Here is a 72089-nt window from a genome sequence, read left to right on the forward strand (position 1 = left end):
TGAATGATATTCTGGAGGCGCTGCGTAAATGCCTCGAGCGTGCTGCGGAGGCGAACGAGCGCATCAAGTCACGTCACACGTGAAACATGAGCGCTATCCGGCAGTTATCTTGGAAAACGAAGCGCGCACGCCCTGCGCACCCGTCTCGGAGGTGATAAGGTGTTCACGCACGGTGCAGTCCTCGCAAGGCGACGGGTAGGTGCCACCACCGTGTCGTCTCAGCAAAGCGTTGGAAACACTTGCCTTTTCGTGCAAGCGTTGCATGGTCAGCGCAACGTGATAAACGCTACGGTCCTTAGAATTACTTATGTATGCCTTTTCTAGAAATAGACACACATACAGAATATTAACGTGTTGTTATAGTGCCTCAGATATGCGCAATAATTGCTTTTTAATTGAAAATCGCACAAGTATGAACGCTGAATCTTGAGCAATATTGGTGGGCGCTGCGGATGGGGTCGGCCGTTCGGAGTATCGTTTGGTAACTTTTGTGCCGTTAAGGGTACTGTTAAGGGCGGACAGACAGACAGACAGACAGACAGACAGACAGACAGACAGACAGACAGACAGACACAGACAGACAGACACAGACAGACGCAGACAGACAGACACAGACAGACGCAGACAGACAGACAGACGCAGACAGACAGACAGACAGACAGACAGACAGACAGACAGTCCAAAATTTTTGCGTCGAAGGTCCCCAAGAAAGACTATCGTCTTTAAAAGCTCGTGGCAAATGCATTAACACACCGTGGCGGAATGATATTGGGCGAGATGAAATTGATTGGCATGTGGGGTTTAACGTCCCAAAACCACCATATGATTATGAGAGACGCCGTTGTGTGGAGGGCTCCGGAAATTTTGACCACCTGGGGTTCTTTAACGTGCACCTAAACCTGAGCTCATGGGCCTACAACATTTCCGCCTCCATCGGAAATGCAGCCGCCGCAGCCGGGATTCAAACCCGCGACCTGCGGATCAGCAGCCGAGTAGAGGAAATACCTTGACGCCGACATGCGGAAGCCACTTACGCGTACTTTCCCGTTTGTTGTTGTTGTTGTTGTTGTTGTTGTTAACATTGTCGGACTTCTATTTGATGAAATCAGTAAAGTAAGCTTTTTAGATTTAGCTGCAAAAAACACAAGCCATATTTACTTACGCATCTCCGGAGTGTTTATGATCACCCGGGCGTTTTCTTTCGTGCGGAGCACGTGGAGAGATTGTCATCGTAATAATGAACTATATCAGGAGACAAAGAAACGTGGACAGCATTGAGATTTGTCTGTTTCGTTGGATAATACTGAAAGAAGAATAAACTGTGCGAGAAGTTAAGACGAAAAGAAGGAATGCATACGGCAATTAGCAGCGAAGTCCAAGCCCCGTGAATGTGTGTTTCTTCCATTCGTCTTAACTTATACGTTGTTTACCCTTATTTCAAGAGAGGACATCTTCCCTCGAAAATCAGGGAGCGCCTTTGTGAAAACTAGCTTCCTTTATCTGCTCCAGCTTAGCTGACTCGGTAGCGCACGCTCTGGTTGCCTGCGTGCGAGCACTTGCGAAGTTTACAGGCGGGCCTTTTCTGTTTACGCTATAATGAAAGCGCACTGTAACATACGTATGCGTCAGTCTCATACCGGTTAATTTCATTCAGTGCATTAAACTATGTTCCAAAGAGGAACCACCCTCTATGCATCTTCGCATTGCGTGTTGGGACGTATAGCTGTTAGAATCCTCGCCAGGCTGCTCCATGTGTCTACCGCTGGATCAGCTCCTTCCCTCTACACGATGCATGATCTTGGACAAGTAAAAGGTTTTTACCACAGACTACAGAACTGTGAGCTGACTTGAATATTATGCACGTTGTGGAACGAAAATCCTCTTAGAAGCATGTATATTGATTGTTGAAATAGATAATCTCCTTCTATCACGGGACTTTAGCAGAAGGGTTAAACTTTTTTCGAACAAAACAACAAAGTCGGCCTTTTTTTTTTTTGGATTTTGGGGGGCCTCTTAAAATCGGAGGGCCCGGTTCATTTGAACCCTTTGAACTTTGGATAATCCGCCCCTGGGCGGAAGTAACTGAACCTAAAGCAGTCATTACAAGAAGCCAGGGGCATGCTGCACATACTGTGGCGTTGTCTTGAATGTTTCTGCGTGCTAAACTGAAAGAAAGCTGTGTGGGTTAGTTTCAAATGATTGTGAATTAACTGGAAGAGGAATTTCAGTCTCTAAATCTTCGTTCTAATTTCCAAACGATCGAGACGCGCTTGCTCACAGATCTCAGTACGAGAATATTGACGGCGATATTTATTAAATATAAGGCTAGCGCTAAGCCGTCGTACCCTCGCTATTTTATTGCAGTTCGACTGTGTATAGGAGTCCCATACAATTTTAGGATACTCAACTGTTGGCCTGACTAGGGTCTTGTAAGCTAGGCACTTATATCAAAGGGACACCGGTAAAGGTCACGCCTGAGAGTGTACAATGCCTTGGTTGCTTTCGAGGAGACGTGGTCGATATGCGGATTCCATTGCAAATCCGGCGTAAACAATATTCCAAGATATTTGTATTTCCCTACACGCTTTAGCTTCATGTTATTAATTTGGTAATCATAAACCAGCGGCTTTTTTCTTTCTCGTTATAGACATAAAACTGTTTTTCTCTGATTAAAGGTCATTTGCCAGTTTTCACACCAATGGATAATTTTTCGAACGTTGCGGTCTAAATTAATTTAATCATGTTGAGTCTCAATAGTGCTATAAACATATTGCTATGGGGTGCCACAAATGAACATTATAGGAAAGAGGACGATGTTTAGGGCGAGCTCGTGCAGACTGGGCTTCGTATTGTATGCCTGTCTGTTTACTTAAAGTAAAGGTATTTTTCAGACGCCTTCTTCCCGTAACATTTTGGTGGAGGTGCGGGTTTTGCCACAGTCAACATTCACGACGATTCTACGCAGCGGACGTTCCTTGGCTGCCTGTGCGATGCCTGTTCAAGAAGAGAACGAGGATTCTTCGGAGACTACCCCAACCATGCTTCGTCCAACTACGCAGCAACCAACAGCACCGCATTCAGCCGCTACTAGCCGCACCATCGTCCTGACCCAACCACGTGACCCAGGCAACTTTTCGGGCAGTGACAGTACTGACGTAGAGGAATGGCTTCAGCTGTACGAACGGGTGAGCGCTCTGTACAACTGGGATCCGACGCTCATGTTGGCCAATATTATTTTTTACCTTGATGGCACAGCTAAAGTTTGGTTTTCCAACCACGAGGAAGATATCACGAGTTGGGACATCTGTGAACATAAACTCTCTTCGGCAAGCCCATTGGGCGTCGTCGTGCTGCGCAGAAAGAACTGGCGTGCCGACTCCAGTCCTGCGCCGAGTCGTACGTTACATACATACAACTGTGCTCGCCCTCTGCCGGAAGGTTGACGACGAGATGCCGGAATCTGAAAAGGTCGCGCACATCCTCAAAGGAATCGCCGATGACGCCTTCAATCTCCTCGTGTTTCGAAACTCATCGACCGTCGACGACGTTATTAATGAATGTCGACGCTTCGAAGACGCGAAAAGTCGCCGTATCACTCCACACTTTTCGCGTCTTCCCAACACGGCTGCAACATCTACCTGCGAGGACGCCCGTTTGCCACCAGCCCCTGCTGCTTCCGACAATATCGCGTGCATCGTGCGCCACGAAATCGAGGCAGCATCTCCCCTGTCTGACCAAGCCCGGGCCCCGACGACTCTCGCACCACGATTTCTTTTATCAGGAGTGTCGTGCGCCAGGAATGGCCAACGCAGGACTTCAGACGCTATGCCCCGTTAACCAACCTGACTACCGACTGCCCGGTACACCTAATATGTCCCGCGGACCGAACAACCGCCCACGTTACCGGAACTCGGCAGAACGGCGAACTTCCGATGACAGGCCGATCTGCTTCAACTGTGGACGAGTCGGTCATATTTCACGTCATTGCCGCACTTCCTGGGATTGGCAGCCTTGGTCGCATTTTATGCCAACACCCGACGCCCACCTGCTGGTTTTCCGATACCGATCTACGCGGAACAAGACGATGCTTCGCCATCCAGGACCGCCCAACCGAACCGCTGCTCGTCGCCCTCTGGACGCATGCCCGCTCAACTAACCGACGTCGCTCCCCCTCCCCATCCTACCGCCAGTCCTCGGAAAACCGACGGCCGCAGCTCATAGAGGTGAGCCTGCTTCGACGACCCGACCCGAAATTTCTCTACACACGATACCCGGACACAACAACTTGATTAAAGTAAATGTTGACGGTACTTCTGTGGCAGCACTCATTGACACCGGCGCTCACATATCAGTCATGAACTCCAGCCTTTGTGCTCGACTCAAGAAAGTACTCACTCCTGCTCCAATCACTGTTTTGTCCGAGTAGCCAATGGTGCATCACCAGCAGTCACTGGGTTGTGTGCCACCCGCGTCACTGTTGCTAGACGTCATACCACTGTTCTGTTTTACGTACTGGACCACTGCCCACATGACATCATTTTGGGACTCGATTTTCTGTCGGAGCATTCCGCCCTAATTGTTCTGCTGGTGTTGTTCAGCTCATCCTACCACACGCCGTTGACCATCCTGATCTTGCGCTACCAAAGCTATGCTCCGTCGACTTTGTTCGCCTATCTTGTCGAGCTGTGGCGTATATCGACGTCTCTTCTGATCTACCTGTGGCTGACGGCGATTATGTCCTTTCACATAATCCTGCAGTCCTGTGTTCGCTCAATGTTTCGTTCCCCCACACCATCATCACAATGAAGGACAACGTGGCATGTCTCCCTATTGTGAACTTTGGACTTTGTTCTGAAGTGCGGCCACGAGGGATATCCATTGCGACCCTTGCCACGGCCGGCGACTACCACATATCCGCCTTAAAAGAGGATACACCGCCATCTGCCAGTATTCAGTCGGGCAGTACACTAGACTGCATAACTAAAATGATTGCCTCTGATCTCCCGACTGAGCATGTGTCTGCGCTTCGTGGCCTTCTTGCGTCGTATCAAGACGTCTTTGATCTCTATGACCGACCCCTAGGTCAAACGACCGTCGCAAAGCATCGGATCAACACAGGCGATGCAAATCCAGTACACCGGCGACCCTATAGGGTTTCCTCCACCGAGCGCCACTTGATCCAGCAATAAGTCGACAAGATGCTTACCCGAGACATCATCGAACCTTCTTGAAGTCCTTGGGCTTCGTCCGTTGTGCTCGTGAGAAAGAAGGATAACAGCTGGCGCTTCTGTGTCGACTACAGAAATCTTAACAAAGTTACAAAAAAAAAAGACGTGTATCCTCTGCCACGGATAGATGACGCTCTTGACTTCCTTAGAGGAGCAAATTATTTCTCTTCCATCAACCTTCGTTCCGGGTACTTGCAGATATCAGTTGATGATCTGAACCATGAAAAGACAGCATTTATAACTTCCGACGGGCTATATCAGTTCAAAGTAATGCCGTTGGGGTTATGCAATGCCCCGGCTACATTCGAACGAATGATGGACGCTCTTCTTCACGGTTTCAAGTGGTCAATCTGCTTATGATACCTTGATGACGTCATTGTTTTTTTCGCCAACTTTCGAAACTCAGCTCGAGCGTCTCTCAACAATTCTTTCAGTTTTCCGCAAAGCAGGGCTCCAACTAAACTCGTCGAAATGTCACTTCGGTCGCCGGCAGCTCACTGTCCTTGGACACCTTGTCGATTCTTTTGGTGTTCGTCCCGATCCTGAGAAAGCCCGCGCCGTCAAGGATTTCCCTGTACCGACCTCTGCGAACGGCGTTCGAAGCTTTGTGGACCTTTGTTCTTACTTTCGTAGATTTGTGCAGAATTTCGCTGACGTCGCACGCCCGCACACGGAACTACTACAAAAAATGCGACTTTTGTGTGGGGACCTGAACAAGCCAGAGCAATCGTTGAACTGCCGACTAGACTTACGACGCCGCCGATTCTCGGCCTCTATGATATATGCGCTCCAAAGGAAGTGCGTACCGACGCCAGCGGCCACAGAATCGGAGCCGTTTTGGCACAACGACAGCATGGCTGCGAGCGCGTTATTGCATACGCTAGCAGTCTTTTATCGCCAGCAGAGCGAAATTACTCCATCACAGAACGCGAATGCCTCGCGTTCGTATGGGCAGTGGCTAAATTTCGGCCGTATTTGTACGGACGCCCGTTCACGGTTGTCACTGATCATCATGCCTTATGCTGGTTGTCGTCCTTAAAATATCCTAGTGGACGTCTCGGCCGGTGGGCTCTACGGCTACAGAAATATTCCTACACGGTTGTCTACAAATCAGGCCGACACAATGAGGATGCTGATTGCTTGTCGCATCATCCAGTAGACCCAGCAGACCTTTCTGAGAGCGATGAGTCTACTTGCGTTTTGGCACTTTCCGCGTTCAGCAACATCGGAGATCAGCAACGCCGTGATCCTCACCTCAGAGAGATAATCCTTCGGCTCGGTGGTCCCATAACTCCTCCGTCTCTCCGTATGTTCCTGCTCAAAGATGGTGTATTATATCGCTACAGCATGCATCCTGACGGACCTGAGCTGCTGTTGGTCATACCACAACATATGCGTCAGACTGTCCTCACACAGTTGCATGATATTCCGACAGCTGGTCACCTGGGAGTTTCAAGAACTTATGACCGCGTTCGACGTCGCTTCTTTTGGCCCGGTATTTACCGATCCATCTGCTGTTACGTCGCCTCATGCAAATCCTGTCAACACCGCAAAAAACCAGCAACCCTTCCAGCGGGACGCCTTCAGCCCATTCAGATCCCATCCGAACCATTTTATAGGGTAGGTGTTGACTTACTAGGACCGTTCCCTTTATCGGCCAGCGGAAACAAGTGGATAGCAGTCACCACGGATTACACCACTCGGTATGCCATCACGCGGACCCTTTCTACCAGTTGTGCGACCGACGTCGCTGACTTTTTTTTAGAAGACGTCATACTACACCACGGCGCTCCTCGGCAACTGCTTACCGATCGGGGTCGCTACTTTTTATCACAAGTTATCCAAGACATATTACACTCTTGCGCTACAAAGCACAAGTTCACAACGGCGTATCATCTTCAAACCAACGGGCTCACGGAGCGGCTAAATAGAACCATCACGGACATGCTCACCATGTACGTTTCTTCCGACCATCGTGACTTGGACTCCGCCCTCGCATTTGTGACATTTGCCTATAATACGTCCCGGCATGACACTGCAGGTTTCTCGCCATTTTTCTTCCTGTACGGACGAGAACCTACGTTGCCTTTTGACGCGCTCTTTCCTGCCGTTAGCCACACTTAAGAATATGCCCACGATGTGATCTCTAGAGCTCTAGAGGCACGTGAGATTGCTCGCCTGCGTCTGAGCGATTCGCAGGAACGACAACGACTGGTCTACAACGCGTGCCATCGTGATGTACACTTCAGTCAAGGTGACACAGTCCTTTTCTGGACGCCGTCATGGCGAGTTCACTTCGCCGTACTCGGGTCCGTACCGTGTGGTGCGGCAATTGAGTCACCGACGTGACATATGAAATCGAACCTTTTAACGCCACCAGCGCGCGATCGTGTTCTGACGATCGTGTTCTGACGTCGGCTGAAGCGATTACTCGGACCAACCAAGCACCGAGACGGTGCCTTCGCCGCTGGGGGTGATGCTACGGGGCGCCACAAATGAACATTATAGGAAAGAGGACGATGTTTAGGGCGAGCTCGTGCAGACTGGGCTCCTTATTGTATGCCTGCCTGTTTACCTAAAGTAAAGGTACTTTTCAGACGCCTTCTCCCCGTAACAATATATATAAACAATAAACAAATTTTGTTTATATAAGCTATAAACAAATTTATATATCCAAGATATCAGTTAACGCTCAAAATTTAACGTAATCTGTGTGTGATAAGTAAAGCGATACCACCTCCTCTGGTTTGCCGGTCGTTTCCTACGATTGCATAGCCTGAAGGTGTCACTTTCGAATCATTTACATCTTTATGAAGCCACGTTTCTGTTATAATCATTATGTCCGGCTCGTGCTCCAAGATCACTGCTTCAACTCCGTCAGCTTTATTTGATATGCTCCTAGCATTCACATTATTAATCTTAAAGCATGCTATTTGTCGTGGCTTACGGCAACCGTAACCAGTGTGGCCTGAACGAGTAATCCTGAGCCGTTTTCAGCTTGCTTCATTCCAACTGTAAATAATGTTAGTTGCCTTTAGTTTATCGAAAGGAAGTTTAGCTTTCATTCCCCGCTTTCTGTCTTCTGCTGATGAAATCCATAGTTCTTTCTGCCGACAACTCGCTTGGAAAAATATTCATTGATGCTGCATTGTGTGCCCCTGAGTTTTCGACAGTTTGTCCTGATTTTCAGCTTGTCCCTGAATTCCACTACTTTCAAGATGACCAGACAATTCCTATCAGGCGTTTTCTTTCCCAGTCGGTGAATTGTCTCGATTGAGCTCAGCTTTGCATTAAGTACTTTGCCAAAGAGATCGTCATTCACCTTTCTGAGTAACAGCGTGTAGCAAGAGCAGACAGCAAGAGTTGTTGCTAGGTAACATTTTACGTGGGCGCAGGTTTGTCTGCGGCATGATTGGATGTATAATGGAACTTTAGCTACAGTTCTGCATGATTTTGATATTTATCTGTTGCTTTTTATTGCGCAAATCTTCTACGGCTGTCACAGGGTGAATTTTTGATCGCCATCGAGCCACACCGGGATGAAAGTTTGCGGCGGTTTATTCCGTTCTGCAGCTGCAACAAATTTACCGAACTCAATCGAAAAATATGGTCCCGATATGGCTCAATCGCGATAAGCTGCCAGCCGGCCGTATTACCTTGCACATTTGCACGCACTAGAACGCTGCAAGAGGTGGCTTGTTATGGTGTATAGATGACAATTTCATGTTCCAGTGAAAATACCAGAGTCCAGAACTTACAAGTTCTTTGATAGGCAGTATCAGACACCGCAGTTACTGTTGCAAGGTGAGATATTGTTTGAAGTTGGTCACGTTATCGCCTGTAGCTTGAATCATCACAAAGACGACGTCGCACTAAATGGGCTCATTCCACAACAAGGAAACCATGAGCTGGAAAAAAGAACACTTAAGAAAAGTAATGTGGCAACGGAATGACGCTCTTCTGAAGCAGGGTGACAAGTGAAAGTGAGAGCTCCAGCTTGGCTTCCTCATGTATACGTAGCGCACTGTGGCATGGGACCGTAATGCACCATGTTGTCGATAACTTTGACTGCACTTTTCTAGATTGTGTAGTCTCTTCTCCACACAACACGAAGTGAGAGCAGAACAATACTGTTCAAAAAGAAAAACGCCAGAAATCACGGTTACAGTCAACGCGTTGAACGATCCACCCTCTTCCCTTGGACCAAAGTGAGCTAGCTCACTTGATCCAACCCTGCACGTCACTAAGATTGCAGCGCCCGCGTGTCCAGTGGTGGGCCTCGCGCCCAACACCATTCTGCAGGCTTCACACCGAATCGATCGAGGCTTTCTGCTACAAGAGGTGATTTGTGGATTAACCCCACCGTGGTGATCTAGTGAACATCATGCTCGACTGTCGATCCGAAGGTCTAGGGATCGAATCCCAACCACATGGGCCGAATTTCGGTGTAGCCGAAATGCTGGAAGCCCGTGTACATCCGGTGCGCATTAGAGAACACTAGATGATCAAAGTGTCCAGAGCCCTCCAATACGGCGTCGCTCATATTCACATCGTGGTCTTGGAACATAAAATCCGAATAATTATTAAAATAATTGCCTCGTGTTTACAAGAATGAACAACAGCCAACACAGAATATTTGGGCGGAGCTGGGCAAGCGGCCGCCGGAGAGACTCACTGGATACTCCCGCTGTGGCTGCGATGAAGGCGATGGGCAGCGAGGCAGCAGCCCGAGTCACGTGCACGCTGCGCACCAGGTGCAGGTAGAGCAGGCCGTACGAGCGGAACAGCGCCGAGGCGAAGAAGAACAGCCACCCACTGGCCAGCACCGTGGGCCAGCTGGTGGGGGCCGGGCCAGCTGGGACGTCGCCCGCGGCGGCGCGACTGTACGGCACCATGGCTGCCCCTGCGAAGCGCGCGGCTCAGGTTCGCACACACCTTTCGGGGAAGAATGAAAACTTGTGGTAGAATACGCGTCACTTTAGAGGGTACGTACAAAAAAACGTGACAAAATAATTGAGTACTTTCATTACATTGTTCCATTTCGTAGCTTGCTGGAAATAAACAGAATCTAAAAACCTAGCATAAGAAAACTAAAAAGAGAAAAAACAAACAGAAAACTAAAAAATACAGTTGTTATTCTAGCAACCGTGTAATGTTATGCATGCTCCCAGGATTGCGGAGAAACGCGCGTATGCGTCAAGGCTTGCTTCCTCCTCCTCCTAGGCTCAGAACCGTTTCCGACAAACGTGAAAACACTTCATTGTTTATGTGCAGCGTACAGTTTACAGTGAAACGCCGCTTTCTTTTAGCTTAATGCTGCGATCTCAACTCGTCCGCCTCGGAGGTATTGTCGTTACGATGACCGGCTTCCCAAACGACAGTCACGGGTTCGAATGAGGTGAAATCCCGGAGGTCCAGTAGACAGGCTGCGCTATGGCGCATGCACGTTATTGAAAACACCAGATGGTCAGAACACCCGGAGAACTCCACAACGGCGTGCCTCAAGATCACACCGTGCTTTTGGCGCGTAAAACCCCAAATATTGTTACCTAATCGAAACACGCAAAGCCAGGTTACTTTTTTTAGAGGCGAATCTCCTATAAGGGCCTATCCAATTGTCGTCGTACGCGTCCGTCACGCGGAGATGGGATGTGAGACACAAATATAAGACAGACGAGAATGTTTAACAGTATAGACCAATATTAATCATAATTGTGACGGAACAATACGAAACAACTAGAAGCACAAACTCTTTATACTAGTCGGCGACTTCAACGTATACACATTGCGGACTATAGGACCTCGCTTTGTCGTCGAATCCCACTGTCTCTTGTCATGGTGGTTAGAAAACCATCGATATAGTCGAAATATGTGTATGCGTGAATGAACAAAATAGCTTTACGATAGACAAACAACAATTATACAATTGTGAAGAGACAATGTCAAACACCTACAAGTACAAATCTCTTATACCAACGAACACATTACGGACCTTATAGGACCTAGCTTTGTCGTCGACGCTTTATGTCACTTAATTTATATTATACGGGGCAACGCTCGGGTAACATATGTCATACACAAAAAAAAGGTTTAGCAGCACACTGATAAGAATTGTAAATGTCGCAGAACGATACAAAACGCCTACAAGCACAAAAACTTTACAATAGTCGGCGACTTCAGAGATGACAATATGTACACTATAGGCGTTTGTCTCTTCTTGTAGTCGTCTCGTTTGCGCCTTATTCTTTCCGTGAAAAATGCGCCAACTAGCTTAACGAAACGTCTACTTGAATAAATTATGAACCTCATAGGACTAAGCGTCGCCTGCTCGTAATCATTCACTTTGTGAAGATGCGTGTTTTTTTTTACACGCATATGAGATTCGTCAATTACAGATAGTTCTGCAAACTATATGCTAAATCATTAGTTGCTGTACTAACGTTAGTAGTGCTTTTGGTAGTAGTTGCTACAGCCAAAATACGATTTTTTTTGTTTTATGCGTAGTTAACTGCTAAAGATAACACGAGCCTGTACACACCATATAGCGGTGCGCCATCTACCGTCGACCACACCGATAGAGCGAAAATGGGTCGTCGTGCTATTCATCGGTACACCAATTTACTACTACGCGGCGAATACTTGGTTCTGTTTTCACATAAAGCGCTTAAATGCAGTAATACCGTCACACTTCCATTTTGATAGAAGAATCACAGCCATAACGGTACGTAGCGAGTGGTGTGGCTTTCGGTAGGTATTGGCTTGTGTGAAGCGTTATACCTATGTAATGATTGTGATTGGTATGTGGAGTTTAACGTCCCAAAACCACCATAGGGTTATGAAATACGTCGTAGTGGAGGGCCGCGAAAATTTCGACCACCAGGGGTTCTTCAACTTGCCCCCAAATCTGAACACACGGGCCAGTACAGCATTTCCGCCTCCATCGAAAATGCAGTTGACGCAACCGGGATTCGATTCCGCGACCTGTGGGTCAGCAGTAGAGTACATTAGCCACTAGACCACCACGGCGGAGCTATATAACGATGCCAAACTTCTACTGATATTCTGACTTCGAGATACAAGCACAAATCTATGATTGCCGAAAAGCGCGTCGCGGAAGAAAGGTAAAAATGGAAAATATTTGCGCCAAGTAGGAGGACAGGCCATTGGTTAAGGGAGAGATGCGTCTCGGACGTAGCGTTGCCGCCGATTAGTGGTGTCGATTACAGCATAAATGTCGCAAACATACTCGCTGCAACGCGTAAATGTGGTCAGGCGCTAGGAGTGCACGGAACTGTACATGACAAAAAATAAACGTGAACGAGTTAAGACTTCCCGTGATGTGCAAGGCATGCAGGGCCTATCTGCGCATTCAAGAGCCGTCAGTTCGGGGTCACCGATGCTTGCTTGAAGACAGTCATTTGTTTATCGCTGCTGCAAGATAAACTTTAAGTGCCGTGCCCGTACAGGATGCCATTGTTCCTGAATACGACCTACAAAGTGCAATGGATGCGTGTGCTGCGGGACGTTGATTCTTAAAGAGGAAATGCGTTGAGCTGCCGTCGCCCGAAAACGAGAACAATGGAAGAGTTAGCGGGCATGAAAGGGCCAAGACGAGCGGTGACGTGCGCGCACCACATCCGCGTTCATCCAAGCGGAGCGCAAAGCCATTCATTACGTCGAGGCCTCAAGCGTTCGCAGCCGTCTACGCGAGCATCGGTACCATGATATATGGGAGCTATAGTGTACTCAAACTTGCCATAAAAAATTTTTATAAAAGAATATCTATCAAAACATACTTGCTAGCTATCACGTGAAAATTTTGCATGTCGTTCAATAGATGCATATTGTACGGCGTTTGCTATTTGACTTGACAAGTTTGATCTCCGCACGTCCAAAAATGCAGACATTGAGAAGTAAGTTACCACGATAACACTGTTCGTTGCCTAAGATTGACGAGGTTCAGAGTAACAAAAACTGATAACTACACAGCTTTCTTAGATCTTACAGGGTAATATTCCGCCATCACAATTCGTAACATAGCGGTTCAATCACTTTTCGAAGTCGTGAAAAATGGGTGCTTCTCCGGATGCGAGTTCTCGCTAGCGATGAGAACTGTACCTTTTCTCGAGCAGAATGGTTGATATATGTGCACTCTATGTACAAAAAAAGATTCAAGGCAGGAACAACTAGACAGCGTTGACAATGCGGCTCTCTAAACTACAAAAGCCAATGCCAATTGTGATGAGCGAAATGACTTTAAGTGAAACACGGCCGTGACGGAAGGCTTAGTTTAACGGAATTCTTTTTCGAGAATGACAGATATGAGCGGAGCTCCAATGAACGCCTTTTTAGTGGCACAAGCCTCGTCTGCAGTGGAACAAATAATCACGCGCACTGTCATCGTTATATTGCGAAATAAATGAGGAAACCGCGCAACTTCTTAGCCTCAACTGCACGTTAGATCTTTCAAAAGTATGATTAAAAGTGCTGGCGTAATTCTAGAGGTTCCATCGTCCAGAAGTTGCATTCGAATTTTATAAAACAGAAGATACCTTATCTGTCTCCAGCATGTGATGTGCCCGTTAAACCTTGTTTTGCAATGTGAACGTCTCAGTCAGCGCCATTAAGAAGGCCCTCGCCCTGTTCAGGTTTCTTAGATGATAAGCAGCAGTGCGCGCATTCACTTCGAAGCGTTAAAGAACTGCCAGATATGGACCTTGAGATGTTTTTCTTTCTTTCTTTTTTTTCCCTATCGTAGAAGCGGAGCTGCGGCCCACGAACGAGGATCGTATTTCAGAAGTCGGATGCTCACGCACTCGTTAGCTCGTCTAAAATTTAAAAAAAAACTTCGTCGCGTGAACTAGCTATACGCGATTGCATTGAAGCTTATTCCTTTAAAAAATAAATAAAAGAAAAAAATCTACCAGATTCTACGAATTGTGGGAATCGATTCCATGTATACGAAAGAGTAAGCTATATAGCAGACGCCTATGTCGCATTTTTTTCTTTCTTTTTTGCTCCGAGCAAGGTCTTACGAGTTGTATTGCCACTTTTGTGCACATTGTGTGGCTATTTGCATGTCGTGGGCACGTCAACTACGTTGGCGGGTAAATCGCAGTTAATTGTCCGACATGCTGATATGCGAGGTTTAACGTCCCAAAACCACCATGTGATTATGAGAGACGCCGTAGTGGAGGGCTCCGGAAATTTCGGCCACTTGGGGTTCTTTAACATGCACCCAAATCTGAGCACACGGGCCTACAACATTTTCGTTTCCATCGAGAAGGGATTGTCCAGCATCGACACTCATGTTACAGGAAGGACATGGATGTGCGCATTATGAAATGTTCATTACATCGTTTGAAAGGCGGACAGCCAACGGCTGCAACCACAAAATGACGTTAGAAAAGCATCACTACGGCAACAGCTGTTGGGAGATTCGTGCAAAGTGTGTTAGAAAGTGTTAGAACGTCCCTTTTAGCTTATTTCGGGTTGGTATGTAGGTTGTGAATCGTGCGTGGCACACGCACATGCCATAGTGTGCTGGTATGCGCTATACGTGAAAGGGAAAAGGGATTCGTATACGGCTGTCACGTATCAAGGCGAAAGTGCCATATGACTAATGAGAATGTGCAACACAAGCGGGAACTGCCCACAGCACACGAACGCAAACTCCTATCTCTCTATTTGTCATCGAAAACGTTCACCCTAACACTTGAACTATTTGCTCGACGTCAAACATTGTGGAGAAGACGGTGGACGGAGCGAACATGTGAGCAAACACTCGCATCTCTGAGCTTTCCATCATGGTTTTACCAAGGCAGCTCAGACGTACCAGTCGAATTTGCAGCAAAGGTACGATAAGGTTAATGAAAACCGGCAGATAATGAAGCCTGGAAGTGTATAGGGGACGTTAATCGAATCATTAAATTGTAGTGTAGTAATTGTGGCATAGACCTATTAATCGAATCATTAAATTGTAGTGTAGTAATTGTGGCATAGACCTACAGAGAATGTAAAGGGGACGAAAACACAACTTGCCGCCGGCAGTGACAGAATTTGCAACTTTAGAACCAAAAATTTCCTTCTCCTTATTATCTGCCAGTCACAAGCGACGTATACTGATGCTGCCCGGTCACCCTTCGAAAGCTTTCTACACCTAACGTTGTCTTGCATTGCGTCCGTGATTGGACCAACTCCGTGAGTCGACCAAGCTAAAACGTGATGTGACGACGTCATCACGTGTCGTTACGTCACGTGGCGCCATAATGATGTGGTAAATTTTGGTGATCTGAGACGTGATCGCGGCGTCATCCTTAACATTATTCTTTGCATCACTTATCCCCGACGCCGCGGGACGCCCACGGTCAAATTTCGCGTTTGATTATGCATCTAACCCCCGTATTCTAAAACCTCCCTTCACTTGACGCTTCGCCTTCACTTGAGAAATCCAATAGGAGCGTCATCTATAGGCACGGCAAGTCACTGCATATCAGCAAAAGTCTGCTAGGATTCTTGAGTAGCGCAGCGTCATTTTAAGCCGAGCGGTGACGCAGTGCTCAACTCTGACACGTGAAGGGTGAAGGTCGAGTCGAGGAGCGTTTGTGAACACGGGGGTAAGGCTTTCACTCTAGTAATGTTTGTCGATATACCATGCGAGGTTTTGTGGGTAGAGACGTCAGAACAAGGTTTGACTCAGGCATTCGCACATTAACGACTTCACGATTGAAGTGTGCACTTGGATGCACAGAGACGTTTTCGCAAAATGCGAACGTGCACGCCTGTTGAGTTTGGGATGAGACGCAAGGTGTCACGCTCGCAAATGATCCTTCAGCTGTCAAGGTACAACTATCGGTAGGCGTGAACAGATAATACATGACGAGTCTGCTATCACCATAGTCGATTACGAGTTCTTCAAGGAGACGTTAGGTAAATGTGCCTGGTCAGGACTCACTACCATGTCGCTTTTTTTTCTATGTTTTAATATAAGAAGAACCAACGGTTGTACGAATAGGAATTGCCAAGATGCTATTTCGTCTACTTCATTCGGCGTAGTCATAAATCATTAGGCAACATATTATAAGGGAACACTGAGTAATTCAACGTTAATAAATTGACTGATTTTGTGGTATTTTAAATACATCATCTTTATAGTTCCTGGTTTTCACACTGCCGTTTTTAACTCCTTTGAAACTTTGTTTCAAGAAACGCAAATAGATAAACAATATGAATAAATAAATATTTTCATTTTTCATCTACATGTATTTGCTTCGTCTGACTAAACGTGAAAAAATGTTTGAAAACATGGCATCAAAGATAAGCAAGATATATAATGTTAGCGGGCGTACGTATTTTGATTTTCAGTGGAGGCGGCTTTTGGCAAGCTCGAGTGCTTGTTTTGTGCTAATGCAGCGACCGCGGGTCCGTTTGTTATTGCATCGGTGGTCAGGAGCCCGGAATAGTACTTAGCTAGCAACCGTGACTTCCCACCGAACGTATCTTGCAGCGATGGCACAGACGTGTCACCGGACGCACAGCGACTATGCGGCTCGAAGAACAAAGGGAGTCAACAGCCATTGAACTGTCTTTCCGATTACCGCGCGTCCTTCGTGAGACGCAACGACGCTTCGTCTTCGAAGCTTGACTGAGGGCGACGTGTCGTTTGCTGCAGGTTTAACGCCTCTTTTACCGCGTCGATCATTATTGTTCCCGAGTGGCTGCCGATCGAATCATGGCCGCGACGGTCGCGTTTCAGTGGGCACGAAGTGCTGGAGGGTCTTGCACTTAAGTTCAAATGCACGTTATTTATATAATGTTGGATGGTCAGAATATACGGAGTCCTCCACTATGGCATCGCTCATAATCACACTGTAGCCTCTAACTGCATGTTAAACCTCAACAGTAATTATTCTAATGTTTATTTGAGATTTTTTTGCTAGCGCCAGCGCAAAATACCACGCAGTTGTTTCTGGGCCCAGTAAGTAAATTACGATTGATTGTCTAAAGGAGAGTGATCGCTAATGATTCAATTTCTGTTTCCGCTTTCTTTTCCTTCAGTGAATCGTGTGAATGCCCTACATAGCTATCATTCGGACGAGTCGGTGGGATGGATGATATGATGCGGTAGCGGAGGAAACTAACCCTTTCAAGACACCGCCCGCACGCACTATGGCCAGTGTCCTCCGTTGCATGTCCTCCGTTGCTATGGCCAGTGTCCTACGTTGTCCTACCTTGCATAAGCACTCGGCCGGGTTTTGCACGCGACGCAAGCGGTCAACGAACCGACGTATACGGGCTGACAGCGGCGGCTTCTCTAGATGTTCGCGGATGTCCCAAACGCGGAACCATGGCGGCCCATCATCGACAATGGGCCGTCCGCGGCCACCGTCCGGTCACGGCCGTGGGGAAGTCAGGAGGCCATTTCTCTCTTTTTCATCCTTTTCAGTCTCTCATCCTTCACGCACGCTCTGTACCAGGAAGTTGCAGCTGCCTCTCCAATCGCTGCGTGCAAGGCGTGCCCTCATTCGATACAAGAAAAAAAAAAAAACAAAACATGATCCGCTATACATAATCGCCATATACGCTGCAGTGTATGTCCAGCGTGAGGTAAGGGGAGGGGTCTTGCAAAACTACCTCGCTTTTCACTGCTGTTGTATTTTCGCTCAAACAGGCGCAAGACGTGCGCACACACACGCTGCCGGTTCCTACGCGTCGTCGATTTATATTTGCGGTTGTGCAAGTGGTAGCGTTGCCTAGCATCTGCCCCGCATGCTGATGAGGACGGCGAGTGGCTTCCCTCTCCAACGTGCCCTCTCAAGACCACGATTCTACTGCAGTCGAAGAACAAGGGTGGCGGCTAGTCTCGGACACGTTGTGCACAGTCGGACGAACGTTGAATAGTGAACGGGAATCCAAGCAGAACGGACCATTCGCCGGCTTTGATATGAGGATGAAAGATGACCGACAAATCAGCCAGCGGCAGCGATAAAGCGCGGTAGACGCTTGCTCGTCAAAGGGCAAAGTACTCGTTATCTTCGTTACGCCGTTACGCTGGAGGCTCGCGGTTAGGCTGCAACCTTTTTGGTTCACGCTTTCTGTTCCGAGAAGTCGCGGAAAAAAAAGAGATGTCGATGTCGCCCGACGAGCGCCACTGTTAGATGAGCCTATATATGAGTACACTGTCGCATGACGTGGTGTGAGTTGTTTCCAACCTGTTTTTTGAGGATGAAGTCACACAGCCGTCACGGCGACGGCGGTACGTTAGCGAGCCCTTAACGGCAGGTGTGGCTAACGTTGCGCACGACTCCGTCTTCCCTCTTCCGCTCCGCTACGACTGCGCATCTCACACAACTAAAAGAGCGAGGGAAGAGATGGGTGATGGAACATGTAATGCCCGCGCGAACTTCAATTAAACGCCTTAATTGAGACAAGAAATGCTGTCTTGATCAGAATAACAATGAGCTGCATTCGTAAATCATGAGTCAGTCTGGCAGCACGGAGTTAACTCCTTGTACCGTGGCACGCGCCTGTCGGCTTCTTCAGCTGTTACCAAGTACGCTTAACTCAAGCGTGCACGCTCGACACTGATTTTGGCGGTACGAACCTGCTTACCGGACGCTGTGCTGTCACACTTTCAGGTCATATTCACCAGACAGCGATGACGGCAACGGCGGCGGACGTGTCTGGCGCAGCTGCACGCCGCTGCCGCTCCGAGCGTAGCGCACTTGCCATGCGACGCCGCCCAGGCGGCTCCGACACTCGGCACAACAAATCTGTCCGGTGACTCCCGCTGCTCGACGCAGGTCGCACGTTGGCCGTCCAAGAAGGCGTCTCTTTTCTTTCAGCACTGGTGCTTCAATCGGTTGATAAACCATCCACAGGGCGCACTCAACATTCGCGGCGAATGTGTCCGCGGAGGCCTGTTGCCGCGCTGCACGCGGGAACCCAACACCTGTTTAGCGTCTCTCTCTTTCTCTTTGCCTGCCCTTCTCACCATCGGCCTCGGTCGCGCTCTTCCCGCTCTGGTTTTCTCTCCCACGCTGGGCAAACTTCCGCCGCCGGCGTGGCTGCTGCATTCGCCGGCTGGAGCAAGGCGCTCGTGACTCGACTGATAGACGCACGAGAGTTGTTGTGCGTGGCCTGTTTGCGGAGGCGGTTCTGGAGGCGGCCATGTTCTTTTCACGCCGCTGTCTACGACGTCTTCGCACGAAATTATTATGCAGATCCTGGCACAAATTTCGTATGAGCAGTGTTGGCAGTTGGAGCAATGGGACAGAACATAGCAGTCGCGTTTTCTCATCCTGATTAGTGTGATCCCTCATCCCGAACCTTCTCACTTTAATTGACGAGAAGAAGGACAAACAGAGCAGAACAAATAAGAAAACTACAAAAAGTGCATGCAAGCAGCCCAATGAACTAACGAAACACGATCACTTTTCTCGCTAGCTGAACTACAATGTAAGAGAAAGCCGCCACTACTGTCTGTTTCGCAACGAGGGATATTTTGTCTTTCGTACATCAAAGTAGGAAACCCGCCGTGGTGGTCTGGTGGCTAAAGTACTCGGATGCTGTAGGCTAGAGTACTCGGCTGCCTAGTGGCCAAAGTACTCGGCTGCTGACCCGCAGGTCGTGGGTTCGAATCCCGGCTGCTGCGGCTGCATTTCCGATGGAGGCGGAAGTGGTGTAGGCCCGTGTGCTCAGATTTGGGCGCACGTTAAAAAACCCCAGGTTGTCAAAGTTTCCGGAGCCCTCCACTACGGCGTCTCTCATAATCATATGGTGGCTTTGGGACGTTAAACCCTTCATATCTTCATAATCAAAGTAGGAAAAATGATGCATAAACTGAAACGAGTGGTGCAGGCCCGCTTTCTCAGCTAAAATACGTTCTCCTTGAGTATACTTTAAAGAAATGTCATTTACTTGTTGTTGTCGAGTTCCGAAGCTGAAATTCTACCATAACAAGTGTGGTCAGGCTCCTTCTCCAATGTGCGCTTTCTATGGTGAGCTAGAAACTATAGATCGTTTCTTTTTGACCTGTAGGCGATTTGCCATAGCTCGAAGATCCAAGTTAGAAAGCCCTTTACAATGCCATTGGAGGAGGAGGATGAGGAGGAGAGGCTGGAAACTTCTACCATAACAAGTGTGGTCAGGCTCCTTCTCCAATGTGCGCTTTTTATGGTGAGCTAGAAACTATAGATCGTTTCTTTTTGACCTGTAGGCGATTTGCCATAGCTCGAAGATCCAAGTTAGAAAGCCCTTTACAATGCCATTGGAGGAGAAGGAGGAGGAGGATGAGGAGGAGGAGAGGCTGGAAACTACTACCATAACAAGTGTGCTCAGGCTCCTTCTCTAATGTGCGCTTTCTATGGTGAGCTAGAAACTATAGATCGTTTCTTTTTGACCTGTAGGCGATTTGCCATAGCTCGAAGATCCAAGTTAGAAAGCCCTTTACAATGCCATTGGAGGAGGAGGAGGATGAGGAGGAGAGGCTGGAAACTACTACCATAACAAGTGTGGTCAGGCTCCTTCTCTAATGTGCGCTTTCTATGGTGAGCTAGAAACTATAGATCGTTTCTTTTTGACCTGTAGGCGATTTGCCATAGCTCGAAGATCCAAGTTAGAAAGCCCTTTACAATGCCATTGGAGGAGGAGGAGGATGAGGAGGAGAGGCTGGAAACTACTACCATAACAAGTGTGGTCAGGCTCCTTCTCTAATGTGCGCTTTTTATGGTGAGCTAGAAACTATAGATCGTTTCTTTTTGACCTTAGGCGATTTGCCATAGCTCGAAGATCCAAGTTAGAAAGCCCTTTACAATGCCATTGGAGGAGGAGGAGGAGGAGGAGGAGAGGCTGGAAACTGTGGCACACACCCAGGCTGGGGAATTGACCAAGAACCGAGTAGTTCTGACGAAATACTATTAATTTTTTTCCTCGTGTTGAGAGAATAAAGGCAAAATTAAATATCAGAAATGGACAGTTAGAAATAACGAATATAAAAAATGAAGCAGATGGTTTCAACAACAACAATAAATAAATGAACAAACAAAGCAATTTGGAAAAAAAAAGTAGTTCAGGATTAATAATATGTTTTACAGTCTGAATCTCTTTGAAGCTTTAATAAACTCCTGCAAGGCATCGGCAGCTTTCCCATCACTGAATCCTAGGGACAAAGCCCCCAAATAAAGTACAATTGGAGTGTTTAACTCCAATCTTACGAGACGGAAGACGGCATCTAATGTGATTTTGCGCAATGCAGCGTACTTTTTACAATATATCAGATAATGGTCTGTTGTCTCAGGAACTCCACGAAACCAACAATTAGGGGAAGCAGCCAGACCAGTTCTGTGTGAACAAAAATTGAGATAAGGAGTTTGACACCTCAGCCTAGTGATTGCGACTTCAACTGCGCGCGTGTCACATATTTTACTGTTCCGACGGTGATTTAGGTGTTGAAATTCTAATGTGTTTATCTTAGCCGGCAAAGAAAATTCATCTAACATCATTTTCCTCATAAATCTTGCCCCTATTTAGATGCTGCTAATATGTGAATAACCGGGCCATTTAACGATGACTTAGCTAATGCATCCGCCATTTCATTGAGGAAAAGACCCTTATGCCTGGTACCCAAACCGATTTAACCAAATGTGTATACGATGAAACTAATGATTTGAAAGCACTCAGCACTTGAGAGTTCTCATTTGCAGTGAGAGAAGAAGTCACCGACAGCGAATTAGTTAATACTATGGCCGAACTAGTTGGTGCTGCTAACTTGCAAAGGGCTAAAATTATCGCAAAAAAAAAAACTTTGCTTCAAAAACGGGTACCGAATCTGGAATGAAAATGATCAATCTAGAATAGGAGCAAATATCCCAATTCCACGTTTTTCTTCATTTTGTGAAACATCCGTCGCAATGACTGTCCTTATTGGTGAATGAACCAGGTAATCACTCAGAATGGAATTTAAAGTGCGGTCTTACATTAGTTTCACGTGTTCTGGAAAAATATCGTCGTACTGCATTTCGACAGAGCCGTTGCTATCACATATCAGAGATACAGCACTTATATGGACATTTAAGTTGTTAAGAAAGCTTTGTATATGCCCTTAATTTTGCCTTCTTGAGCCTCTATTTCTGGGTTTGCCAGTGCGAAGATTTCCGTGGTTGTGCGGAATTATTTTAATGAAACCAAAAGACTAACAATCTAATTTGTGTTCTTATCCTTCTGTGTCGCGACACATGCATAACTTTTGTGTTTTATGTTTTCTTTGAATAACCACGGTTGATTTAATTAATTATCTATTACTAATAAAAGCTTTGTTTCAGATACATTTAGGTGAGAATAAAGTTTTATTTCTAAAATTTATTAAGGTTTTACTATATAACCTCCATTACACTAAAAATTCACAAGATTTTATAAGACCCCTCAATTATTGGCCAACTCCCCACAGTGGGTATGAGCCACAAGGTAAAGTGGACGTGGACTAGAGCAATGCTGGTGGCCTTGTATACTTGGTGCAACAGTCGCAATACAGCCTAATCTGCCGCTGTGGTGGGAACAGCCTCCATGCCCTTCGAGAGAGTAAACAGGAAGCACCGTCGACCACTGCAGGTGAGTGAGTGTACGGAATGTGCCGCCACTTATCTTTGGGCACTTTGCACAAATGCACTGTAATATGTACGGCACTAATAAGCTCGTCACACTGTGGCCCTCCATAGTCCTCATGTCCTTTTCTGTTGTTATACCCCTCCCTCCAACCAATGCGGGGAGCATTTGAGACGTGTGTCGAATGGGGCGTAGTAAAGATGAATATAGATGACGAAATGATGGAATTCTGGTATATTTTGTGACGTCGCATCACAAAAAGCAAAATGGTCAGCTTTTTGTTGAAAGGATAGATCAAAAAGCATTAAAAACAACATCGCTTCTATCGAATTTCAGTCTACGAGCAAAAGTTTTAACTGTGCTAGTAAAACTCGAAATCCGCCCGAGGCCACAACCTTGATGCGCTTCCAAGAATTGCCTTCGTTCAATCATTCGGAAGCGTGAGCCTTGAGCCAACAAAGTGGCGATATTCGAAGCTATATACAGTAACGAGATGGTTATCTTGAATACCCACAACTGCACGGTCCTTATTTTTGAGCGCTTCAGCGTGACACAGTCTTTGAAAAAAAAAAGCATGCTTACTCTTGTTTGGATGTCGTGTCCGTTTGCAGAATACTTTCAACAGAGATTCGCCAAGGCGAAAATGCGATCCGTCATGGGAGCTCACAGACAACAGTGTTACACTGCCGAGGCTTCAGCGCGTGTGGCCTTTAGCTGCGCTACTTTTTTCTGTACATTCCCGCAGAGATAAAGCTTTTAATTTGTTTACATTTGATTTTAAATGTTACACCTGCCAACTAACAGGTGAGTACCGCTTAGCTTAGCAAATTGAAAAAATAAGAGAAGAAAGGAAGAAAGGGCAAACAATTAATTCTAATCGATTGTGTACCCGTTACGAGTGTCCCGTGCAGTTGCGGGGAATTCACATTCTCGCAGCGATAAGTTTTGACTTCGTGGACATCCATTTTTCGTGCTCTGATTAGAAGAAACGGCCTGAACGGTATGGCGCCTTATATCTAATCTTTCATTGTCGGCCCTTCCGCCAGGTTCACATGTGCTCACAATGGCAAGTGATCGAGCATGCTGCTTGAATTGTGATAGCGAACTGAAGGCTTCGCTCTCGATCGGCTCACGTCGAGCTGTCCTGCTGCTCTCACCGATCGCGATACTTCAAACGCAGACAAGACTGCGAAGGCGTCGTATCGCCACTGCTAGCTTGTTGCACGCCGATCTTCCGATGGCAAAGAATAGCGTGTTCCTGTTGTGCGCCTTTCTGCTGGCTGCGGTCGGAGTGAACGGCCTGGACAATGGTCTCGCCCGGACTCCTCCGATGGGCTGGCTTACGTGGAGCCGCTTCATGTGCAACGAATGTGCACTGGGCCTGCACGAGAACTGCCTAACGTGAGTGGCTATACGCACCAGGGTTACAAGTTCTGTGTTTGTTTCCGTTGCTTGACGAGTGTAACGCTAAAGAACTCTAGAGTGCAAGTGTTACACCCAGCCTTTTTCCCTTTTGAACAGTTCAGTGGCGATTTTAACGCCTTTCAATAATAAAAATTGCGCGTTACACAGGCATACTGGTATACTGAAACGGCAGTGTTCCAATAACTCGAAAGCTTTGCGTGCAAACTTGGGCGACATAATTTTTTTTATTGCCATTGATGATGATTGATTGATTTGTGGGGTTTAACGTCCCAAAACCACCATATGATTATGAGAGACGCCGTAGTGGAGGGCTCCGGAAATTTCAACCACCTGGGGTTCTTTAACGTGCACCAAAATCTGAGCACACGGGCCTACATTTCCGCCTCCTTTTATTGCCATTGGTATGGGCATATAAAATGCCCGTCATACATTGCAGTGTGTAACGTCCGGGTACAATACGGTGGATTTCCATCTACGTTGTGATCCCAACGAATTAGTTAGCAAGTGTGAAACTTGCATGAACTTCTCTAGATACAGCCACACCAAAACATAATCCAACAGTGTGCTTAGGAAAAAAAAAAACTAGACGAATAATACGAAGAACATGCCTTAGTATGGCCGCCTGATGGACATGCATACAGATTGCGTATCCAGTATTTAAAAGTGCGCTGCTAGATTGAAATATACTTTAATATTTCCGGAATATAACACTTGTCTTTTACGTGCATGGTGTAACTTCACTAAGGATAAATATATTCACTGATACGCCACACTGCTGACGCATAGTGCAGCCCCTTTAAGGAGTCACCGAAGCTCTTGTTTACGGCGTCAGTGCTATAATTACTATAATAGATATCGTGGCAGTGGTTACGCTCATCACTTGTTCGCTCGTGTAATAACTGAATGGTTCAGGGGTTTGCTGAAAGCATGGTACGTTTACGTTACGTGAAGACAGGCTTGTAACACGCGCAATGAAAATATATCGTGTCCACCCAATGTATCTCTCTAGTGAAAATTCTCCTCATTGTTTAGTGCGGCCCTCGACATATAATCCGTAATTACTATTATCTAGTTACCATTCATTACTATTGCCGTCCCTCACCTTTCCATATCCCATAAAGACTTCGGCATTGCTTTGTGGCTGTACCAATCCATGCTTACGCGTGTGTGGGTGTGTCGATGCATTTAATAACCGTTACATAATCGAAATCGAAGACAACCTGAAGCGACGTCATCATCCACCACGTATAGTTTCGCTTTTAAGTATGTTTGTCTTGACTGCAAGGCTGACTCAGCGTCATTGTGTATGGCTGCAGAAGCAATGTGTTACACCAGGTCAGCGTCACTTTATATGCATGTCGACCTATTCTCCGGATCCCTTGAACATTCATAGCTCGGGTCTGCAAAGCTCTTCCATCACTTCTTGTGAGATGCGCCTTCATTCATGCAGCTTTTTGTCAAAAGCCACGGAAGATTTTGCTCTGACAAGTAGCGTGAAACATCGGTTTGAACGAAGCTGTCTGAGAGCCTCGCTGGTCGGCAAGTTTATAGTCACCTTTGTGATATTGAGGTCGTACACCGCTCTATTCCTCGTTTAGTTAGACAGTTATATTAGAGCCGCTTGTTTGGCATTTTCATTTCAGTTCTGAGCTCATCCTTCAAATGGCGGACAGAATGGTTGAAGACGGGTACCTGGCTGCCGGCTACGAGTACTTGATAATCGATGACTGCTGGAGCCACATCGACAGAGACTCGCACGGAAAGCTCTTTGCCGACCCCAAGCGTTTCCCCGAGGGAATGAAGAATCTGATTGAAAAGGTTTGGACTAATTGCGTTTGGTGAGGCTGGAGTTCAGGAGCATGCACAGTTGAGGTGCAGAACATGTGTTAGTGTTGAAACTGTTCGATGGTTTAAAGTACGTTATATTGCACTAGTAGATGCATCGTTACCTGAAAGACGTGGCGCAAGGTTTGAACCGAGAAGAAACAAGAAAGACAGAAAGACTGCCAACTCATAACTAAGTTTATTTTCCTGATGCATTCGCAATATGAAGGCTCTTGGAGGATATGCGCAGAACGTTTCACTCAGACAGACGAAGGAGGCGTGTTTGTTGCGATGCTTACTTCCAGTTTCCTGGGCAAAGCCGGTGCTCCTATTGCGAAAAGTTTCCCACCTTCAACTGTCAAAACGTCAAAGGCATAAATCTGCGCCCTTGAATTGCACAAAAGTCTTCACTTAGCCAGTCTTGGAAAAGCAGTTTATGAATGCAGAGGTACTTGGAAGTCTTTTTCAATGTAAAAACAAATTAAATTTACTTGTTGTTTATGCCGATTGGGGTGAAAAATGGTACTTGGCAGCTGTAAGTGTAAGTGAGTGGCTATCTGTTGAAAAATTTAAATATGCGTTGTCTTTTATAGCTCGCATACGAAAAAAAAAAACCCTTGTGCGTTAATTTGTTTTTGATTGACGTTGATGATCTTTTTTTAGTGCCTCATAATAAACTTTTATCCTGCGTAAGGGACTGTACTGAGGAAGATGGGGGCAGAATGTTTATCCAGTAATACTTCTGGCGTATTTGTTACCACTTTTAGAGTTTTACTTTTTTAGCACCTTTGTCTCCTTTAGTAACTGATTGTTTATTCAAAGAAAATGCTTTTTTTTATCCTGCGTTGCAAATATTTTGCGGAGCATATTTTTGTCGTCTATTAACCGTACTTCGGCACGTGTCGTTGACTCAGGCAATGAGCCAAAGATTTTTACATATGCGGACGATTTCTTCGTGGCATTACTTTGTACTAGACCTGTAACGCACTCTAAAGAAATATACTTTGTTTTGAACCTATTCCGATAACATGAAAAAGACTTGTCCTTTACACAAGAGCTGCCCATCGAAAAGATCTTGCGGTTTTCAGACATTAACTTGACTTTTGGTGAGGATCATGTCTGTTTGAAGTTCAGCCCTAGAACGAGACAAGAACTTTCATATGATTCCACGCATTAGAAAGTGGTAAAGAGGGCTGTAGCTGCGATGTGTTTTCATTCTGCGCAGTCCGAGTCATGCTAGTATGCAGGCTAATAGTTTTCGTCGCGAGGCATTACAGTTTATTAGATAGAGCCAGGTTTTCTTACTTGTTTTTTGTCACTGTGCCCGAAAGGGTGGCCCAGAGGCTGAAAGGAACGCAGCAGTCCAGAGACATTGCAAGAACAGAGAAAAAGAATACATGTTGTGCCATACATGCACTAAGTTTCGCATAACATAAAAAAAAGGTTGAAAATCGGCATTATGTGCCATTGGTTTTCTTTGCTCTTAACAAGCTTCTGTGGCTCTGTGACTCCGGTTTTTTGAGAGGCGCAAAGGTGGCGTGCGACAAAAAGCATGAAAATATCTCTCTGCCTTGTGCCGTGAGCACCATCTACGACCCCCCCCCCCCTCGAGCTGTGGCTAGGTCAATATAGACCAGACAGGGTGCTGTGTAAATGATCGTTTAAGGGAGCATTCTTTGTCAATATAGACCGGACAGGGTGCTGTGTAAATGATCGTTTAAGGGAGCATTCTTTATCAGTTAATAATGAAGCTGGATTTCATTTACCATTTCACTGTTCTTCGTGCGGATTTACTCCGCAGTTAGATTACGGTCCCTATATAGAATATACCAGTATATTCTATAGGGATCATAGCTAGATATCACGTGACCACTGGGAATCGGCCGGGATGCGCCGGCGCGGTTGTTGCTGGAAGCCTTTCACGTCAGGAAGAAAGACGGTTTCTTGCGTGTGAGTGTTGTCGGTTTTGCTGCGTAATAGTGAATTCCAACTAGTTGATCTAGCTACGCTTTAGGTGGCTTAAATATACTTTTTGTTTTTTACCCTCGAGCTGTGCGCAGGTATGTTTTTTTTAGATGCCTTTACATTAAGATCTATTTGTTGCTGGTTCTCAGATACCACGGTTGTGATCTTCTTTTAATACCTCGTCTGTTCGTTCCTGCACGTACAGTTAGCGAAATGTTCTGCGTATGTCCTCCGAGAGCCTTTATATCGCAAGGGCATCAGGCAAATAAACTTAGTTGTAGGTTGGTGTTATTTCTACCTCTTCTTGTTTCTAACCCTGCGCCACGTCTTTCAGGTGTTTGATAGTTATCTCATTCGGGCAATATAATTCAATTTGCAATCATTCCACGAGGCTTGGTGCTGTCATTCGTAATTTATTCACCCAAGTGTTCTTCACTGTGTCATAGACCGGAGGCAACGAGATGTCCTCGAGGTGGTGATGATGATAATGAAGCCGCTGGGTTTAGTTAGCTTTCCATTGATCCATCGATGTCATTATGCTGAACAAAAAAAAACAGCTCTCTCGAAGCGCAGATAGGTGTAAAGAAAAAATGAAATTAATTTTAGATTGCGGTTTATTTGCTTGTAACATGTTTTTTTTTCTTACCAAATGCAACGCTGGTATTTTCGTCAACGTTTAGCTTCATACATTGAGTTTTCTATTCCACCCGCACAACATTGTATAGAATAGTGCATAAAGATTCATATTCTTTTTTTATGGTGCAGTTGTTATGGCCGCCGTTTGTCCGTTCCGTCATTTAGAAGAAACACTCATAATCATGTGGGCGCACCCTCTGCCACCGCACTTATTTGTCGGGCGTGGGATGCAATCACTTACATGGGCGAGATAACAACTACAGAGAGAGAACGAAATAGATAAAAGAAAAAGGGAGGAATACAGAGAAAAAAGGAAAATGAAGAAATAGAAACATAGCAAACGAGAAAAAGAAACAGACAGAGAAAGATACATAAGCAAAAACAAAGTAAAGCAATAGAGAGAGAAAGGACAAAATAGACAGAAAAAGATGAAAAGAAAGCAGGACGAAATAGAAATAAAGTATTGTATAGCGAGAGAAATAATTAGGAATAAAAAGAGGATAAGAAGATTTGTTATAATTAGGTTACTTGCGGCGGCGTTCGGCAAGCGATACCCAACAGAACACCGTCGATGCCCAGCCTGTTCTCGCGATTTAATTTGTGATCACGTGAGTTCGTGAACCGGCGTGCGAATGCACGGGGCCTAGTCAAGCCAGGACTAGCCGAGTTCTATACCTGCGCTGCTGCGTCCCAACCTTGCGTGGCTCAGTGCACGCTGCACAAGATTATTGTATCCCAGTTGTAAGATAGAGCTTCTTTTATCAGTGTCCTCGTGTGCGTCTCGTATGTTTTGCGTTATTTTAATTTTTTTTCGCACGCAACAACGAGCGTAGACTTCTGCTTTCCGATCCCCTTTTCCTTCACTGTCGCTTTAGGCAAAAGACACCTGAAAAACTTCGTGAAAGAATGATACACGATCCCTATTCACTGGGCCGGCCGCTGTTATGTTTTTAAGCTGCGTCCTTCTCGTGTTCGCACTCGTCCAGCATGTTCTCCTAACGTTGTCCTGATAAGGATGTCAATTTTTTTTCTTTCAACGTTAAAAAAGCGCCACTGGGCTGCATACCTATGTACAATGAGATAGCAGCGACACTTGTGACAGGAAGATCACAAGACCGCCTTCTTTTCTCTGCTGGATTTCTTCTTGAAAACAACAAAGAATTGACTCGTCGAGAGGAGCACTGCAACACGCATGTCAGTGTTATCGCAAATTATCACCACATTGAAGCTCTTCGCACGCGGTGTGGATGTACATACGCGCTTCTGTATGATCTTATTTTTCTTCTGTATCTCAAGCTGCGAATCCTACAATAACTTCGGCAGGCATTACGCTTTCTGTGAATAGTTCAAGTTGAAAGCTTGCTCGATACTTGTTGATCAATGCATCAAGTTTCACAGCCGGGGACCCGGCTTCGTGGAAGACATAACCAGTCGCACTGTGAGCGACGTGAGTCCTTCACGCAACTTCATACGACATGCAACTTTCTCTTTCGATTGAGTTGTCCTCTCTCCTTCAACCCTCTGAAGCTTTCTTCCCCTCACGTGGTGCCGCACTTCCTTCAGGATTGTACCGCTTTTGACCAAACAAAGGGGTCATGTGATGATAGGATGTCATAGCATGACGTCATAAATTTGGGTATTTTGACGAATTTCTCTAACGACACAGCAATTGAAGCACTCAGAAGAGTAAAGCAGATGCATACTATATTACACACATTATTTTTTACAATTTTTTACTAGAGCAAGTTGTCAATACTGCCAATAGTTGGACAACAGTTGTCCAACACCACACAGTATAAGGCAACAGTCAGCCACACTGGCGTAGTGAAGCGGGGGGGGGGGGGTAGGAAAGAGACGAGAAAAAGGAATCTTTGTTTGCCCTTAAAAGCTACACACACAAGCACACATTTCAAGCTACGCGTTTCTGGCTACGCGTTTCTGGTTAGCTACAACCAGCCAGCGTCATCCAAAAGATGCGCGATGTTAAAAATAGTAATAAGCAACGCCTGCTGGTTCTTCTATCATCGTATGATTTGTCGATCTTTCTTCCACCTGCTGCAAAGGTTCACCAGAAGGGACTGAAATTCGGAATCTACGCTGACATCGGCGTAAAGACGTGTGGAGGGTTCCCCGGCAGCTACGGACATTACACGACCGACGCCCAGACGTTCGCTGATTGGGGCGTCGATTACGTCAAGGTGGATGGCTGCAACGCGAATCCCCGAGATCTGGACACATGTGCGTACAAAGTGAATCTCTCTCTCTTGCTCTTGCCGGGTTGTGTGACATGAAATTTTTAACATGTCTGATGGCAAAGTGGTGCAAAAGTGTGAATAATCAGGTTGAAAGTGGCATTAAAAGTGAAGAAAATGAAAAAAAAAGTTCTCTTTGCTTTAAAATGCTGGACATGCTTACGCAAAAGATCGAAGTACTATAATTACCTTTTCAATGTGCGTTGACACCAAAATGTCAGCGAGTCTTAACGAATAGGTGCACTTTTATATTTAAGAGGCATGAGGCTCAGTAGCACCTTCATGTCACGCCTGGGCATCGCTTATCCGTTATATCGCATCTCTTAAATAACAATATGTTCCCTCTATACTAATAAAATGTTGACCGAACGCCATCGAGAAGGCGGCATCGCATTATCTCTTTCGTTCTTCGTTTTCCATTCTGATGGCAATTAACAGCTGCTTTAGGCACGGAGCTGGTCTGTCGTCGTCGCTTGGCGTAACACATGCAATACGAGATCATTGCCAACTGGCGCACATTGGGCGCGCTAAGGAGGAGTCTTCTTCCTCTGATTCTTCGAGTGTTTTGTTGATATAATATCAAGTTGCAGACATTACTATATGGCTAAGGCAACATGGCAACACAAAAACGTATTCCTATTGAAAGATGAAGCAAGAGAGGAACAGAAAGAGAGAGAGAGAAAGTAAGAAATGAAGAGTAGTTGAACTAAATAGAAACAAAAAAAGTACATTAACATGAAAGAGAGCACAAGTAAAATTAGGGGACCCACAGCTTCGTCTATAGGAGCTGAACGCGATAACGACATTCTCTCCGTATAGTGTGTACTTCAAACACTTCGTGCGTGGAACCTTTTAGAATTTGCTATGCACCCACCACGTGGCCTCAAGGGAATAGGCGTAGTAGCGTGTGTGCTTTTTTTTGTAGTGGGGGTACCGGCTTTCAACCGTGGATTCATTATGATAATTGCATATTCTGACGCCCGTTGACAATGTGCGCTTGACCACGCATTATTAGTGCAATATTTCATGTCGCATTGTGAATCATATATACAAGACGCGTGTGCTTGTGAAGCATGAAAGCTATTTTCACTGCATTTTCAAGCAAAGGAAATTGTTTTCAGTGTTCTATCAAGCAGAATTGTGGCCGAATGGTAGAACATCCGTTTGCCACGCAACAACCCTGGTTCGGTCCCCACTCTGATCCCGCGTTGCTGTATTTATTTATTTATTTTATTGGCATCGTTCTCAATTTTTCGGTCACGCATAAAACGATGATTCAGATTTGGGTGCACGTTAAAAAACCCCAGGTGGTCTAAATTTCCGGAGCCCTCCACTACGGCGTCTCTCATAATCATATAGTGGTTTTGGGACGTTAAACCCCACATATCAATCAATCAGTTAATCAATCAATCATAAATGATTATTTTTCTCGCTCACAACCAACGACACCGGCACCGGAATTTCGGCGAAACGAGCTCTTTAATACTATCGCGTTAAAATGAAGAGAGGAGAAAAACGTGAAGGCTGCCCAGCTCCGCCCTTCCTTTGGGCTCAGCACCGATTGGGAGAAAGTGCTTTAATTTTTATTTCAACAGAAACGCCTGAGACCAAATTTGTCTTCCTTTAGTTTTCCTTTAAGCTTAGTTCGTACGTCAGACAGGACAATTTGACAGCTGTCTGGAGAGCATGCAATCTTTTATTTGTCAGCTGCCAATTCGTAAATTTTTAAGTGTGACATCACTCCATCTGGCAAAAAAAAAAAAACACGTTCATGTTCGTTGCCATGGGTTGCGTTGTTCTGATACTCCAAAAATAGCAGATAGATATGTTCAACAACGTGGGTGGAAGGGGTGCAATTGTCACCGTATAGCTCACTTGATAGACTGCCTCACGCGTAATTGGTTCCCAGCGGTGGAAAGCCGTGTTTTTTTTTGTTTCCGTCCACTTTCATTTATTTCTAGTTTATAATTTACGCACCGCAACTACGTACTGCACATGCGTCCCCTGTGATTTTTTTTTCTGGTGCGGTCTGTTAGTTTGATATTAATACTAAACGTTCGGCAATACTGTTGCGCTCGTTATGTACGATTGTGTCTAACGGGCCTCCAGTTAGGCGCTACTACTCGGCGACTTAACGTTTTATTGAAGAATTACTTAAGAGTTATAACGACATGTTAATTAACTACACATGCTAAAAATAAGATAATTATTATTTGAGAAAAAGAAACTTCCCGCATCAACTTCGCCATGATGCATCTGATGAAACTTATGTTATTCTACATTCTGCAGTTAGATTAATGACTTTCAGCCCATTTTACTTCTTCTGTAGCTCGTTGTTTCCACAGCTTAACATACTCCCATTGATAGAATTATTTTGTCATAGAATGTCCATTGTCGCCTTTAGACTTATCACGCATGACATTTTTATCGCATGTATCGATCATTTTCACTTAACTAATAGTAACATCACCCGGTTTTCCCAGTGCAATAATCTTCTTTTGCCGGCCGTAAGGACAAACTACGGCAAGTTCTCAACCTTATTTACTAGCATAGCCATTTGGAATTCATTGCCTTTCGAATTGAAATCATCGCATAACATCCATATTTTCACTTCGCGCAGCAAGAAATATTACGTTCAGGAATTAATCAACTCATCCGATTTGTGTAATTAACTGTTAATAGCTCTCCACATTTCTGTGCTATTTTACTACTTCAATTTGCCTTTGTATAATTGATAACACTGATAATGAAACGTGTTGCATTTGTCACGTAGAGTTGTTCATAATTATTGTTTTTTGTCTTCACTTGCTTTTGACTATTTCCTTGTCATTTTTCAATAGTGAGTATTACCATTATGTTGTGTATTGATCGTATTTTTATTGTTAATCAAGCTAATTCATTATTACTCACAAGTCCGTATACTATTGCTGTATTTTTTGTAATTACCCCATCCATGTAGCCATAGGAGGTCCCCCTGTCAGTTTCTCTGAAACCTTGGGACCTCTTGCTGTAATAACGCTAACCATGTAACTCAACTGAACTATTTAATAAACTTGACTTGACTTGACATCGTTAAAACAGAATGAGTTCACGCTAACAAATATGGAAAGTCTGGAAAACACTTATTGAACCAATGCTGCCAAAGATACGAAAAAAATGGCAGCATATCCACAGAGTGAATGATGGAGAGTGGGGCGAAGCATCCGTCCGTCCATTCGTTCTTGCTTCCGTCCGTCCATGCGTCCGTCTGTGTGACCGTCCGTGCGTCCATTTGTGCGTCCGTCTGTTCGTGCGTCCGCACGTCCATATGTGCGTCCGTCCATGCGTTTGTCCATGCATCCGCCCCTGCGTCCGTCCATGCGTCCATCCGTCGGGGTGCAGTCATCCGTGAGTCCATCCATGCATCCGTCTGTGTGTCCGTTCGTCCATCTATTCAACACTCCAAGTACCACCATCTCGCATCTTTTCATCATATATTCCGCATATGCACCGCCATCCAGCGGACATTCCAAGGACTAAACGAGAGGTGGCACATGCACACTTTCTTACGGCTTGCGCTTCGTGTCTACTTCCCACCTTTAACCACCTCGAGTTCATGGTATATACTAGTTCACTGTATTCATGGCACTGCGGCCCAACGCTCGCTAAACCTTTCTAAAACGAAGGAGGTTATGCCCAGCGAGTATAACGTAGCAACCCTCTCTTGTCAGATATTGCTCAATGTACATGCCTATGGCTGCTAAGGGGGAATGAGAGACAGGAGAATGCGGCTTTTAGTTAACGCGCACGCTGGGAATTTTTATTGTTCAACAACGCACAGCAAAATCTCTCACCGGCACCACCTTGGAGGTCAAAATGTTAGACTGGTTACACACTACGACTACTACTACGACTACGACAGACGAACGGGTACCGCTATAAGGAGCTTCGCCCCTAAAAGTAACTTGAAACATTTCATTTCATTTCATTTCATTTCATTTATTTACTCTCAAGGCCGAAGCATTACAGAGAGGAGCGGGTATACATCATACAAAAAAAAATCAGGAAATACAGCAAATCAAAATTATATGTGCACAATGGCGATCTGAAAACCATAAAAGAAAAGAAAGACTACGTGATGTGAAGAAGAGGCAGGGTGGTTGTAACAACAATGTTCAACATGGTTGCGTCTTTGAGTGACACGCGCACACAAAAAACTAACAAGAGAAAACACAGCGTGACTTATAAGTGGCGAATTTACGCGAAATGGTTAGAGAGGGCGTTTTTAAACAAAGTGAGGTCAGTGATAGCAGCGATAGGGGCGGGAAGGTGGTTCCACTCATTTGCAGTTTTCGGGATGAATGATTCAAAATATAAATTCGTGCGGGCGCTAGGAACGCCCACTTTAAACTGATGATCGTTGCGTGAGGAAACGTACGATGGGGGCTGGAAAAGAGTGTTGCTAAAAGACGGAATACAATGAAAGATCTTATGGAACAGGCAAAGGCGAGATATTTTACGCCGCAGTGAGAGAGTGGGTAAGTGAAGATTGGCTTTCATCGAGGTAACACTGGACGTGCGATGGTAGTTAGACATGACAAAACGTGCCGAGCGATTTTGAACCGCCTCGATGCTGTCAGCGAGGTAATTGGTATGTGGATCCCAGACTGATGACGCGTACTCGAGTTTGGGTCGGACTAATGTTTGATAAAGCAGAAGTTTAAGGTTAGTCGGAGCCAAAGAAAAGTTTCTGCGCAGATAACCTAACGTGCGATTCGCATTGTTTGTAATATAATCGACATGCGTGTTCCAAGAGAGATTGTTAGAAATATATACTCCTAGGTACTTGTAGGACGAAACCAGATCGAGATTGCTGTGGCTAAGTGTGTAGTCGCACGGTACATTATGAGAAATACAACGAGAAATTCGCATAGCCTTGCATTTAGTAACGTTTAGCTTCATTAACCATGCGTCGCACCATGATGAAATGTGATCCAGGTCTGTTTGAAGGGCAAGATTATCTGCGTTAGTCCGGATTTCACGGTAAATTACACAGTCATCGGCAAATAGTTTGATGGATGATGAGATGTCTTTAGGTAAGTCGTTGATGTAGATAAGAAATAGTAGGGGACCAAGAACTGAACCTTGCGGAACTCCGGACGTTACAGGGCTAGTCGGGGAACAATGGTCGTTAGCAGTTACAAACTGGGTGCGGTTAGATAAGAAACATTCAATCCATTTTAAGACGTTAGCATCAATATTTAGCGCGTTTAGTTTCAGAAGAAGTAACTTGTGGCAGACGGTATCAAAGGCTTTTGAAAAATCTATGAAGACACAATCAACAGTAGATGAACGATCAGCAGCAGAGAATAAATCGTTAGTGAAGGCCAGAAGCTGTGTCTCACATGAATAATATTTCCTAAACCCGTGTTGGTGAATGCTAAAGAAGGCGTTACTTTCAAGATAACTCACGACGTGGGTGTAAATTACATGTTCGAGAAGTTTGCATGGTACACTGGTTAGTGAAATGGGGCGATAGTTCCCGGGACTATGAGCGTTTCCTGATTTAAACAAGGGAGCCACCTTCCCAACCTTCCAGTCCTCTGGGAGAACACCTTCTTCTAATGACTGATCAAAAAGTCTCGACAGAATAATTGAGGAATGAACGTCAGTGTTTTTCAAAAATTTAGAAGAAATGCCATCGACGCCTGGTGACGACGAAATTTTTAAATTTTGGATCAACTTGCGTATGCCGGCCCGGTCAACGTGTACAGAATTCATCACAATGAAATCGCGAGCTTGAACACCTGGAAGGACGGCAGGAATAGTGTTCGTAAAGAATGAAGAAAATGCATGGTTAAGGGTGATACAAACGTTCTCACTGGAAATTACTTCGTCCGTGTCAGTGGTAAGTTCAATCTGTTTCCTATCGCCCCCATTAACGACCTGCCAAAATTTGTGGGGATTGTTTTGCAGAATTAACGGTAGCGTTTGCCGAAGAAAGGACTCCTTTGCCGCGGATAAAGCACGCCCGTATTCATCGGCTACCTTTTTGTAAACCTCCCATCTTTCAGATAAATTAGAACGCTTGGCTTGGCGGTAAACGCGCTTCTTTTTATTGGACAGGCGTTTCAATGTTGGCGTGAACCACGGTGATTGACTGTTACATGCGATTTCGCGTAGTGGTATGTACTTGTTAAGAGACAGGAGAATGCGGCTTTTAGTTAACGCGCACGCTGGGAATTTTTATTGTTCAACAACGCACAGCAACGCACATTCACACTGACTAACCGGCCTTAGATTCTGACTTGGAAATAATTAAATATTTTCTATTGTAGTATATTGTATATATATTGTATATGAACCCCAAATCGAAGGCGATGAATTTCTCAAAATTTAAGAGATCATTTTCTGTGTCATCCAGTGTTTCAACCTAGTGTCCCGCATCAAAAAAAAAAAAAAAGAAGAAAAAGGATGTTTTTTTTTTTGCAGGCAAACTGTAATTATTCTGTTGTATGCTATAAAGTGACGTTCGAAAACGTGTGAGACAAATCAGCCTGCAGAGTTAAAATCTGTAGGAATACAACTTTCTTTTCAATACGACAAGACTGCTTCGCAGACACCATGCAATATTGATATCAATATGGTTAATATGACGAATCTGTGCTACATGGTAAGGATTCATCGTACGAATGTACGATGTGAAAGTGCAGTGTAAACAGGAAAATCTACCGCGACCAAGAATACTAACATGCTTTTACTTGACGTTTCGGCTCTCCATATGGGAGCCTTGTTCCCAATCACCATCGTTGCTTACGTCACGTATTTAAATATGGCGTATCATTCTTGTGGCTCTTATTATGAACAAGGCTGGCATATGGTGAGCCGAAACGTAAAGCTAACATTTTGCTATTTTTGGTCAGTGTAGCTTCTCGCGTTTACACTATAAGCATTTCCCTTACCGAACCAGCTAGCGCCAAAATTTGCATTGCATCATCATGAAAACACGTGTAGAACCCTGTTTGTACGCTTGCGTGTACTGGTATATGAAATATCATTATGGTCCATTTGCGTCACGTACGGAAATACGTGGTCTAAGTATCGAGTGACTTCTGTACCATGTGGACCACACCGTTTAAATATTGTGTAAACGCTTGCTATTTCTCGAAGCAGATAGTATGATTACAGTTATTATAGATTATCACTATAGGTTGATTTGAGTTGCGCAAGCTACTATTCTCGGGTATAAGCATGTATGCATACCGTGTAAACTTTTCACAGTGTATCCAGAAATGGGACGAGCTCTTCTTGCAACAGGACGGGACATGGTCTACTCTTGCGAATGGCCCTTCTACCAAATCATATCCGGTATACTGGTATGTGACGTAGTTGAAGCGCTGGCTATTTAAATGAACGTATAGTCTGCAAGTATAACGTACAGCGTATTAAATGTTGCGCTGGTTTGGCGGCCTAACGCGTGCGCGTTAGGTCGTGCGTTCGACTTGCTGCCGCAGTGGTCACATTTTGATTAGGACAGACTGAGAGATAGAAAAAAAGAAACACTCGTGTTTTTAGATTCCGGTGCACGTTAAAGATCGCCAAGTGATCAAAATTAACCCGGATATCCCACTTTGGCGTGTCTCGGGGTCACAACTGCAAAATTTATTTATTTAAATAAATAAAATGAACTTTGTTTTTTTTTTCTGTGTCACAAACAACGCCTGCAGTTCAGGCGCGTAGCAAGAACTTTTTTTCGATAGAGAAGGGGAGCACTTTCGTGATTTCGCAGAGGGCACCATATCAATGTGGCCACTTTTCGCTCTGTATGCCATGGCGAAAAAAATTCCGGGAGGTGGGAGAGGAACCGGTGTGCCATCCTCTGGTTTTGCCACTACTGCAGTTTTAAATGAGTATCAAACAGGTCGCATTTGTTTATAATATAAGGCTTTCTCATTTCGGTCACAGTATATTGCTGCGTTATATTACTTGCAACAAACCGTACGCCTGCGTATATATGTATATGCTTGCCATCATGAAATGTTATTCATCGTTTAGAAATATGTTTTTACCGAAAGTACTCCATTATCATCAGCCTAACTACGTCCACTGCAGGACAAAAGCCTCTCCCGTGTTCTACCAGTCAACTCGGTCCTGTGCTTGCTGCTGCCACTTTATACCCGCAAACGTCTTAATCTCATCTGCCCACCTAAATTTTTCTCTCCCCCTAACCTACTTTCCTTCCCTAAGAATCTGGTCAGTAATCCTTAATGACCAGTGGTTATCCTGCCTACGCGCTACATGCAAAGTTCATGTCCTTGATGGACATGGGCCGGGCATGTCCATGATGTCCTTGAAGTACTTGATGTGCTGTAATTACGTCAATCAATTTATAGATGAGAAAGTAAAGGATTTTGTCCAGGCACTGCCACCATTAGCTATCATGTTGCTGTGAATCGTCGACATTTTTTTCGTAAACATGAAAATTTTACAGAGGTCTGTTCATAACTGCGCATTCTAACTCTCTCCTTATCTCTTGTTCCAGCCCGACTACAAGAACGTATCCAAGAACTGCAACTTGTGGAGGAATTACTTTGATATTAACTACACGTGGGAGGGCATTACTAATATAATAAACTTTGAAGCATCCGTTCAGGATATTGTGGCAAGTGTGTCTGGACCCGGTGCCTGGACTGACCCCGACATGGTAAGCTGCATTCGTCGGCAGGCTTGCCGAAAGCAGGTCGTTTGTGTCTTACCAGCCCTTTTAAGCCTATCAGTGACCTTCAGATTTTTCAAAAGTTGCTTGTTGGCCAGACTTTCTCTGCTGAGGACGCTTGCTTTCGTGCAAGGGGTCATCAATAAACCATTGAATAATATCAAATATACGCTGAATGTATCGCGAGTATTGTGCATGAGTTTATCTGCTCATAGCCATCACTACTTTAACGTCATTGATATTTAAAGTAGGGTCAACTAAATGCAGCTTTCTTTAGCTTATTTGGTTGTTAAAAGTGACTCCCTGTCTCCTGCCAGAGACACTTGTTTTTAGTAAATTTAAAAACACCCTGAAATGGGTGAGAACGTTCTTGTACACGTGTCTTCCTCTTCATGTCCCCTTTCATATCCTCATCTCCCAATTTAGCACTGTCTTTATTACAGTGTGTGGGGTCTCGAATTGGCAATCGACACCACGCTCTTGGAGTGAACGGACACAGCAGACGCGGTCGGGCCAAACCAAACAACAACATACATTTATTTAAGTAATTTTAGAACGACGATATCGTCCGCCGAATTATTATAACACGAATCGTGACCAACACGCTAGGACATCCTTACATAATATTACCATACACTCCAAAACATGACAAGCACAATAACACACCCAAGGCGGCGTCGTCAACGCTTGACATACGACGAGGGTCCCCGACGCGCAACCCGCGGCGCCACGCACCGCGGACTCACGTTAGAGACAACCGTTCGCGGCAACCGCCACTCGCAGAAGAGACTCGCTCAACTCTCTCTCCCGCCACCAAAGCTTGCCTTCCGACAGAAGTCGCCGTCGCCGCTACCACTCTACCATGATCATGATAGTGGTGATCACCGCTCGCGAACACAACGCCACCTATCGCTCAATAATTGTCACCCCTGAAATACGGCTTCTATGCGAAACACGTGCGCCACGCGGCGCAAACAACTTTACAACGGAGTGTCAGCACCCCCACAAGTGGCTGGGAAGGTTTTGTAGCCACTAAAATCTTTGTTGTTGGGGTTGTTTATGTTGGCCTAAACATCGCGTGCAAAGCTCTTTTCCTTGCTCGATCATATTGTTACGTAAAATTACACGAGGCGTGTCTATTTAGAATCTATATTGACACTCATGCGTACAGCATCCGCAGCTACGTAGCATTATAAATGAATCCCCGCGTGCAATTCCGTGAATACGTACGCTATTGTTACCATGGGCCGAAGCTTTATGGAAAACTGATAAGGAAGTAGCTTTCGGTGATTTGGCCGAGTTCCATTACGTCGTTTTTTTTTTTTTGCAAGACATAGAGAACAGAGCCAGCGTGCTAGACAGACACAAGAGCTGAACTGAAAACAGGGCGAGTTGTTAGTCAATTTTGTATTGACTTGTACAGCGTGAAATGCTGTACATGGATTGCAAGTCCTCGGAAAACAACTTTTACCTTATTTGAATACGGATGAGACTCTTCGTTGTCGTCCGTGCTGTATTTGGCGTTGTACAAGTCAATTCAAGATGAAAACGCAAGCGTATATCAACTCTCCAGATATTCCAGTATAATAATGAGGTAAACAGGAGGAAACAAGTGACATACAGAAAGATTGTAATTTTGTTGGGGCTTGCAACGATGTTCATTTGAAGATATCAGTATACAAGCGTGTTTATCTTTGCGTCTTTACAGCTCGTTATTGGAAACTTTGGATTGACAATTGAGCTACAACGGGCACACATGTCGTATTGGGCCGTCATGGCCGCACCACTGATCATGTCCAACGACCTCAGGCACATCGCTCCGGAATCTAGGGATCTCTTGCTGAACAAGTATATCATCGCCATCAACCAAGATCCACTTGGATTGATGGGAAAGCGCATCCATAAATTAGTGAGTATGTCTGCGCCACGTAGGTTTTGCTTATTAGTCATTATTCACATGGCGAATGTGTACCGAAGTGGCTATTTATAAAGTGGTGGACCATTTCTGCTGCAGATATAGAAGAAATGATTAAACGAGTCAATATGATGCTGTCATGCTAAAGAGCTTTCTGTATTATAGTTGATGTAGGATTCATAGCTATTTCCTAAAATTTGAACCTGGCATTTTCGTACGCGGAGTATAGGTACAAAAAATAATAGACGTGCTGTTTTGTTTCTGAACAATTTGTTCCCATGCAAGTGGGTTTTTTTTTTTACGAGTGCGTTCTCAAAATGAGCTTTCCTTTATAGTAGGCTTTGTCCACACGTTACTTCATTCGCTGAATGTCTTATATGAATTCATAGAGTTTCTTACAGTCACATAAGGAGAAATCTGGGGCTGAAACCTGTTGCATGTGTGGGAATACTGCGATTTATTGATACTGAGAATGGCGTTCTTTTTATTCTAACTTCGAAGCCCGAAGGTCTTGATGACGTGTCCGGCTAGCAGCGTCACAATGGTTCCATACGTTCTGAAACAGCGTGCAAGAGGAATTGATTTTTTTTGGATATTACGCAAATACGTTTCAACTTTGAGCACTTTATCTTAAGTTTGCAGTCTTCTGAGACATAAAAAGTTCTTAGCTGCCGCTAAAGTTGGCGGAACAGCAACAGGGTTGGCACGTGCTCCGTAGCAGTTCATCGCCTAGTTCTGGCCACTTGAATGTGTATTGCGAAATAGAAAACTTGAATTGTAGAAGTCAGTGCGGGTGCATGGTGTCTGTTAGGGAAGGTTCTTGTTTGAAGGAAATTTCATGTGTGTATGCGTATTCACGTTTTAGGCTAATTCTCGATTAACGTACGCCATTAAACACAGTTCTCTGCCGACTCATTTGTCATTACCATGGCGGTGAAGCGCTCGTTCGGAAACTCGCATAGATGGTGGCGTCACATTTAACACGCGACGATGTCGTAAGAAATCTTATGCAAGAACTCTTAGCGATTCGCCAAGCCTCGTTCTTTATGGAATATCTGTAGAACAAAGGTGCGTCTAAATGTTCCTGGTTCAGTTCAGGGTTTCGGCACCATAAAATGTAGAACAAAGAAAGCTTCCCTACAGTCAAAAATGACTGAGCTTGTCTCCCGGACCATAGTTGCAACGGGTCTTCTGGTGGCCGAAGAGTGGCAAGTTGGGCCAGTTAGTACTGGTTCATGGTGTACTGCGCTAGAGTGCAACAAATAGACGGGAAGACAAAAGGAGAAAGCACAAACCCCGATTTTTTGTGCTTTCCTCATCTTTTGTGGCCCCGTCCGTTTTCGCGCAGTACATTATGAACTAGCATTGGTGGCCAATCGAAATCAGTCAAGCACGAGGCACACGAGCGACTCGGTTAAAAGCGCTCGTCTACGTCATTATGCTTCTCCTCCTCCAAAGCTTAACACTGTCTTCAACCGCGTTTTCGTTGTGTTCACCAGGCAAAAAACCTCGACATCTGGGCTCGCTGGGTGACTCCGGAACTTGCCGATGGGAAACGGTCGCTCGCCGTGCTTGTGTACAACACAAAAAATCTCGGTGGTCCCGTACAGACTTCCATCACGCTCCAGAGCCTGAACCTGGACAGTCCCCTGGGGTACCTCGTCACAGATCTCATCCGCAACAACACCGTCGTCGGAAAGTTTTATCCAGAGCAAAGCATCAACGTCACCGTTGCTCCCATGGACGTGTTCTTCTTCAAGGCTACCGCTCTCAGTGGCTTGCACGACGCAGTTTTCTAGAACTTTTTTTTTTTGCTCAATCGTCGTTTTATTTTGGTCCATTCGTCTAAAATATGCGAAAGTAATTTACTAGCATTTATCACGTTGCGTACGGAAATCTAACATCTCCACAATTGAAGTTTTTTGCGCACACACACAAGGACACAGAAGAAGGGAACACAAGGACTAGCGAGCTTGAGTTTAACGAGCAAGTTTAACGAGCCTGAAAACGAACACAAAATAGAAGGAAAATACTGGAAACTGAGAATCGGCAGTGACTGCCTAGGTAAAAACAACAGATAACTTTGAAAACTTGAATCAGGTGGAAATTGAAGCGAATGGTGAAAATAAAGTGGCGTGTATTGTTGCTAACACTGCTCCTTTCATCGTAATGGAGTGTTTAGAAATGTGAATAGAAGAGGCAGTCTAGAAAACACGAAAATAAAGTCTGTATGTGTGCGCGTAGCTTGAAAAACACACGACGTTCAATGCACTGGTGCAATTAACAGTCGGCTTATCAAGGGCTTGGAGGGAGTGGAGCCAGCTAGAAAATTTTTATGCCTTTTACGTAGGCACACTTGTTCTCGCAGTATGTACAAAGCGGACTGCATTCGATGGAGCCGGAGGTTTAAATTAAACGAGATCAACTTAAATGCTAGGTGCGCGTCTTGGGCAGTGACCAACTGGTGTTTTTCACGTTTTATGCGAGTGCCGTTACAGGTACACTAATCGCATTCGTTCAGCATAAGGGAGGGGTTGATCCCGGCGGCCATGCATCCATAACGGCATCTCTCTGCGCCAGCTCTCGCGGGAGAAAAAGCCACTTACATTAAATAGATGCCTGCAATAAAACATTCTTACTGTTTCTTTTTTACGAAAATGTTTGTTTTATATTGCGTAGTGACTGTTGCTGTTGCTATGTTGTCTAATGCTGTGAAAGCCTCGGCCAAGCCTTAATGGCTTTTTGCTTTCGCCCCACAGCATTACTGTTGTGACTTTAGAAATGTCTCGTTTAATGTTGAAATCTAGCCTCTCTATAGGTGCTGTGAACAATCACTTTATTTGTCAATAAGTTCATTATAAGATCAAAAGAGCGGCGGGCTACCCTGGCATTGTGCCGATTCCGATATTTTGATACAGACTGTAACAGTAAAGGTGGTAACGTTTCTAAGGTGGTAGATCGATAGTCACTTCATTATTGAATTATCGTGGTCTTGCTTCTGTAATCAAAAACATAAATGTCCGATTAAGGTAAAAATCTTGGGTGCGTCAAAAACTGCAGAAAATGACCGTGGACGTCGGCGAGTGACGCAATAAATCGCCATCTTGTGATGACGTCACTCTATGAAGGCACATTGACATCGCAGGATGGTAAATTTTATGGCGTCATGACGGCATCGCCTAATGTGACGTTCCTTGACGTGCACAGATGAGATCGTCACTCGGCCAACGTGGGCCGATCACGGAGGAGCCACAAAATCACGTTAGGAGCAGGAAGTTTTGGGGGAGGGAAATCGATACAATCAAATAAGAAATATGACAAAAACGTACGGGTTCGTGCGACTTTTCCTAAACGCTATTCCTTCCGCTGTGCTATAGTATAGGACCATGCATAAGCGTCTGCAAGGTTCCTCGTAAAGTGCTTCAATGCTTTAACGCAACCATCCTACCCTCCCCCCCCCCCCCTCACACAACCCCTGTTTGTCGGATCCGAAGTACATTTTTCACAATGGAAAAAGAGAAAAATTTAAGCGATGATGAGGTTCTCACAATGGCCTGCCCTTGGTACCTGACTTTTCGGGAGTAAAGGTAGGACGTTACAGTAATTCGAATGCAGCACCAGGGGCCTTCGACAGCCATAGTCCCCAATAGCCTGTGAAGCCATAACTGAGTGTATCGATGTGAGAAACTTGTGTCCCCCTTTTAGAACTTGAGGAAAGGAGGGGGGGTTCATGATTAAATTTTTTTCATCGCGTCAAGCATCGCAAAGTATTAATTATTAGCTGCTCACTTAGTCCGTACCGGCTTCTCAATGCAGTTTTATGTGAAAATGATTATGAAATATTTTGCTGTCTGACTTTTTCTCTGTTAACGTTATGCACGTCCACACGTAGGAGCCTTGGACCCGGTCAGCACAATCGCTGTAGTACTCGCAGTAAAGTTGTTACAAACCCACCAAACTGAAGTTTCTGTTTCAATGCCACCGTCACCCGCCTAACCAACACTCTCTATAGCTGTTTTTTTTTTCCTACCCCTTTCTCAACACTATCACGTAAGACCATTTCTTCAGGCCGACCTCTGTGCTTTTATACCACAATAGACGTGCCTTTCTCTCTTTCTCCCAGTTTTATCTCTTAAGATGGCGTTTATTATGCTAACGCAAAAGTTAACCTCCATGTCTGTGCGCTGCGCAGTACAGTCACAGCGAAAGCTAGAAGATCGGACATTTTAGGACTTTTTTTTAGCTTTCTTGGGGCAGCTATAAGTATACACTTGCATGGCACCCAATACGCCACAAACCATCATAAGTTTTGTGAAGTAGGGAAGTAAACATTCTACCATAATTTGTATTCTTCGGGGAAGTGTGATACATGCTATACGCACCTGTAAGGCATTATGTTCACCTTGTTGATGCTGTGAATGATTATGGCTGAGCCTTTTGTGATGGGATGGAAGCAGTGAATGATGCACTGGTTACGCAATTCATATTGAGTGACGCCAGGTTGTTTCTTTGCTAAACGCTCCGTAGCATATGTTAACACAATATGTTATCCGACATCAGGCCTGCATGCATAGGCTCTGTTTGCAACGGGCGTTCGAGCCCCAACTTGGCTGTGTGGTAGAATACTTGGCTGCCATGCAGGAGGCCCGCTTTCAAATCCGATTGCATTCTGGGTGTTGCTTATCTAGTTTTTTTTTTGCTTAGTTCGCGCGATAACGGTTACGGACACCAGTGGTGGTGGTTGAGAACTGAGGTGCCATAGTCGGCCCTTGTTGTGATTTCATAATGGCTTTAGGAGTAAAACTATGGCTGGAGCCTCAATTTACACACATGACAATCCTTCGCAGTGAAACAAAAATCCGAGCAGAGTTTTATTTAGTAGCTGTTTAATGAGTGATAAGTATGATATGGTTTGAATAAGTGAATTGTGGTTCTGAAGATCAGTCCAAGACTGACGTTGGCTGCTCCTTCGTCGGGACAGAGAGGTCAAGCCCCTCAGCCACCCCACAGGCCCTCCGGACAGCCCTGAGTTTGTCCGCCAGCACGTCGTTGTGCATCATCCGCTGCCACCACTGTTCACGTTGAAAAATGTCAAAGGCCATTACTCAGCAGCGCCAGAGCATATTGTCTAAATCGAGCAAACCCCCGCACTTATTGCAGTTGACCGAAGCCCCGCAGTCTGGAATCATTTTATTCACAATGACCGGGTTAGGATACGTCCGCACACCACCTGTGGCCTGTTTAAAATGTGGCACGGGGCCCTTTTTAATACGTCCAAAGTAATGATTCTTGGTGATCTCGTTGTCAATTGAAGTGCATGGTCCCTAAACTCAGGAGCGGGAGATTCAGTCCTCTCAGAGAGTGCACGGCCAACTAATCCTTGTGCTTCCCTGTGCGCCACCTCGTTAACGTTACGCGGGGCTCCGTCCACTGATCCCATGTGATTGATTGATTGATTGATTTGTGGAGGTTAACGTCCCAAAACCACCATATGATTATGAGAGACGCCGTAGTGGAGGACTCCGGAAATTTTGACCACCTAGGGTTCTTTTATCCCATGTGCGCCGGAAGCCAAGTTACAGTATGCGGAGCGATGTTCCTACCCTGCAGATGTATGCCGGTTCTGCAACAACTGCCCTCGAAAAGGCTTTAATAGCAAAGCAAGAGTCACTAAAAACTCTCTCTGCCCGAATTTCCGCCAGGATTTCGACACCGCTGCTAAGCGAAATGTAATATTTTAACTATGAAGACGACAAACCTTGAGTTTCAGAAAGTTTCATTCTATTTTAATGAATTGGATCTGGGGTGATTTTGGGAACAAAACAGTGAACCTAAAAAGGTACAGCCTTCCAAATTCGTGTATTTTTCTATTTCTCAAAAGCTTTGACAAATTCGGCAAACTTTATTTAGTTTTTTTTAATCACCAAAAGGTAGCCTTTGGAATTATCGCAATTCTTGATTTCAGAAGTCTCGTCAAAATTTTAAAACTTTACTTTGGGTGTTCTTGTGACCAAAAAGTTACTCAGAAACTCTTCTATTTTCCAATGTCTAAAAAATTGTGTAAATTTAATAAGTGCTTTTGTGACCAATAAATTTGATTTCCGAAAGTCTCGGAATGCTTTAGTGGCTCTGACTGTGGGTGCTTTCGTGACCAAAAAGGTAAGCCTCTGGAATCCTTGTATTTCTCGGTTTTGGAAAGTTTTTTTTTGTAAATTCACTAAATTTTATTTTGGGTGCATTTGAACTCTAAATTATTGTTTTAATTAATTTTATTTTGGGCGCTTTTCTAACCACTAGGTAGCCTCTGGAATTATTGTATTAAACGATTTCCGAATGTTTTGTAAAAGTTTAGTAAATATGACCAGGGTTGCTTTTGTGACCATAAAGGTAAGTTTATGAATTTCTTGTACTTTTCGGTTCTGAAAGTTGCATCGAATCGTACTAAATTTTATTTTGGGGGCTTTTGTTACCAAAAAGATAAGCCTACAGCCTTTAGAATTCTTGTATGTTTTTATTGCTGAACGTTCTGTCGCAATTCACTTAAATATTACTCTGGGTGCTTTCCGAATCGGAATGCAACGCCTACAGCCCCTGGAATGATTGCATTTTTCTATCTCTAAAGATTTCATCAAGTTTTCTTGAATTTTGTTTCGGGAGCCTTGGTGACCATAAACGTAAGCCTATAGACTCTGAAATTCTTGTATGTGATTAAGCGCCCGATTTCGATTGATTGATTGGTTGAATGGTTGATATGTGGTGCTTAACGTCTCAAAACCATCATATGATTATGAGCGACGCCGTAATGGAAGACTCCGGAAATTTTGACCACCTGGGGTTCTTTAACGTCCATCCAAATCTGAGCACACGGGCCTATCGTGTTTTCGCCTTGATGGAAAGAGCGCCCGATTTTGTTCGTTCAGTTTCAGAAACAGCGGGCACGTGCAGGCAGTCTGGTAAAATGAGCCAACGGTTTTGCCATGAAGCGTCTGTTTGGTTCGGCGTGTTCTTTCGTTCGGCGCATTGCCAGGCTAACGAGGCAAGTTCAGTAGTTTACTTATTTTTCATGCGCTGTTTACTGCTGTGGCATTTCAGAGCTCATCTATGGATCACAGAATGTGTCGAGAGCGGCTCCTGTGACTGCCGACTGCTTTCGCTGGCGCACGGCCAACGTGCCTTCGCCTCTGGTGACGGTGAACACGACACGTTAAGCAACGAGACGCTGTACTCTACGGCTGCCAAAGCTGTATTTTCAAAGCTGCTGTCTCACTACAGTGGCTTTCGATGATTGGGCAACGTCAGTTTTCGAACTGTTATGCTATTGTGCTAGTGAACAGTTGTCTCACAATTGCCTCTGCGAAGTTTCTTGTAAATGTTGCAAGTACGTCATTTGGCTAATAAAATAACATCGCTTCCAGAATCTTTGTTTTTTTCTGCTTATTTTTCTCTCACGCATGCAATTAGCGAGACAAAATTCAGGCACAATAAAAGTGCGTATTAATAAAACATGTAAAAGGTCAACAGATAAGAAAACTTTCAATTTCGCGCCACGTAGGAAATGCGCGACGTCACTACCACTTCCGGTTCGGACGTGATGTCCTATTTTTTTATTTTTTGTTTGCTGTCAGTTGTATCCTTGTCACGTAGATGGCGACGATGGCAACGAGCCGCGGACTACAGCATCCATGGGCTTCTATGGAAGTTACGCTACCAGTTTACACAAACCTTGCTTTACGTTTACATTAGAGTTTCCCCGAGCTGAAGCTTCCCCTGATGCGTTGGCTTTCCCGCAATGTATGTCAAAAAAGTAGCCGAAAAGTTTGAGGCCCTCATCACCTCTAAAAAGGCTAAGTTTTTGTCTGACATCACACTGCGCAATGAAGGATATATTGTACGTTTATATTAGAGTCCTCCGAGCTGAAGCTTCCCCTGATGCATTAGTTTTCCCGCAATGCATGTCAAAAAAACAGCCGAAAAAGATGAGGCCGTTATCACACCTCATAAGGCTCAACTTTTCTCTGACATCACAACGTGCAAGGAATGTTAATACTGTACGTTTATATTAGAGTCTCCCGAGCTGAAGTTTCCCCAGATGCGTTGGCTTTTCCGCAATGCATGTCAAAAAGTAGCCGAAAAAGATGAGGCTGTTATCACCCCTGATAAGGCTCAACTTTTGTCTGACATCGCACCGTGCAACGAAGGATGTAACGTACGTTTATATTAGAGTATCCCGATCTGAAGTTTCCCCTGATGCGTTAGCTTTTCTGCAATGCATGTCTAAAATTCAGCCGAAAACGTTGAGGCCCTTATCACGCTTGATAAGGCTCAACTTTTGTTTGACGTCGCACTGTGCAACAAAGGATGTAGTGTACGTTCATATTAGATTCTCCCTATCTGAATTTTCCCCTGATGCACTGGCTTCCCGCAACGCAAGTCAAAAAGCAGTCGAAAAAGTTGGGGCTCTTATCACCCCTGATAAGGTGCAAGTTTTGTCTGACGTCACAACTTTCAACGAAGGGTATACTATGCGTTTATATCGGAGCATCCCGAGCTGAAGCCAACCCTGGTGCGTTGGCTTTCCCGCAATGAATGTCGAAAATCAGCCGAAAAACTTGAGGCCCATATCACCCCTGATAAGGCTCAACTTTTGTCTGACGTCACACCATGCAACGAAGGATGTAGTGTACGTTTCTATTAGGGTCTCCCGATCTGAAGTTTACCCTGATTCGCTGGTTTCCCACAACGCATGTAGAAAAGCAGGCGAAAAAGTTGGGGCTCTTATCACTCCTGATAAGGTTCAAGTCTTGTTTGACGTCACAACTTGCAACGAAGCATATACTGTGCGTTTATATTGGAGCATCCCGAGCTGAAGCTTCCCCTGATGCGTTGGTTTTTCCGCAATGAATGTCGAAAAGCAGTCGAAAAAGTTGGGGCTCTTATCGCCATTGATAGGGCTCAACTTTTGTATGACGTCACAACTTGCAACGAAGGATATACTGTGAGTTTATATTAGAGTCTCCCGAGCTGAAGCTTGCTTCCCTGATGCGCTGGCTTTCTCAAAGCCGTATCAGGGGGGCTAAGGGCTTCAATTTTTCGGCTGTTTTTTGACAATAGTTGCGGGAAAGCCTGCGCATTAGGGGAAGCTTCAGCTCAGGATGCTACAATATAAACGCACAGTATATCCTTCGTCGCAAGTTGTGACGTCAGACAAAAGTTGAGTCTTATCAGGGGCGATAAGAGCCCCAACTTTTTCGACTGCTTTTCGACATGCGTTGCGGGAAAGCTAGCGAATCAGGGTAAACTTCAGATCGGGAGACTCTGATATTAACGTACACTACATCCTTCGTTGAATGGTGTGACGTCAGACAAAAGTTGAGCCTTATCAGGGGTGATAAGGGCCTCAAGTTTTTCGGCTGCTTTTCAACATTCATTGCGGGAAAGCCAACGCACCAGGGCGGGCTTCAGCTCGGGAGACTCTAATATAAACGTACACTACATCCTTCGTTGCAAGTTGTGACGTCAGACAAAACTTGCACCTTATCAGGGGTGATAAGAGCCCCAACTTTTTTGACTGCGTTTCGACATGCGTTGTCGGAAAGCTAGCGAATCAGGGTAAACTTCAGATCGGGAGACTCTAATATAAACGTACACTACATCCTTCGTTGCATGGTGTGATGTCAGACAAAAGTTGAGCCTTATCAGGGGTGATAAGGGCCTCAAGTTTTTCAGCTGCTTTTCGACATTCATTGCGGGAAAGCCAACGCACCAGGGTGGGCTTCAGCTTGGGATGCTCCGATATAAACGCATAGTATATCATTCGTTGAAAGTTGTGACGTCAGACAAAACTTGCACCTTATCAGGGGTGATAAGAGCCCCAACTTTTTCGACTGCTTTTCAACGTGCGTTGTGAGAAAGCCAGCGCATCAGGGTAAATTTCAGATCGGGAGACTCTAATATAAACGTACACTACATCCTTCGTTGCATGGTGTGACGTCAGACAAAAGTTGAGCCTTATCAGGGGTGATAAGGGCCTCAAGTTTTTCGGCTGCTTTTCGACATTCATTGCGGGAAAGCCAACGCAGCAGGGCGGGCTTCAGCTCGGGATGCTCCGATATAAACGCATAGTATATCCTTCGTTGCAAGTTGTGACGTGAGACAAAACTTGCACCTTATCAGAGGTGATAAAAGCCCCAACTTTTTCGACTGCTTTTCGACATGCGTTGTGGGAAAGCCAGCGCATCAGGGTAAACTTCAGATCGGGAGACTCTAATATAAACGTACACTACATCCTTCGTTGCATGGTGTGACGTCAGAAAAAAGTTGAGCCTTATCAGGGGCGATAAGGGCCGCAACTTTTTCGACTGCTTTTCGGCATACATTGTGGGAAAGCCAAAGCATCAGGGGTAGATTCTGCTCGGAAGGCTCCTACGCGCACTGGAGGTCCGTCATTGCACAGTGTGACGTCACACTAATATGTATAGCCGCTATCACAGAGTTTCTTACAATAATTTTCACGCCTATTAATCACATCCAGCCTGCAATTTGTAACCTCGGGACATCTGCTGTAGATTAACCTGAACTGTATTACTGTTTTTTTATTCGACTAGTAAAGATTGTGTGATGGCTTGATTTACTTACACTACTCAAAAAGGAGATTGTGAGCCGAGCTTCTTGTCTATGACATAGAAGATGACTCGATGATTATAGGTGTCTCTCCATCCATCCATCTCTCTGCCACCCAATATAAATCAAACTGAATAAACATATATATAAAACAAAAGAAAACTTGCAGGCTGCGTTGAGTTTTAAAGCTACTGGCTCACGCTCGAAAGGCGAGTGCCTTAACCACTGGGCTAAAGTGCGCAACATTGCTATCTCTTAACCTTGTGGATGCGCCATAAAGAAATTTACGTATCAAATAAAAAAATTGCAAGGCCGCCCTGATTTTCGAACCTAGGTCGCCAAGCTCCAAAGGCGAGTGTTTTACCCACTGGGCTAACACCCAGGCTTGCACGACGTGTGTATCTCTCAACCTTATTAATGCGCCAAAGATAAATAGACGTATAAAATAAAGGAAAACTTCGAGATTGATCTGAGTTTTGAACCCACAGTCTCCAACTCCAAGAGAGAGAGAGAGAGGGAGAGAAATAATTAAAAGGAAGAGACAGGGAGGTTAACCTAGACGAACTGGTTTGCTACCCTGTACGGGGGTGGGGAAAAGGGTCGGAAACAGGATAGCTCCAACTCCAATGTTGAGTGTCTCAGCCACTGGGCTAAAAAAGCACACTTGAAGACTCTTAGTGAAGATATTTTACCGTGTGGGCCATTTTTCAGTCACAGATTTCTGGTTCAGTAGGGCAGCCCAATGACCGAAGTCCTAGCTTGATTAACCTCCCTGCCTCTCTCCTTCACTTATCTCTCTCTCTCTCTCCTGCCTTAACAAAAGAATAAGAGTACTTTGACGAAATTGTTCTAGCTGAAGAAAAATTCGTCCTGGTCGGAAACTAGGACGAATTTTTCTTCAACTAGAAGATTTTTGTTCCGAGAAATCCTTGTTGATTTTTCCGTGGATTCATGCTACGAATGTGTGGCTGTCATTTCTCCCTTTCTAAAGCCTTCGCTACCTTGAGGGATTCTGCAGAACTCACTCGCTGTAAGAAAGCTCACCGATAATCGCACCCGATTAAGAAAATAGCACCCTTGGGTAGCTTCATAGCGAACAGTTCCGCGTAAAGATTTTGCAATGAAGTTTCAAAGGCCTAAGCCATCGCTAATAGAATGCTTCAAAACAGGGTCATGTGTTACCTGTGTGATGAGTATCCAGAGCTAGGCTCATTAGAAACGTATTCCTTTTCTGTAACAGAATTGCTCGTTGCGTAGCTCGCGCAAACAAACGACCTTACAATGGCACAAGGGTAAAAGAATAACGACAGCCGCAACAAAGATGTCATAATCCTTCAAACACATCTATTTTAAACAGGAGAAAGCGAATAACTTTAATACAACAGGTCATCAATCAATAACATCGTGACCTCAGGTAATGACTTTGATCTTGACACAAATATTCGCATATTCGGTTCTTCATTTTACAAGCACACTTGCCGCGGGTTTTCCTCATATACACTATGAAATATCATTGCGCTATTTCTTTTATTATAAAACAGTCGCAACGAACACCTTATGGCGAACACAGAATCATCGCTCAATTTAGTTGGCTTGCATATCTCCATGTGTTTGTGGAATTTTTGACACGAACAAAGCCTTCATAATTATCGTTAAGATCATCGTGATTGAAACACAACGTGATTCAAGCACAACGTTCAAAGTTACTTAACGTGACTCAGACTATTGCTCTGTTTTAACTTAATTTACCGTTGCTGCAAGTAGGATGGTGTTCCGGTATATTCCGTGGCATCAAAGCTCACACCTTGCCACAAACACGGCTGCGGCGACTAGACTTATCGAATATGACATGATGCGTCTACAGAATCGTACCTGTATTACTTCCAACTGCGTGTCAGCCAAAGCCCACATCAAATCATGTGCCTTTGAGGGCTCACAGTATGGGTATCGGTTGACGCTTTGCAAAGAAGACCACGCAGAAACGAGGTATTCAGACACTTGTTTTGCCTGTTTTACGAGTACTGTGCAAGCAGCTTCTAACGTGCTCCAGTCCGATTGCAAGTGATCTCTACCACTGTCAGCACAGTGTTTCGACACAGTGCTTCTTAGTTAATTTTTTTCTGAGGCCTGCGATTCCAAATGTGTGCGCTTACGCATTCAGAGAATGCGCAGCAAGGGTATCTTAACGTTGCTTGCGAAACGGCTGTATGACATGGTCCCTCGTCAATCTGGGGACAGGGAAATAGCAGAGCACGACCGACATCGCTGTATAAAAGCAGAGCTCATTGTTAAAACACAGGAAGCCTAAATAATAAAACCAGCACTCTACGACAAGCATGCCACGTGGTTTACCGCGAACCGCGCTGGAAGAGGTAAACGTCGGTTCCTTTAAACGTTCCTTGCTGGGCTTGGTCTTTACCGAAGCGTGACTTAAAGAGTTCTGTGCGATAACGTACACACACTTCGGAGCGAATACAGACTAGATGCAATGTCTTCGCAGGAGTGTCCATAGACGTCGTATTCTTCTCTGTTCGACGCGAGCAACGGTTCGCGATAGGTCCGCCTAAACAGGAGTGTAAACGGGTGTTCCAAGGCAAGGGCCATGGCATGCCACTGAAGTCCACTGGTCCACCAAGTCTAGCGTCCACTTCCAGCAAGCTCATGATGGCCGCCATGGCCGCCTCGTCGTTTTCTTCACTGTTGTCCTGACTTCCGGCCGTCAGCATGTCCCGACCCACGAAGGTGTTCACCAGGTCTAGATCTAGGATGAAGAAGCAGAATGTAAAACTACAGGCAAGATTTCTTACTGAGGTAAATATGCGCGAGTAGATCACAATCTTACTTGAGCGAGAAATTGTTGATAAAATTGTTTCACGTATTTGCTATTGCATATTTCTTGGTACGTTAGAATCGTTCATGACCCTTTAAAGGGGCCCTGAAACATTTTTTTAAGCAACCATAAAATGGGTTCACTGAAAGAGTTTATTGCCAATGCCACAAAATTGTTAAATACCTGTCCAGTACGAGCGGAGTTACAAATAATCGCAGCCGCTGCAATCGCGTTCTCTGTTTTCTCGTCCCGGTGAAATGGCTGAAAGCTAAGCAGGGAGGAATGGCAGGGGCAAAGAAAATACGTCACGCGCGCCTCATCACCTTGAGCACTTTTTCTTTCTTTTTTTCTCTTCGAATACGCTGGCTTTTTTGTGTGATATCACGTGCGCACGCGTGGACAAGTCGCAGCCTCCCTTGTCGAGCCCTGTAACGACCGAGCGTGCCACGTTCAAATCAGCCAACGGCTGATAGATGGCTTTCTACGCCCGAGTTTCGAGCATCTTTCGTCATTTATCGAGAGAAGAGAAGGCGATTTTGAGCTGCGTTTGATAATTTATTGTGAATTCTAGGCCACGTGCCGCGTTATAATATTTGGCTCGCGCGTTTTCGGAAGGCTCTACTACCGATCGTTGGCGTTTTCCGACCATGTTCGAAAAGTGTTGCAGGGCCCCTTTAACAAAATCGTTGGGTTCCCGGCCGTAAGTAATGCGTCATTCAAAATAATAAGAATTAGAAGAAAACTGTCACCTCTGTCTCGGAAGCGAAACAAGTAGCCACCGTGAGGGCTGTAGACAATGATGGTATTAGACGTCGTGTAAGGAGTCTTTGTGTGACATGTTATTTTTCAGCCATTACTACAAATAATAACACTTCTAGCGGTTTAGCGTTCCAAAACCACCATGTGATTATGTGAGACACCGTAGTGATGGAGTCCAGAAATTTCGGCCACATGGGGTTCTTTAACGAGAACTTAAATCTGAGCACATGGGCCTCAAACATGTTCGCTTCTATCAAAAATGTGGCCGCCGCGGCCAGGATTCGATCCCGCGACCTGCGGGTAAGCCACCGAGTACCTTAGCCATTAGGCCACCGTGGCGAGTTTGTCTAGCCATTACAGTACGTCTAATCAAGGCTTAATTATTCTCGGAATGTTACCATGTTTGTAAGTAATACAACACCGAAGTGGTATGGCTTAATTGGGAAAGCCGCCTAAAGTTTTCTTTCTGGTGTCATGATGCACTCACCGATGCCGAAACTCTAGTCATCGCAGACTGCGCGTACTAAGTTCAGTCGCTTTTCATTATTAATAACTGATCACAACACCGCACCACAAACGGGCTTCATCACGACATAGTGCGAAAACCAGCATTATGCGAACGTCGCACATTTATTGCTGTCTTAAGATATGCTGTCCGATAAATTGTAAGCACTTGTAGTTTTTAACCGGCTGCTCTCCAAAAATAACAGCCTAATTTGGGTATCCCGGACCGAGAGTTGAGATCACTTCGAATGAATATTCATTCAATAGTGTGCGCTCTTATTTTCTTCTCTACCTGAGAAAAAAAAATCGCACTTTAACAAGCACTGCAGGTGATTGAATAGCTTCAAACATTGGTTTTAGACTTCAGCAGAATGAAACGTCATTGGGCACTTCTAAGCAGCCATTACTTACTTTCGACTGCAATTCACCAGTGCATATCATGAATGGGGTGTGCTCAGCAAAACATCTAGATATGGTTGTAATCTCCGCCTACACCATAACGTGTCATTCCAAGCAGTAAACTTTCGTGGTCGCTTCAAACTCCTGGACACATCTTTTAACAAAATTGCAAGTTGCCTTGCTCTATTTATTTTACAAACTATGTCCTGGATTGTTTTGGAGAGTAGTGACAATGAACTGTCACCACGCTCAGCATTGAAAGGCGTTTGAAGCAGTTAAAGCTTTCTTCAAGAGGTATTTTGTCCACTAAGGCTCGCAAATATAAAGTAATCATGTAGCATAAATTTTCAGATTCAAAGTTACTACTGTTTTCCTTTGTCGACACAGCTGGCAGGAGTGTTTTTAGATACTGATAGACTAGAAGTTGATCTATAGAAAAGATTTTGGTTTAAGTGCGAAACGAGAAACCGTAACGGTGGCAGGCCTCTGTCACCAAACCAGATGGCTTCTACACAGGTGAAGTATACGGTATGATGGGAGCCTGTCTAGTCGGAACAAAGATGTGAGAAATTTGACGGGAAAAGATTTTTCGATCTACAGGGAAGCCTTGTTTATATGTTCACCAGAACATTTTGAAATGTCTTTAGAAACGACGTAAAAATCCGCCATGTCCGATTCTCCACCTTGTCAAGCACAACTCCCATTGACTCACATAGCAGCTACGATCTCTCTGATTGTTTGAAAATGTGGCAATTTTACCGGATTTTATGGCCCAGTTTGATGCATAATGAATAGAATATAGCAAAAAAAAAAGAACTTGCGCAATAAGCGACAATCTGAAAAAAAAAATTGAAACGTCAATGCATTATGGACACATATGAGACTCGCCACAAAGACCAGTAATAACTCTACGACGTTTGGTCACATCTAATGTTTAATTATTCACATAATTTACAATTATTTCACATTTACAAGGCCTGACAGTTGGGTCAGGCCCTGTAAAGATACAGGCTACCTTTGTTCTCAGTGGCAACTGTTTGCATGCAATCAAGGGAAAAAAAGTACTACATGTTAGTCGACAGCATCATACTTTTTACGCTCATTCACAGATTACATATCGACGGAAGTAACTTTTCATTTAGCGGGCAGAGAACTTGCCAGACTCTGCCATGGCCTGATTGGCTGGCGACGCGGACCTGAAAGACGGAGCAGCGTGAGCCGACTGAGGTGGTGGCACGGGCGAATCGGGCTGCATCTCGCCGTTCCTGTCACCGGGCCCGACGAAGACGGTGCTGGGAGATGGACTACGGAACGCTTTCCTCACTTCCTGAAATCAGACACGATCTTGCGCCCTCGTATAGTTATCACACGGCCTTGAAATAATCACTAACTACCACGTTAAAGCTTCAAGTTAGAACAAATAGGATATTCAGTGCGAAAGAGACGGGCATTATTCTGGAAACATTCGGAGTCGAGGTGGTGTAGAAACAAGCGAAATATAAAATACAAAAATTGTTTTTTTTTCGGGAAAGGAATAATCTGCTGACATATTTTGTTTCCCCCTCCCCTCCCCCTATATGTCACCAGTTTGACTTGCAAAATAATTTTTCGAGCTTCAATATTCACAGAGACCCGATTTAATGACAAAGCACTCCAGCCAATGTCAGAGTAAACTATCTCATGACCAAGAAAGACACTGGGACTCGGATGCGTGGGCAGCTAAAAGAAGGAAGAAGAGAAGAAAGATCAGATAAATAGGGTGCCTGGACATAAAGGCTTATTTCTAAATGAAATAGCTGATTCCTTAGCTAAGTCGTCAATTAGCGAACCGATTCTACCACACTGTTCACCATCCGCTTATGTGACTGCTGCTCTACTCCGCAGACGTACGCTTATGGAAGTCTTTAAAGATACGGCGCTAACAAACTCTACCGAATATCACCATTTATTGTGTCCCTGGCGAAGAGACTTTTGCCGAACTCGTGAACAAGAAGTAGCTATCACAAGGCTGCGTTGCCGGGTACCAAATCTAAATTTCTATAAACACAGGTCTGCTCAGACACCTTCGCCACTGTGCGAGTTCTGTGATGAACTGGAAGCAATAGATCATTTTTTTACATGCAGGCGGTTTAAATCATTACGAAAAACCCTTTTAAAAATATCTTTACGTGGTTTTGGTATGGACTTATCTGTGCCTGTCACTTTGTCTTTTGGAGCTCCTATTTCTGGGTTCCCTAATGCGACAGTATGTGCGGCCGTCCGGAACTATATTGATGAAACTAATAGGTTGACTAATTAATCTGTTTCATTATCCTAACATGTCTACAAAATCGTATACGTATAAAATCAGATTATTGCTGTATTTTAAAAAGAAGTTTGTTTTTTATTCAAATAATTGTATGCATGTGATCAAGCACCACACTTTCCCAGGTTATCGGTAATCTTTCTATTATATCTCCATTATTCTAAATTTAACAACAATATTTAAAACCACTCGATTCTTGGTCAATACCCCATAGTGGGTATGCGCCACGATCAATAGGTGAAGAACAACAACAACTGGCCCAGCGAACGGGCATTGTCTCCGAGTCTCATCTTTCTCAATGGCGCAGTCCGACAAGTGAACCCTCTGCAGAAAGCCACCGGTACGTGTCTTCATGGTTCGTCGGCAGCGCGGGCTTCTCCATCGAGGAACGCCATTCACGTTTCCTTGGCAATGTGGTCCCGCCCGCTGCTTCAGCTTCCTTTCAGACAACCTGTGGACGGCGTCCAGGCCTCCCCTGTGGTTCTAGCGCATGACCTGATGGACACCCTGCCACCGCTTCACGGCAGGCATCCGCAACGGCTTCTGTGCTTTGAAAATGCCGCTCACGCTTCCCATGGCCTACATTCCCATTGCAGTATTCTTCCAACATACGAGCCGCCACTGAACGCCGTCCAGGCTTCCCTGCTCGTCAATCTCGCTGGCGTGAGTGCTGCAACCGCTACTTACACGAAGACCGTGATCACTGACTCTTCGGGCTTCACACCCGACACCGCCGCGGACCTGCGGCGTACCATCGCGCTACTCCGCGTCGAGACTAACGAACTGACAACGTCAATCTGCGAGCGAGCTCCTACAATGTTGCCAGTATTGCGTGGCAGTAACGCGGTGTTGGATGTGGCTGCCTTGCACGACCTTGAGGCGAGCCCACCAGAGCAACGCGGGGAGCTTCGGTCTTCTCTCATCGAGCTCTCACACCAGCTTAGCTGCTTCGCGTCGGTGATCTCTGCGTTGCCACCTGCCACCGCACAATCACCGGCCGTCTGCGAACTACTGGAATTCAACGGGTGCCAAAACAACGCCGACAGCTGGGTGACAACCATGAACGCACTAGCAGTGCGTGAGGCTTGGACGGAGCCTAAGAAATGGTCCGTGGCTGTAGACCGTCTACGGGAAGGTGCAGCGGCGTGGCACCGGTATGAGGGCTTGAAGCAGCAGTCACGGGGAGTGGAACTCCAAGCTCATAGCTGCTTCTGGTCCGATTCCTTGTGCTTCCTGCCCGCGCAACTCGACCTCTGAGGATGGAGCCCAGGAAAAGTCTAATCTGAAACTAATTAGCCTGTCTTTCTGGATTACTGCTGATCCGAAGGATTCAACCCGGACAACTACCACCCTGCCATTTCTCCGTGACCAAAGTCAAGGAAACCATCACGACAACATAACTGTGCCTTCCACAGATTTTTCTACTGTCGAGGAGCAGTGGCCCGATGGTGCACCTGTGTCCGGTGAGTCCCTCCCGGCTAGCTTTGCGAAACGCCCTGCGACAGGCCCAGATGAACGCAATCCGGTAGAAGAGTCGTCAGGCCATCCGGTAGACGCTGAGGCGCCAGCCTCCATCTTACTAGACGTTCTACCACGTCATCAAACGCACGTGGCCATGGATTCTGCAGAGTTCCTCCCTGACAAGATGGAGACAGATCCACAGAATAGTCGCCGCAGTGTTTCCAACATCCTAAGAGAGTACTCTCAAAACGACACCAAGCTATTTCAGGAGTCTGGCATCGATTCGATCGAAGACTTTCGCAGGCAGCACGTAACTCCTATTTAAACGACTTTGGATGAAGATTTCGTGTGTGCATGCAGAGCTGCTTCAATAACATCAAGAATCCCCAAAAATGCATGGCTGAAGAAGGAGAAGTTGCGTCGCCGAACAGCGAGGGGACTTGACCCGTTGACGCAGTCACCCACTAGGAAAGTGAAACAACCTATGACCTTCTGCAAGACGCACAGACGACCACATCTGGTGCTGCAAGTACCGTTAGCGGATCCACCATTCCGTACCCTGCTATCAAAAGAGTGGCTGGAGAAAGGCCAGCGCTTTAGTAAAAAATCGGTGACTATGTGACGTAGCCCAGCTTACTTGGGTCGTCCCATTTGTGACTTGCACCGACTTTGTCGTACCTCGCCAACCAATCTTCGACGTGCGACTCAGTGGAGCCCGTGAAGATAGGAGGGTCTCGTTGAGAATACACGGCACCGCAAGTGACATGGATGGTCGAAGGCGAAACAGTCAGGGCCACCCACCAGAACTATTGCTGAGAAAATATCACACAAAGCCGAATCACTGCAGGGAACTCCGACTACCACAACACTGCTCAATGCGTACCCCAGACTTGCAATCGAGAAAAACACCAACCGAGCTTCGACAGCAACACAGGGAACGACCACAGTGACACAGCCAGTGTCGGCCATCAGACCCGCCTTCAACAAATTACCAGGTGAAGTTCCCGAGGCCGAGTCCGGCCACTCCGAAGCAGCCAACCCGGTCCACCAGAAAAACTGTAAGCAGCTCCGCGCGCTTCACATGTCACGGCCGAGTGTCATGACCAAGAAAGACGCTGGGGCTCGGGCTCATGGGCAGCTAAGAGAAGGAAGAAGAGAAGAAAGATCATATAAAGAACGACCGGCCCAGCGAACAGGCGTTGTCTCCGAGTCTCATGTTTTACAACTACTAGATTAACCCACATAGTGGCTCCGCTTCTTCAGCTGCTCCTTTCCGCAATATTATTGCCATGTTGTACTTGGAAACAATACATGTAAAAACAGGACAAGAAAAAACGCATTGTAGCAAGCGTAATTTGCAATACTTGTGCAGTTTGTTCTCTCACGTTTGGCAGATTCAAAGCTGTTCCCATTGACCTGTTCACCTGTCTAAAGTTAAGACTTCTTTATGCCTCTTTGCATTCTTTTACTAGACGAGGAAAGTTCACTTCTGGAGACATATGTTACATTTCTATGAACACGTACATTCTTTACTTTTTTCTTCATCGTATGTGTCATATATCTGGAATTATTAGCTCTCTAGAGAAAGATAATTCGGCGTGTTGAAAAGAATTATTTATTGAAGTATAAGCTCTAAATAAGTTCTGAAGTCTAATTTGACTGTTTTTCACGATGGACAATATGTTCACGCTAACGTTTTGCAAGAAAGTGAAGAAGGGAATATCGCTTTGTGTGTCCAGCAAGATACGTGTTAAAATGAGCTTTATTTTTTTTAAAGACGGCTTTAAAACTGAAACACGCCTATTTATGTATGAAGGATTGAGACATGAAGGAAGTATCAGTGATTTTCTTCTTCTTCTTCTTCTTCTTCTTCTTCTTCTTCTTCTTCTTCTTCTTCTTCTTCTTCTTCTTCTTCTTCTTCTTCTTCTTCTTCTTCTTCTTCTTCTTCTTCTTCTTCTTCTTCTTCTTCTTCTTCTTCTTCTTCTCATTCTTCTTCTTCTTCTTCTTCTTCTTCTTCTTCTTCTTCTTCTTCTTCTTCTTCTTCTTCTTCTTCTTCTTCTTCTTCTTCTTCTTCTTCTTCTTCTTCTTCTTCTCATGGATCTTACCCTATACAGGAGATTGGCCAAGTGTTAGGTGAATTTTTTTCTTTCTTCGCAACACTACTCGTATATGCTACGGATAGGTTACACAACAAATAATTACAAAATAATACTATTTAAATGTTTAAAAGAATGAAGAATTTAGCTCTACATTCTTTTAGTCTAACTGATTAATTCCTCTATGGCGTACTAAACATCCCTGTGATTGTAGCCCAGAGTAGAGGCGCCGAATAATGGAACAACTGATTCGGATATTTCCAGATCCAAGTTTTGCAGAGGTGGTGCTATGAATCGTCTTCTCAATGATGTATACCGGCAACAGGATAAAAAGTAATGACTCATTGTTTCCTCCTCCTTACAGAAGATAACAGAGGAGACAACGCTTGACTTGCTCTACGCAGGTAAAAGTTGAGGGAGGTAACCCGGCAGCGAAGTTTCGTTATGGCCACTTTCATTATTCTCGACCGCGATAACTCACTGTTCCAGGAAAAAAATAGAGGCTTATATTCTGGAGAAGCTTTCAAGACAGGGTCTGGTAAGCACTTTTTGAAAGTTAAGGTGCGGAATCGTGCAATAGTAATGTTTGTTGTCAGTGGGAAAACCAGAATGATTGGCATCAAAAGTCACACCTCATGTCAACTCATCTCTGACATGGATGGCTGGTTTGTGGTCGCGCCAATTAAAGCAGCTTGCATCCATAAGTGCGGCGCTCGAAACCTGGCAGGATTTTTTCGATCTGCAATAGCGCACAAAATGCAAGTCACGAACTCCAGGTGGTCGCGAGACGAAAATAGTGCAATGCAAAGCCCCGGTATACAGGCATGGTGGCCGGCAAGCGGCCCCAACCACTGCCACTTAGAGGACTCCGTCGCGCCTCCGAATGCATTCATCGGCTCATCGGACAACGCAGCCCCCCTGTGTTCACCGTGGAAACACAGAAACTCTGGATCAGCGATCTACTGCTCAAGTGTCCTGCTTTCAACGGGGCAACAAGCAATATTCCGGTAGTCTACGCCCAACTTGGCCTCTCAAGAACAACATCCGAGCATCTGCTCTTCAATCGCTACTGGTGTCATGACGTTAAACATGCCTTGTCAGCACTGCTCTACCTTATCGCCGTGGCGAGGCTCCGAAAGCACTTGTAATTCTTTTTCGTTTCCTCTCTTTGTTTTAAGGGCGAAGCTTTTTATACCGTGGGTCGTGTGTCCCGTGTCGTCGTAGTCGTAGTAGCCAGTTGCATTGCATTGAATGTCAATAAAAATGATCCCACAGCATATCTACGGAGTGAATGATGATAAGTGAGGTGATGCGTCCATCAGTTTCAGTGCTTCAGTGTGCCCGGCCGTCCGTCCGCGCATCGATCTGTCCATGCTTTCGTCCATGCGTCCGACCGTCCGTGCCCCCGTCTGTCCGTCTGAGCGTCCGTCCGCTTCGCCCCACTCGGCATCATTCACTTCATAGATACGATGATTTTTTTTTATCAACCCTTCTTCACCTCTCTCCATTCTATTCTTTTGTTCCTATTCCCCGAGTCTTCCAGTGCATCACTGCTGAGGTGTCCTCCTTAGTGTGATACAGTTGCGGGATGCACAATCAAATTTCTTCTTTTTCCCAAACAAAAAATAACTACAACCCTTCCCATTGTGAATTTTTGCTTCAGCCAAAATATGCAATCTAAGGAGGCACATTTTCCGCACCCGAGTCAGCAGCATGCTCTTACGTGGTATCTGGCTTCAGTACTAGCGTATACTGTTTCACAATGAAGGAATTTCCCGTCGCGCACAATATATATAAGTGCGCTGAAACTTTCATGCATCCTTTCTCTAAAAATACCCACCTTTCCTCTAATGGAAAACTCTAAATCTGTCTTCCAAGCTGGAGAACGATCAAATCTAAATAATATGCATCACTGGTTAAGACAAACGTGAACGTGAATGTCCTTACCAGAGCTGCTTATGATTGGTGTGTGTGCTCTGATAGTCTATTATTCCTTTTGTTCTTACCTTTTATTCTATCTATCTATCTATCCATCTGTCTATCTATCTATCCATCTGTCTATCCATCTGTCTATCTATCTATCTATCTATCCATCTGTCCATCTGTCCATCTATCCATCTATCCATCTGTCCATCTGTCCATCTATCCATCTGTCCATCTATCCATCTGTCTATCTATCTATCTATCTATCTATCTATCTATCTATCTATCTATCTATCTATCTATCTATCTATCTATCTATCTATCTATCTATCTATCTATCTATCTATCTATCTATCTATCTATCTATCTATCTATCTATCTATCTATCTATCTATCTATCTGTATCGCCTCTTTCATTATCTTTAAAAGATAATGAAAGAGGTGATATTTTCTGCAACCAATACTGGAGTTTATCTTCTACTGGGAAAGTGTTTGCAGTAATGCGAGGGTGACGTTATATTTTGGAAAGCTCGAGTGGCACTCACTTGTTGTCTATGAAAAGAAAGTTCCCGTCGGCCGCGTGGCTAGAGACGAACTGTGCCGCCTCGGCATCGAGCGTGGTCCTTGTCGTGGGGCTGCTGGCAACCACGTGCACCCTGCCCACAGCCACTGAGCAGCTAAGGTTGCACCTGGAAAACAACGTGCAGAGATAACCTCTTGGCGCCCCGAATAAAAGAACCCTGAGGTGCCAACGTAGCGTATATATTCAACAGAAAGAGCTCGCGCACAGAAGGTTCAAAGGAAATTGAAGTACTGAGATCTAGTTACACGTTGACAAATCATCACACGAGAAATGTGACGCAATGCAGACGCCACTCCCGCCCACTACCCGCAAACTGTGCCTCGTTTTTTAGTTGCAGACTTGGAAGGGAAATACGATACCGTTGCTTAGCCATGCACAGTGTAAATTTATTGCAAATTGAATGAGAAACGCCACAATAAGCTTAATTTTATTTCTTCGACACCACGGGAAGCGTGATGAGCTGGTGCAGTCTGCGATGGTCACGCCTTGGTGTCCTCGACCTTGTAATGAACAGATTTGTTTCTCAAAGGTGAACGGGTGGTTCGTTAGGAAATGTTCGTAATTACTTTCAATTTATCTGCCTCGTCACAACGTCTCATCTCAACGAGTGCTTTTCCTGGACCGTTCCGCGTCAGTGATGTTTTCCCGAGTACTACCCCATATGAAAGAAATGACCTTACCTAGGATCACTGCGATATTCCGCAACCAACTCAGCCATTTCTCGACAGGTCGTGACATCCAGAACGCACGACTGCATCGCAGCAGCCGTGTCTTCATCCGAGACATAGTTTCTGTCACCACACGCACATTTATCGCCATTGTGATGCTCGGTAGCAGCTCACCCATTCACCAGGATGCTGCCGTTGGATGTATGCGGACCGGTTGACCGTGGCAGAACTGAGATCTTCAAGAACTCCCGCCATATGTTTTTGACGTTGCGTTCGAAACAAAACTACCGCTGGTTCTTATAGTTCGACGATCATGAACGACAAGAACGGTGTCGTGAAGGCGCACACGCGAGTAGTGCGCACCCAGTTCCAACGTAACTGCATCCTGCCGCAACCGCTGCGAACGCAAATGCGGTCGTTTCAAACGCGATCATGGGCAACCACGAAAGTGCGCGCGTAGTCAACGCGCGCCGACTCACCCCAATATTTCTTGCCGTAATGATGCGGACAAAGGTAGCAACAACGCAGTTCTTATAAGTCATGCGCAAGGCCAGTGCAGCATTCACAGATTGAAAAGGAAATTACTGTACGCTGCAACCGCTGAGCAGGAAACCTTGGTCGCTGTGATTTTGTTCATCGATAGCAAATACGATTCGAAGGGGCGCATCTAACACAGCCGTAGATAACATGTATCAAAGCCATAAAACGACACGAAGCCGCTTTCCTGTCGTTCGCATATGGCCATGATAGCGCGGAGCGTCGTCTCTTGCAGTTGCAGTTTTCAGTTGGGCTCTGGCGAAGCTTTGGCACGCTCTTTCGCAGCGCTGCGCATTCAGCATGCCCCAAGGGTCGCCTCAATACCGTATCGTCTTCTCTATAACACGCCCCTGCATATAACCGGCAACCCGAACCGCAAACCGCGGGGAAAAAAAAGGGGGGGGGGGAGTTTCGGGCCATCGCCACAAAAGCTTGAAGAAAGGCATGGAAGCAAAAGCTTGAAGAAAGGCTTGAGAAAGGCATGGACAAACTGTAGAAACGTGTTTTCATGAATTAGGATTGCAGCAGGTGAATTTGCTAGATCTGCGCCTTTCCGTGCCCAAAAGACAAGCTGCTCGAAGGGAAAACGGATGTGCTGGTTTAATTCATACCACGTGCTGATTGTGACGCTTTCTATGGGGTAGGGGGGGGGGGAGAGCATAGAACTTCCACAAGACCCCACGGAAACGTAAACACAACGTCTGCAAGCGGTGGTGGTAGTGATTCTTCAAGAAAGTTCGAGTGACAAGGCAGTACAATGGCTGAGCACAGCTGGGTGACTAACCACCACATCATAATGGAAACGTTCGGCGTCGTAGAGCGCAGTTTATAAGCTGCTTTTTTTGGGAAATAGGGTGTGCAGAGCCGGTGTCTGTTCTGTGACGAGCGTGAGACGAGGGTAACTGAAGGGGTGCATCTCTAAGTTTGAAGTCGAAAGCAGCAACATGCCGGGAAAGGACCTGCACCAACGCTTGCCGTTCTGTTGTACTGAGAGCCTTGCTGATCATACCGAGTATTCGATCTTCATTATGGCGAATATCGCAAGGAGAGGAAGAGGTGGTTAGGTCCGTAACTAGTGCCGCTATAGAGCTGCATGAAGCTGCATCGAAGAGAGCTATCTTCATTCCGCGAGGCAGCACAACCAGCGTGGCAGAACAATTGAGCACCCACAATGTTGCTACTCCTTTTGTCATGCACACAACAGAACCGGTCACAAGTATGTCCTTCTTAGAACAGTTCTTGCATAGAGGCCTCTTGTACAAGGTCGACACAAGCAGCATCAACCGCTGTGGAAGAGACTCGAACGTGTGTCAGGCACCAAGATGGTGCTATCACTTCATCAATCACACTAAGTGTGTTCCTGCCTTCTCCACCGTAGCCTTCTTCGGGAAGCGACGGTAGAAAACAATTGTTTAATGATATTTCTCCAATACCACAATAGACGGGAGCACCGCATTGCTCCAGAAAATCTACACCAAGAATGACATCGTGCGAATAACGAGATAGAATCAGAAATTCGGATACAGATACTTTCCCACCCAGTGAAACACTGACAACGCATACACCAAGAGGATGAAGTCACCCGCCGCCTACAACACGAAAGGTAATAGTATCGTTCCATGAAAACATGACTTTGTGACCTAAGCGGTTTCTGAAGGTGAGGCTCATCACAGACACAGTCGCGCCAGTGTCACCTAACGCCATTGTCAGTATTCCATCTCTCAACACGTTCACTTCGTTTTTAAGCATAACAGGCAGATGCATATCTTGAAAAGACCGTCCAGCGACCTCACCTCCATTGGCCACGGGTGGTAGTTTCCCGGCGGCAGAGAGGAAGAACGACGCAGAGGAGACGGTGACAGACGAGAACGGTTGAATGGTGGTGTCAAACTCCGCTCGGATGCTGGCGAATCGCTGCGCCTGGTCTCGCGTGAAAAACGGTTCCTTGGAAACAGGTCGGTCGTCTCCAGGTCATATGAAGCACCGGGTCTTGGTGGCGAACACATGTCTGGAGCTTTTCATGACGGGCGGTGTTGTTGGCGGCAATACCGAGCGATATGCTCAGTGATACCAGAGTTGTAACACACGGGAGGGTCGCGTTTTATACTATATTCATCGGAACGAATCCTGTGCCGCTGCTGTCGGCGAGGAAGTTCGTTATCATGCGAATGACGAGTTTCTCCCACTCACTGGAATCCATTGTATTGGTCGTAAGTGTCATCTCGGCAGTAGGGTTGGTGCTGTCCTTGCCACAGTGGGGCGTAGTTCGGCTCAGAGCCCTGAGCATAAGAACGCGGCTGTCTTCGTCGTGATCGAGCGTCATAGGCAGTGCTTCTATCGTAGAGACGTGGCTGATACCGAGGCGCGGCATCAGAATCCTCAATGCCCTCCGCCACTCGGTGCGAGGAGAATGAAGCAACGTTTCGCTCGAGCTCTGGTGGCAGGTAGGGAGGATGAGTGCTTGGGCGGTGTGCCACTTGCGCGAACAGGCCGAGTTCTTCACGTACTATTTGCCGGATCGTTGACGCAAGATCAAGCGGCTGTTTGTTTTCTATACTTGCGATAGTTGTCACATTGGCTAGCCTGCCGAACTTCGGCGTGATGTGCCTGGTCTTCAGTTGCTCAAAAGTGCAGCAATGGCGAATGACATCGGCGACAGATGTCAGGGTGTCTTTCGCGATGAGGAAACTGTAAAGATCCTCGGTGATTCATTTTAGGATGTGCCCGACTTTGTCTTCCTCGGACATTCCAGAGTCAATGATCCTACATAGCTTTATAACTTCCTCAGTGTAGGTCGTGCAAGTTTCGCCTGGCACTTGCACGCGTTGCATTAGCGTCTGTTCTGCTCTTTTCTTTTTCGTTTTGGGGTCACCAAAACGCTCTTTGATATCAGAAACGAATCTGTGCCACGTCGTTCGCGTTTTCTCACGATTCTCGTACCACACTAACGCAGTATCCGCCAGAAAGAACGCGACGTATGAAAGCTGAGAAGCGGCATCCCATTTGTTGGCGGCGCTCAACCGTTTGTAATGGATGAGCCAAACCTCGATGTCTTCATCCGGTCTGCCGGCGAAGGGACGAGCATCTCAGTTGTGGAGCCGGACTGGTTGGCGTCGAAGCCGAGAGGGGTCAATGTTCATCTGCGTTGTGGATCATGTCCAGCCCAGATGAATTCGGTGGAAGTTCAGCAAGGCTACGGGTCCATCGAAGAACTTGTGGTTTAACCTCCGTCTTCGGGTATCGATTACCCAGCACGTCCACCACAACTGCTACAGCGAGTTGTGATGAAATGACTTTATTTACAAGAAGTGAGCGATGGTCGTTCGCGGTACGCCCACTGTGATCTTGCCAGCTTCTTCGTCCTCTTTTCTTTCTCTTCTCTGCCTTTCACATGTCCGTTACAATATCATATTTTATGCATGTAGCACCCAGTAGCCCGAAAAGTACCTCAGTTTTCTTTTTTACTGCATGATTTATGAGGCAAAAAATATTGAACATCTTCGACACAGAGGGAATTAATCTTTACCAGTCGTTCCCGAGATTTCGTTATGTAAGACACAAATATTGCCCTTACAGAGACATGTTGCGTATGAAATATATCCACAACAAAGAGTGAAGGAACATTGTTTGAAACTTGTAGAGCGAGGAAAACTGGTTTTAAAAAATGTTTAAGTGTGGGATATTTTATTATACTTGTTACAAGGTGATAACTATCAGCTTTGATGTGAAAACAAGCTTTTCTTTTCTCTATCCGCAACGACAGCTACGTTTTTTGGTTATTGAGCTCCTGAGCAAGCGAGGCTGTTCAACACGATCACATAAACGCTCGCAAATTTTTGCGGTAACTATACAGGCTGCTGTGAACGAGAAATGTTCATGCACCCCCTCCTTACTTACATTTAATAAAAAAAATGTTCATGCACAAGTATTTGTTTGCTAGACTAATTCATGAAGCGTGTCCGAAAGCTTACCGTCAGAGTACGACTTATCTGCGTAGGTCGTCCGCGGAGGCGCGCCGACGTCGGTGAGGCACGTGCCATAAGTTTTGGTGACCGAACGAGACGACAGGAGTAGAGTTACTGTATATGTTACCTTTAGCATTAGACTTCCTGTATATGCTAGCATATACAGCAACTCTAGACAGTAGTGGACCAAGAGACATCTGGTGTCAGAAACTTGCAAATCCCCCCCCCCCCCGCCCTTCCTCAAAAATTAAAGAAAAAGTGCCAGTGCAGGCCTCCGCGATTGCCTACTAGCACGCGGTGGGCAATTCAGAGGTCAAGGACAACCAGTTTTAATTTCAACGATCGGCACTGGAGAGGCTGTTCGGAACCGAAACAAGCCGGTTGATTACTGTAAATTTCTTGAGTTCAGTGATGCTTTCTTTGCGGCCAGCGTGAATGCTTGAATCTGACATTGCGTTTAATGCCACATTGAGAAAAATGGCTTCATTACGTGCCACAGAGTCGCAAGCCGTCATATGTAACAAGCAACTTTGAGCCACTATAACGTTGCCTAGGTCTGCTACAATTGTACAAATAATAGTCATGAAATGACCATATTGCATATGATCCTTTTTTCGGTTAGAAGTTTTACGTGAAACATAAGTACGAAATATAAAAAATTTCTTATTGTGAGTTGCTGTAACAAAGACGCATTGATTAAAGTTTATGATGGTGGAGTAACTGCTGAGGTAACGCCTCTTACTATTTTTTGTTAAAGGTAAGGGTAACGCGTTACCTTTTCGTACGCAACGTAAGGTGGTAAGGCGTACCTTTTTTGTTGGAGCAACGATAACGTATTTATTTACTCTTTTTTTGGTAACGGATACAACACTGCGTATAACCGCCACTCCAACTTCAGCTCCTAATTTTTTGCATATCTTTATTACGTTATACGCGAGAAAGTACGTCCACTCAGCGAGCGACCAGGTACGTCCGAGTGGCCGCGAGTCTTTGCATGCGTTCTCTGCGACCGTAGGACGAGTCATAGTCATGAGATCTTTCCAAATTTTGCCGTCTATAGGCGGAATTTTCCTACAGTGAAATTCCACCACGACCAATTTTTTATGAGCCCTGTCAATTTCGTTGTAGCTGGATATAACTGTATAGAAAATGAAGAATAAAGAACGATTGACAGATTAACCACCAATTTCAACGTTGTATTTTCGGCCGTTCCCAAATTCTGCACTGCGGAAAAGCAAGCCTGACAATTTTCAAAAGCGTTCGTTGCGACTGGCTTCACCACAGACGCTTGATCTTTGCTGTGAAGGCACTCTGATGTGTAGGCCTGCGGTGAAGGTACTTATTAAAATAGATGAACTTGCTGTGAAGCTACTAAACGAAATGTGGGAGGAGAAATGTGGACACGCAATGTTCTGTAAAGGCTTTATTGACAGAAGTTAGCATCTCAGACAGATCGGCTGACGTTTCGATTGGTGGACTCATCTTTATCATATGCTCGTTGTCATCCTTTAGCACGTTAAATTAAAATGAAGTTAGTGGTTTACGTCATGCTATGACATTACTGATGATACCTATCATCTGCAAAACTTTTGCTGATAGCAAGTAGTGACATGAAGTCACGTGACAACAACGACTGATGAGTCAGGGATGACAAGCGGCTTTTTTCACCGCTTTCCCCATGAAACAATCGAGGGACCCTCATTTCAAATGAATGGTTCGTTATTCATTCATCCGCAAAGCGCTGCAGGGCAAGGGTTTCTTTTTATGTTTATAAAGAGGCATGTTCGTAAGTACGCTTGCGTAGGGTATAGGTCACTCTGTATTGCTTTGCATCATTTATTGTGTACCTTTATATTTTTTTACTTATTATTTCTTTTGTGTAACCTCATTGTGTACCT

The 72089-nt window shown here is 45.3% G+C and overlaps 2 protein-coding genes and 1 long non-coding RNA gene across 7 annotated transcripts in view; 1 reads left to right on the forward strand and 2 right to left on the reverse strand.

Moving 5' to 3' along the window:
- Nucleotides 1-19206, reverse strand: part of LOC119179646 (uncharacterized) — a 52025-nt gene extending 32819 nt beyond the window's left edge. For 2 of the 3 annotated variants that reach the window (XM_075882107.1, XM_037430767.2), the window contains exons 1-2: nt 18832-19206; nt 9904-10131 (exon numbers count right to left, since the gene is read on the reverse strand). In XM_075882107.1, the coding sequence (XP_075738222.1) occupies nt 9904-10123 (220 nt within the window). In that variant the 5' untranslated portion in view covers nt 10124-10131; nt 18832-19206. The remainder of the gene's footprint in view (nt 1-9903; nt 10132-18831) is intronic. The other variant, XM_037430776.2, reaches the window with a different exon arrangement.
- Nucleotides 19207-22684: 3478 nt separating this feature from the next.
- LOC119179685 (alpha-galactosidase A-like) lies at nt 22685-48874 on the forward strand. Of its 3 annotated transcripts, none has more exons than XM_075882109.1 (8): nt 22685-22835; nt 23876-24230; nt 25898-26072; nt 30743-30917; nt 38192-38286; nt 39453-39614; nt 41335-41535; nt 48164-48546. In XM_075882109.1, exons 2-8 carry the CDS (start codon nt 23893-23895, stop codon nt 48251-48253), a joined length of 1236 nt encoding a protein of 411 aa, XP_075738224.1. In that variant the 5' UTR covers nt 22685-22835; nt 23876-23892; the 3' UTR covers nt 48254-48546. The 3 variants fall into 3 exon arrangements, with proteins under 3 accessions (XP_075738224.1, XP_075738225.1, XP_075738223.1); XM_075882110.1 differs by lacking the exon at nt 48164-48546 and adding an exon at nt 48634-48874 and having other exon boundaries at nt 22686-22835; XM_075882108.1 differs by lacking the exon at nt 48164-48546 and adding an exon at nt 43041-45499 and having other exon boundaries at nt 22687-22835.
- Nucleotides 48875-53485: 4611 nt separating this feature from the next.
- Nucleotides 53486-65121, reverse strand: LOC119163152 (uncharacterized). Its single transcript, XR_012889329.1, has 2 exons — nt 64984-65121; nt 53486-54916 (listed from the first exon to the last, which is right to left on the reverse strand). It is a non-coding gene; the product is annotated as an uncharacterized LOC119163152 (long non-coding RNA).
- Nucleotides 65122-72089: the final 6968 nt, after the last annotated feature.

This window comes from Rhipicephalus microplus, chromosome 2, assembly GCF_043290135.1.
Source record: "Rhipicephalus microplus isolate Deutch F79 chromosome 2, USDA_Rmic, whole genome shotgun sequence".
Taxonomy (NCBI): domain Eukaryota; kingdom Metazoa; phylum Arthropoda; class Arachnida; order Ixodida; family Ixodidae; genus Rhipicephalus; species Rhipicephalus microplus.

What these genes read in the sequence shown, in the direction of transcription:
- LOC119179685 (XM_075882108.1), top strand. Translation starts at nt 23,893, where the DNA reads ATGGCAAGTGATCGAGCATGCTGCTTGAATTGTGATAGCGAACTGAAG. An exon ending in AAATCATATCCGGTATACTG is followed by an intron (nt 38,287 to 39,452) that starts GTATGTGACGTA and finishes CTCTTGTTCCAG; the next exon opens with CCCGACTACAAGAACGTATC. An exon ending in CCTGGACTGACCCCGACATG is followed by an intron (nt 39,615 to 41,334) that starts GTAAGCTGCATT and finishes GCGTCTTTACAG; the next exon opens with CTCGTTATTGGAAACTTTGG.